At 47.3% G+C, this 70,743-nt stretch overlaps 3 protein-coding genes and 1 long non-coding RNA gene across 4 annotated transcripts in view; all 4 read right to left on the bottom strand.

The window, feature by feature from the left end:
• Positions 1–27,302: 27,302 nt before the first annotated feature.
• Positions 27,303–29,333, bottom strand: LOC120379805. Its single transcript, XR_005587599.1, has 2 exons — positions 28,811–29,333; positions 27,303–27,408 (listed from the first exon to the last, which is right to left on the bottom strand). It is a non-coding gene; the product is annotated as an uncharacterized LOC120379805 (long non-coding RNA).
• A 9,185-nt stretch (positions 29,334–38,518) lies between these two features.
• LOC120379975 (maestro heat-like repeat-containing protein family member 2B) lies at positions 38,519–46,044 on the bottom strand. The gene is made up of 8 exons (XM_039497487.1): positions 46,024–46,044; positions 44,172–44,318; positions 42,820–43,002; positions 41,601–41,756; positions 40,971–41,057; positions 40,670–40,772; positions 39,511–39,576; positions 38,519–38,683 (listed from the first exon to the last, which is right to left on the bottom strand). Exons 2-8 carry the CDS (start codon positions 44,313–44,315, stop codon positions 38,586–38,588), a joined length of 837 nt encoding a protein of 278 aa, XP_039353421.1. The 5' UTR covers positions 44,316–44,318; positions 46,024–46,044; the 3' UTR covers positions 38,519–38,585.
• Positions 46,045–46,361: 317 nt separating this feature from the next.
• Positions 46,362–58,796, bottom strand: LOC120379800 (maestro heat-like repeat-containing protein family member 2B). The gene is made up of 6 exons (XM_039497327.1): positions 58,745–58,796; positions 56,866–56,978; positions 55,904–56,056; positions 53,647–53,801; positions 50,703–50,896; positions 46,362–46,479 (listed from the first exon to the last, which is right to left on the bottom strand). Exons 2-5 carry the CDS (start codon positions 56,968–56,970, stop codon positions 50,785–50,787), a joined length of 525 nt encoding a protein of 174 aa, XP_039353261.1. The 5' UTR covers positions 56,971–56,978; positions 58,745–58,796; the 3' UTR covers positions 46,362–46,479; positions 50,703–50,784.
• A 9,175-nt stretch (positions 58,797–67,971) lies between these two features.
• The window catches only part of LOC120379974 (maestro heat-like repeat-containing protein family member 1), a 7,280-nt gene continuing 4,508 nt past the window's right edge, over positions 67,972–70,743 (bottom strand). Inside the window, exons 7-9 of the mRNA XM_039497486.1 lie at positions 68,733–68,840; positions 68,261–68,380; positions 67,972–68,025 (exon numbers count right to left, since the gene is read on the bottom strand). Coding sequence (XP_039353420.1) covers positions 67,972–68,025; positions 68,261–68,380; positions 68,733–68,840 — 282 coding nt within the window. The remainder of the gene's footprint in view (positions 68,026–68,260; positions 68,381–68,732; positions 68,841–70,743) is intronic.

Below are 70,743 nucleotides of genomic sequence, written 5' to 3'. Positions count from 1 at the left end.
GCGCCCGGCCCTGCCCTGACTCCACCCCTACCCTACCCCCTCCCACCCATGCCCTGCCCCCATTCGAACCCCTTCGCCAAAGTCCCCCCCATAACACTGGCCCCAATCCAACCCCTTCCCAAATCCCTGCCAACCTCCACCGCCTCCCTTGAGCGCGCTGCGTTCCCGCTCCTCCCCTTCTGCTGGCTCTGCTGAGGTTAGTGGGGTGCTCCAGAGAGCTCAGGCTCGGCCGGAGCTCTAGGCTGTCCCCCAGGTCTCCTGGCAGCCTGTCTGTGGGTGCGCACCTTGGGGGCAGGCCTGCTCCTCACCCTGGTGCTGCGGCTGACGTTCCTCTCTATCCTCCACCCCACCCCCCAACAGGACGTCAGTCTTTACTTCATGCTGTGGGGCTGCCTACACGTCTACCAGTGCATGCCCGACAAGGCGGAGGACGTGTGCCTCGTCCTGACGCAGCCCGGCGGGATGGGGGCCAGCTGGCTGTGCTGACCAGGGAGCCCCTCATCTTCACCATCAAGGCCAACCGTGACTGCACCTTCCTCAAGATCTCCAAGTCGGACTGGTGTCCCCCTTCCCCTCCTCATCCTGTGGGCAGGCTCTGCCCACCTCCCACCCCACTTCCATCTAGAGTGGTGGCCCTGCCCTGGCCAGATTGGGGCCGTGTACCATTCCCCACCCCCATAAACCAGACAGTTGGGCAGATGTCTCTGCTGGTGCGTTTTAATTATCCAAATGGCCTGGCCTGCCCCCTGCCCTAACAGCCAAGCAGCCTGGGGGTCCCAGCCCTCTCCTGTCCCGCCCCCAAGAACCGACACCTCAGCCAGGAGTAGGGGGGAAGGTGCCTTGTTGAGAAAAGCAGGTGGAGCTGGGGCAGCGAGCTGTGGGGGGCAGAGTCTCTGGGAGGAGGGGGCTGCTTCTAGGCCTCCTTGGGGACCAGCTGTTTGAGGGTTTGGACGTCACCCAGGAAGCGCTTGGGGTCAGGATGTGACTGGAACCTGGGGAGAGAGGTGGTTGGGAGTGGTGGGCACAGTGGGGCAGGCATCAGGCTGGCATCACCATCACCCCCATCTTTGCAGCTGGACCCTGCTCTAGTGCAGGGGAGGAGACAGCCCTCCTACCCACCGCGGCCTGGCACCGCACCCTCGTGCCACTGTACCCTGCATGGCCAGGCAAGAATCCACCTGCTGACAGTGTTCCTCACCCTTGGGTCTTAGAGGGTGTGTGCAGGGGATGAGCCATATCCCCATGGGTGTTCCTGGGGTGTCTGACTGGGCCCCACACATGGTCCCTGGGCAAGGAGAGCCTGAGGCCAGGAGATCAGGTGGCTAGATACAGGCCATGTGGGGCTGCGAGCAGATGGGATAAGCACATCTGTTCCCAGGCCCCCTGGGTGCGGGAGGACAGAGGGTGGCATGGGTGTCCTGTAGGTGCTGGGCAAGCAGTTCCTAGGCCTCCTCCCAGAGGGTCCCGACTGTCCCTGACCTGGGCATTCCAGCCGCCTCCCTCAGGACTCGCCCCACTCACCGATCACCACCTCCCACTTGCCCTCGCTGGCCTGGGTCACTTCGTAGGCGCAGCGCATCTCAGACATGGACACCCCACCCAGCACATAGATGATGAGGCGCTGGCCCATCGGGTACTCAGCCACTGGCCTGTTCTTGTGCCAATGCCTGGAGTGGGGGCTGGGAGGGGAGAGAAGGGCAGTGTGGATACCAGGGGCTTGCTGAGGGGCAGGGCCTGGAGGAGGCTGGGGGGCAGGCCCTGCCCAAGGCCGTGGGACAGGAGTCCCAAAGCAGGCAAGAGGGAGTAGGGGAGGGTGGCACCAGCCCTGGGTTTTTTATAATTGGAGATATACCAATCTCCTAGAACTGAAAGGGACCTTGAAAGGTCATCAAGTCCAGCCCCCTGCCTTCACTAGCAGGACCAATTTTTGCCCCAGATCCCTAAGTGGCCCCCTCAAGGATTGAACTCACAACCCTGGGTTTAGCAGGCCAATGCTCAAACCACTGAGCTATCCCTCCCCCCTGGCTGGGGGTGCTGTCTAAAGCTGGGCCAGTCCCTTTCCTCCATCCTGGGCCCTGGTGTGCTGAGGGGCTGCTGGGGGGCGGGAGACATGCTAAGAGGGGTCCAGGGCTCCAGGCTCTTGGGCACCCCCTCCCCTGTAGAGGGCCGGGTCCTGCCCACACACTCCCAGGCACAGAGGCTCCTACACCCTGGGAGGTGGGGGGTGGGGGGGAGGATGGCAGGGCTCTGCCCCCCACAGCGCAGCCAGGCTCAGCCTTACCTGACAGCAGCCTGGGAGCTGGTGGAAGGGACCGGGTCTGAGACGAAGGGCCACAGCTCCCTGTCCAGTCTGTCCTCAATGATGTCCTGGTCGGGAGGGCGGGGGGAGGACAGGTCAGCAGGGGCCAAGAAACAGGAACTTGGACCTGGTGGCCAAGCCAGGCCCCATTGCGGGGGAGGGGCTGGGACGGCTCCTGACTGAATGATTGACAGTCCCTGGGGGGAGCAGCCTAGGGCCCCCTTTCTGGGGTGGCGCATGGGGAGCCAGCAAAGAGCACACGGACTCCTCCAGTGATGCCCCCCCTCCATCTCCCCACATCCCCCTCAGCCGCTCAGGGCCCTGCTGTGAACTCCCCCCCTCCACTGTTGTGGGGAGGGCAGAGACCTCCTGCAGCTGGATCCAGGGCCCCTCACTGGGGGTGGGGGTGGGGCTGCCCTCAGTGCCCTTTCCCTGCTGCGGGCAGATCCAGGCCCTGCCTCTTGCCCCATGAGTTGTGTCCCAGCCACGCAGGGGGCCCAGGCTATGATACAGCCAAATGCCACATAATAGGGCTTTACATTAATTCACTGCGTTGACTTGTACAGGGAAGCTTAAGGCCTGACGAGCTGTGGCTGGCGCGGGGCAGTGCCCCTGATTGGATTAGGAACGGGATTGAGGCTACCACAACTGCCTTCCCCAAAATCCCACAGGAGGAACCATCAGGGAGCCTCCCATCTGTGATCTGCCAGGGACAGAAGCTCAGGCCAGGGGGTTAATCCTTGGCCTGGAGGATCCCCAAGCCAGTAGGCTGAAGGCAACTAAGTGTGTCCTCACCCTTGAGGAGTGCCCCACAGGGCAGGGCGATGAGGGGCTCAGGCCCCAGCAAGCGTGGGGGGAAGGAGCGACCATGTCACCTCTCACAAGCTAAGGAGGTTTGGGCCCAGGCAGTGCTTGGATAGGAGACCTCTAAGGAAAAGCCACAGGGTGCTGGGGGGTGCTAGTGAGTCAGCAGAGGGTGCTCTGTGACCCCAGTGCGGCACTAGGGGGCGCTGTACTGCAGGGAGCGGGGAGGCTCTGCAGGGGGCGCTCTCCCCTGGCAGTCAGTGCTGGCCCCAGTGTGGCACTAGGGGGTGTTGTACTGCAGGGAGTGGGGAGGCTCTGCAGGGGGCGCTCTCCCCGGTCAGTCAGTGACCAGTACTGTGCTGCAGGAGTTTGTCCTTCAGATGAACGTCAAACAGCTGTAACGTGAGCAGAAGCAGGCCCATTACAGCCCTGGGCACTGCAGGGGTGTGTCTAGGGAAGTTCCGTTAGATTTCTGGCCACCCAACTAGAACAGCAGCATCCAAGAGTGACTGTTGCAGGAGTGCACAGAGCTGTTGGAGGGGCAAGAGCCCAGCTGGCCAGACAGTGTGGCCAGCCCCAAGTGTTAAACACAAACCAGCCTAAGAGTCAGGCCCCAAAACCCCATGAAATCTTAGGAGTTGTTTCTTTTTGCCTGCTGGTTACTGAGCATTTAGGCTTACACAGTCCATGTTTTCAACCTTTCCTCTCAGCCAGCAGGGCTAGACACTTGTTTTAAATCTCTCAGCTTCCCAGCTGCTGGGGCTTTACAAAAAAAAGCCACCAAGGATCATGAGACTTGCAATATAGTTACCAGTGCCATAGCTCTTGACACTAGCACTGCTACCCCTCTGATAGTAGAGCTGGGACATTCACACCAGTGGGGGACCCGGCCTGATCTGTGGCCCTCTTTTCCCAAAGGGGTGCAGAGTGGCTGCTAAAAGATGTTAGAGGAGAGTTAGCTCTTACCTTTGACTTGCGCTTAAGGTGCAATTTGCCTTGGAGCCAAGAACAAAAGGAGAAGTCGCAGCAGACTCATATGCATCTGAGGAGGAAAAGCTTAGTGTGAGTGCACAATGAAAGGCTTCTGGACAGGTTTGAACACACCACGACTCTACACCCACAGATAACATGAACTAGAGGCCATTGGCCCTGCTCTCTCCCCAGCCCACTTACTTGGAACAGATCCTGTTCCAGAGTTCTCCTGAGCTGTGCTTTAGAAGGAAGATGCAACTCCATGCTCTGGGTGTCCTAAGCCTCTAACTGCTAGAAGCTGGGAGTGGACCACTTGGAAGTTGACCTGTTCTGTTCACTCCCTCTGAAGCAGCTGCTGCTGGCCACTGTCAGAAGACCAGATACTGGACTAGATGAACCAATGGTCTGACCCAGTATGGCCATTCTTATGGGTGCCCACTATGCTAGACCTGATCCTGCTGCCCTTCCAAGTTATAAGGGGCATGAGCATGCAGAGGAATCACAATGCCAGGGGTGCTAGCTGGTCTGTTGGAAGGGGTTCTCTCTTGGGATTTGGAAGCGTTGCCAACACCTGTACGGTCCATGCTCAGGCCCTCAGTAACAGCCCAGAGAGGTTTTATTACCTGCACAACAGTTAAGCTTCCTATTGACAGGCGGGGGCCTGGCACAGAGGGTTGGAGCAGGATATAGACTTGTTTGCAAGAGACTTTTCCTGACCACAATGCTGACAACTCATGAGATGTTTGCAGTGTTGGTGTAGCAGCGCTGTCGCAGGATGAGAGAGACAGGGTAAGGGAGGCCATATCTTTTATTGGATCAAAGCCAGTTGGTGAGACAGACAAGCTTTGGAACCACAAAGAGCTCATTTCAGAGCTGGGAAAGGTACTCAGAGCATCACAGCTAAACACAAGGTGGAACAGATTGTTTAGAATATGTGCTAACTACTGATAGCAAGGGACCATTGAAGGTGAAGTGACTTGTTAAAACCCCTCCAGTCATAGGGGAAAAGCAGCTAATGTACTCAATGCTTTTTTTGCCCATCTTCATGAACAAGGTCAGCTCCCAGACTACTGCACTGGGCAGCACAGTAGGGGAAGGAGGTGACCAGTCCTTTGTGGAGAAAAACGTGGTTCAAGACTGTTTAGAAAAGCTGGACGAGCACAAGTTCATGGGGCCAGATGTGCTGCATCCGAGGGTACTAAAGGAGTTGACAGATGTGAATGCAGAGCCATTGGCCATTATCTTTGAAAACTCATGGCAATTGGGGGAGGTCCCGGATGACTGGAAAAAGACTAATGTAGTGCCCATCTTTTTAAAAAAGGGCAGGAGGAGGATCTGGGGAATTACAGACCAGTCAGCATCACCTCAGTCCCTGGAAAAATTCTGAAGCATGGAACAGTCAGCATGGATTCACCAAGGGCAAGTCATGCCTGACTAACCTAATTGCCTTCTATGAAGAGGGAACTGGCTCTGTGAATGAGGGGAAAGTAGTAATCTGTTATTCCTTGATTTTAGCAAAGCTTCTGATACAGTCTCCCACAGTATTCTTGCCATAAGGTGGCTAGAAAGCAGGCTAGATTGTCAGGCTCAATGGCTCCATGTCCAGTTAGCAGCTGGTATCAAGCGGAGTGCCCCAAGGGTCAGTCCTGGTGCTGGTTTTGTTCAATATCTTCATTCATGATCTGGAGGATGGTGTGGACTGCACCCTCAGCAAGTTTGCAGACGACACTAAACTGGGAGGAGTGGTAGATACACTGGAGGGTAGGGATAGGATACAGAGGGACCTAAACAAATTAGAGGATTGGGTCAGAAGAAATCTGTTGAGGTTCAACAAGGACAAGTGCACAGAGAGGCCTGCACTTAGGATGGAAGAATCCCATGCACTGTTACAGACTGGGACTGAATGGCTAGGAAGCAGTTCTGCAGAAAAGGACCTAGAGCTTAGTGGACAAGAAGCCGGACAGGAGCCAGTGTGCCCTTATTGCCAAGAAGGCTAATGGCATTTTGGGCTGTATAAGTAGAGGCATTGCCAGCAAATCGAGGGATGTGATCATTCACCTCTATTCGGCATTGGTGAGGCCTCATCTGGAGTACTGTGTCCAGTTTTGGGACCCACACTACAAGAAGGATGTGGAAAAATTGGAAAGAGTCCAGCAGAGGGCAACAAAAATTATTAGGGGGCTGGAGCACATGACATATGGGGAGAGGCTGAGGGAACTGGGATTGTTTAGTCTGCAGAGGAGAAGAATGAGGGGGGATTTGATAGCTGCTTTCAACTACCTGAAAGGGGGTTCCAAAAAGGATGCATCTAGACTGTTCTCAGTGGTAGAAGATGACAGAACAAGGAGTAATGGTCTCAAGTTGCAGTGGGGGAGGTTTAGGTTGGATATTGGGGAAAAAACTTTCACTAGGAGGGTGGTGAAGCACTGGAATGGGTTACCTAGGGAGGTGGTGGAATCTCCTTCCTTAGAGGTTTTTAAGGTAGGGGTTCTCAAAGCCCTGGCTGGGATGATTTAGTTGGGGTTGGTTCTGCTTTGAGCAGGGGGTTGGACTAGATGACCGCCTGAGGTCCCTTCCAACCCTGATATTCTAGGATAAGAAGCAATGGGCTGAAATAGCAGTAAAGGAGATTTAGGTTAGCCATAGGGAGAGAACTTCCTGTCAGGGCAGTTAAGCACTGGAATAAATTGTCTAGTGAGGTTGTGGACTCCCCATCATTGGACATTCTTAAGACCAGGTTAGACAAACACCTGTCAGGGATGGTCTAGATCAGAGGTGGCCAATCTGTGGCTCCAGAGGCACATGCAGCTCTTCAGAAGTTAATATGCAGTTCCTTGTATAGGCACCAACTGTGGGGCTGGAACTACAGGCACCAACTTTCCAGTGTGCCAGGAGGTGCTCACTGCTGAACCGCTGGCTCTGACACACAGGGCTGGCTCCAGCATTTTTTGCCACCCCTAGTGGTGAAGAAACATGCACCAACACCTGATTGAGCTGCCACCGAATTCGAGGAGAGGGAGTGAAAGGCCCCTGCTGAATTGCCTAAGTCCCCAGACATGCCGCCCCTTTCTATTGGCCACGGCAGGTACCTGCTTCCTTCTCTGGTGCCTGGAGCCAGCCCTACTGCCTCTACTTCACTCCTTCCCAGCCCCTTGCTCCTCCCCCCGAGAGCCTCCTGCATGCCACAAAACAGCTCATGGGGAGGTGTGTGGAAGGAGGGGGAGGCCCTGATCAGCGGGGTTGCTGATTTATTACTGGTTTCAGAGTAGCAGCCGTGTTAGTCTGTATCCACAAAAAGAACAGGAGTACTTGTGGCACCTTAGAGATTATTACTATGGCTCTTTGGCAATGTACATTGGTAAATTCTGGCTCCTTTTTTGGCTCAGTTTGGCCACTCCTAGCCTAGATAATACTTACTCCTGCCTTGAACGCAAGGGACTGGACTAGAGGACCTTGAGGTCTCTTCCACTCCTACAATTCTATGCGTTGTAGTTAGAATCATACTCAGTGGAGACCTCGCCAGGAAAGATTTTTTCTGAACTCCCTTTTCTGATCTTCAGACTCCCCAGCCTCTCCAAGATCATCAGAAGCAAGCTCCCCACAGACCAGGACACCAACTCAAAGCAGCACCACACCCTGCCCAAACAGTTGCAAACCCCACACACAGCTCTGCTTTAAAGATCCATGGGTCCTAGATGTGCGCCGGATCAGATAGGCATTAAACACCTGTGAAGCCAGCCAGCCAGCCATGAGGCTGTCAAATGAACTCACAGGAAAATAAGCTAAGAACACTCTGGGCTAGTCTACACTGGCACTTCACAGCACTGCAACTTTCTTGCACGGAGTGTGAAAAAACACTTCTCCCCTCCTTCTGGGCGCTGCACGGGTCAACACTGTAACATGCGAATACAACCTATGCACCAGCACTGGAAGCCACACCCCTCAGGGAGGTGGGGTTTTTTAGAGCATTAGGAGAGCTCTCTCCCAGCGCGGTTCTGTGATTACACAAGCCGTGGACAAGTCCTCGGTATCCAGCCTCTCAGTTCTTGTCCTCAGATGAAGCCTGCACAACCCCTGCAAAAGATGAGCCTGAAAGCTGAAATTCCTAACTCTGCTAGACACTAAAAATCATGGACTGGAGAGAGAGACTGGAGCTATAATCCACTAACAATGCCCCATCCCCCACAGCTGCCTTCCCCCTTATGACTGGAGGGGTGTTAACAGGCCACTTCACCATGAATGGTCTCTTGAAATGTGTTAACTACTTATGCAGGAGCCAGCAGGAAGGCTCAGTCCTGTCCAGGAGGAGCCAGCGGTTGCTTTCACTGATTTTAGTAGCAGGGGATCTGGCCTTGTCCATGCTATGGGGTTTCAGGGAATTGATTCCCACTGCTTTGGATAAGCCAGTAGGCACAGGAGAAACCTCAGCTCCTGGAACAAAGTGCCACCATATTAAACCTGCAGCCCCAGAGCCTTGATGTCAAATTCCAACAATATTGAAGCTGTGGGAGCTCAGTGGGGCAAAGGAGCTCAGCAGGGGATAAGCCTGCCAGTGTCCCCCAAGTGCAGACACAGCCTTGTCAGCTACAGCATACTTTGGCCATAGTAGGATTTGACATGTTAACCACACACCCTCAGATCCCTGCCCACTGGACACCTTGTTTAGAATTTAAAGCTGGTAAGTGTTGCATTATACAGCTTAGTTTAATAAACGAGTCAAGACAAAGCAGTTGTACTTTAGCATGTGTTAAACTGGTCGAGTGAAACACTAGCCACCACAAACACCAAACCTTTAATCCTATTTAAAGCAAAAGCCCACAGTGGTCTAAACGGAGTTATCTACAGGAAGAGTTGACCAGAGTAGCTATTCTGGGATAGTGCCCCAATGAGGTTGGGGCTATTTCAAAACAAGCATGATTTTATTCCAGGATTTCTTCACTTATGAAGCACATGAATTATTCTGGAATTGAAGTCACAGATTCTGAAGTACTCAGGGAAGGATCACTGAACGCCAGTCAGCTTCCATGTGTAGACAAGGTATAGTAGTGACTGGTAACGCGAAAGGTAGCATGGTGTGTGGTTTCACGCTCTAAGGCCTAGTCTACACTAAAACTTACGCCGACCTTGCAATGTCCCTTCGGAGTGTGAAACATTCATCCCTCGAGAGATGTAGTTAAGCCAGGATTGAAAATTACCTGCACCAAACAGCGCACAGGCCAGTGTTCACCTCCCCTTCTGAAGGGGAGATTTGCAGGACAAAGGGCAGGGATGAGGCATTTGAAGTACAGCTGGTCAGAAAATGAACATTTTTTTTCCTTTAGAAAATTTCATTTTGGGGGGCAAAGCTTTATATATATTTCAATGTTTTGGCTGAAAATCGAAACATTTCAACTTGGAAATGCTGCTGCAGTGCCTCATGGGAGCTGTAGTTTGGATGCCTCAGGCCCTATTCTTTAGAGATCAGGCTACTTAGTCAGTCTACATCTCCCATGATGCACAACGGTCACTCCTCTTGAAGAGAGAAAGTGATGCATCATGGGAGTGCCTGGTGCATTATGGGAAATGTAGGGTGGCCAGCCCTAATGTAAAGGTTTGGAAAAACGGGGAGGAGTGACAATCTATAGCTACAGACTCTGCTGGCCACAAACACCAGCCCCATGAAACCTCCACACCTCCCCCCTCACCTGTTTTCCCACATAGAAGTTTTTGTCTAACCACATCACTGAGCCCAACGTGCACTGGCTGGGCCTCAGCGACTCAGCGAAGGAAGGGGAGTGGCGCTGGCTGGATGGCAGCCCCTGTCTGTCAGGCAAGTCCCTCTCTGTTCGGCCTCTATGGAGAAAGAACTGTCCGTTACAATCAGCTGTTTCTGCTTTAAAGAGCCAGATGGAGCACTGATACTATTGCAATTAATGCCAGAGGGGTTTCTGGTCCCCTTTATTGGCTAAAGCATGTAAAGAAGGTTGAGTCTGCTACTGTCTCCATGCTAATGTCATCCAGGGTCAGCACAGAGCAGGGACTGGACCTGGGATGTTCCTGGGGAGCAAAAAGCTGCTTTACAATGGGGCATTCTGAGTGTCATGCTAAGGAAAGGTGCTGGGGAGAACAGCAACGTGGCCATGGGGACAGGGCCATGGAGAAGGAGGCAGCACTCCTGGGTTCTAGTCCCAGCCCCATGAGTGTTCTCTGCTGGCAGACTGTGAGGCACGTCTCTCCCTGCTCTATGCCTCAGTTTCCTCCCCTGTAAAACGCACTGGAAACTGATGTCCTCCAAGCTGAGAAAAGCTCTGGCTTGAGCAGTGGCTGGGCCAGCTTCCCCCTATTCAGTGGTTAGCACCAACCTGCCATGGCCCTGACCTCCAGGCACCACCTCAAGCATTGAGTAGGTAGATCAGTCCATGCCCACCTTGACTCTCTCTGCTAAAACTATCAGACCAGTCACAGCCCATTGACCTTGGTGACATGGAGGCCTGTCCCCTAGGAGCTGGCTCATTTCACTCGACCTGCATGGAGGAGGTTTTCAAACCAGAGACACTGTACGCATATGGACTCTGTTCTGTTGCTATGACTCCAGCCACACTGGGGATTGGATGGGAGATGATTATCACCAGGGCAGCCTGTTTAAGCCAGGAACAAGTGGAGCATTTGCAGGGGTGCTGGGATACAGGCATCCACCGGTGGGAGTTGCGGTAGGAGCAGAGCCATCTAAATCATGTTTCTGCAGTGCAGGCACAGTCAAGCATCGGTCTCTTTGTGCCCCGACTGCCCTCTCTGCTGTGATGAGCAGCCACCCATCCTCTGCGTTCTTCCATCCATCCAACTTCCTCTTACCCAGCGACTGCACCACCAGGCCTGCCAACCCCTGCTGTTTGGATAGTGACATTTAAAGGCAGCTAGAGCTGTATGAAGCAGCTGGCATCCACCAAGGTCCTTCCATCCAAAGTTTTTGGTACCCCACCTCCCTTGTAGAACTTCCATACCCACCTCTAATTCCATGGGGCTTCAGTTTGCATTTCAGGTTCTGGGGACCCGGGGAACCCAACAATGTTGGGCAGCAAGGGGAGGACTGTGGCAGCCTCCGCTTCGACGGGAAGTGGAACGATGCCACCTGCTCCGTGACTGAGCACTGGATCTGCAAACAGCAGTGCTAGCTGAGTCCCGGAATCCACAACAGGAACGGGAGGGGTGGGGGGTGTCACACAGCCTGCCCCACGTGGGACAGCTTAGGAGCTATCTCTATAGCAGTGATTCTCAGACTACCGCTAGCGAGGTGCAAGAAGCTTTTCAATGTGTCTCCTGCAGCTCTGCAGCACACGCTATTGAAACATGGTGATTTAATTATTAGCAGATCTAAGTTATTAACCAATGTGGATGCTTTTACTATGTTATTAACCCATTAAGTTATCAACTTGCACTAAACTACTAACTTATTTGTTGTGAGAATAATAGATATAGATAAAAAACGAAATATTTCCCATCATAATGTTTAAATATGAATAGTACTATAGGAAATGAAACAATCAATTCACCTACTGTGGCTCTTTAGCATAATGGTGATGGCTAATTCAGCTCCTGAGCCGCTGAGGTCCATGTATCACTGCTCTACGTGCTGGGCGGCTATTGCAGCGAGCTGAGCTATGGGACAGGATCATGGAAAGCAGAGGTGGAGAAGCTGACTGGCACTGGACCGTCTAATCCATGCAGGAGTTTTCTGGTACCATCCTGGCACATCTTTACATCACTTGTGCCCAGAACCTTTTCGGTATGTGTGTTTTTACAGCATCAGCCCACTTCATGCCAGATTCTGGGAGCAGGGCCTGCCTCTGGCTCAGAGCTGAACTTTGTTTTATATCAGCAAAGTCTTGACCATTACCTTAGCTCAGGCCTTAGGTCTCAGACCGGGCCTCTGATACAAGGACTTTTCTTTCAGGACCTCATCTTACTACATTCCCCCACTTTTTGTCTTTTTATGGGGAGGATGTTTTCCCATCATCCCAGAAAATCATAATGCGTGGAGTAAAGAGAACCCAGTGGGCTAAACATTATTATGTGGTTACCTTATTTTACCATCCATACACTCATGCCCCATCTGTCCCTTAGTCGGCACATTCCCTCGTACGACTGATAGACAAATTTTATTATCCAATTATTATTAGTCCCTTATGGTGGGCCTGGGAATGTTAGTTTCGGGACCTCGACTGAGTTGTGGGGTCTGTGCTTGTGTGTTGTTAACTTCACTGAATGGTATGAGATGGCCTTTGCTGGTATTTGTTAGTCCACACTTGGGGCTTTGTTAAGAAAAAAAATCTAAATTTTATAAATAAAATAAATATATGGATATATATAAATGAATATATGTTGTGATTACTATGTGGCTGATAAATGATCATATGTGATATATGACGGGGGCTTATATGCTGTATATGTTAGAAGTATATGCTTTAACACCTTACTCCTTAAAATGATTATTCATTGCCACAGCGGTACTGATTCACATTCGCATCCCCTTCTTCACTCAGTACTGTAGCTTAGTTTTCTTGGTTTGACATAACATGTAAGAGCACATTCTCATGAGAATAACAATTGTTAGGGCGTGGACTCCCATTAGGATTACGCTAAGGGTTCGGACCACTGGATGTAAAGTCACATCCTCCAGAATTGCCCACCAGAGTCTTTCCACCTCTCTTTGTACATTTTCTATTTCATTCATTTGCTGCTGGATCAATTAAGTTATTTGTATTAGAGGTTCCTTGGTTCTCGCCACCAAATCATGTCTATCCAACTGCAAGTGTTCCACTGGGGGGAACAGCTCAATCAGTAAGTCTTGTAAGTGTTCATGTGGAATGATCATTTCAATGACAGTACTGCCTTTGCTTGTTGGCCAGGAGGCCTGGGCTCCTATTTGGTATTCTGCTGGTAACAAGTATGTAGAATCCAGCATCACTTGTAGGGCAAATGTTGCCAGCTATGGAAAAAATTATGAAAACCTATAGCACAGATCCCATCCTGAATTTGTACTACCTCATTAACCAGTTTTTTTTGTCCTAGTTAAGCCCAACCTTTTCTTGTGTTATTAATATCAATTGTGGCGTAGCACTCACACAGTCACAGAGGAGTAATGCTGGACATATGGCTTGTTTACAAGCGTCCCCACACTATTTGCCTAATATACCTTAACTGGCTCCTGCAGCCGTCTAGGAACTGCCATCATGAGATATACGCTTTTGCCGTCCGCATTGTCCAATCTTGGAACCCTATTAAAATTTAGAAAATTGTAGAAAGACAGGTGTAATATGGTTTATGCCTCGTTGCTGTATTTGTTTCAAGATGTTTGTGAGGTTTAATATCCATGGCCAATTCTAAAGTTGCAACTGCAACAAACTTTGCTGTACAATTTTGATTACTCTATTGCCATAGGCCATGCAAGTAACTGCCAATGAAACATCATTATTTTTTCGTGCTGTTGATGAGGGACAGAATGGTAGTATTCAGGTGGCCAGGGCCGGCTCTAGGTTTTTTGCTGACCCAAGCAAAAAAAATTTAGCTGCCCCTCGTCCCAGCCCTGGGCTCCCCCTGCACCCTCCTGCTGCCCCAGCCCTGGGCTTTCCCCCCCACCAGTGCCCCCCCCACACCTCCTGCCACCCCAGCCCTGGGGTCTCCCCCCTACCCGTACCCTCCTTCCGCCACAGCCCTGGGTCACTGGAAACTTGCTTCCAGGGTGGGTCATTTTGGATGTGCACAGAACACAAACCGGATTGGGTCCCATATGGTTACAGAACTGCAGTAAAGTGGAACAATTTTCAGCTTGTGTGATTGGAGGATATCTGGATGCATATTATAAGACTGTCCTCCATAAATGAGGAAAAGTTGAGGTGCCTTTATTATTCTTTTGTTCCACTCTTTGTTTCTATGGGGAATTTGCCAATGCAATATCACTGTCTTCCTTTTAAACAAACAAACAAAAGGCAATGGCTATTGAAAATAGCAATTCCAGTCCTAATAACCGCTGGGAAGCATTTCTTGCTCAATTTTATCCTCGTTTTTCTACAGCAAGTTACAGTGGATCAGTATACTTGATTTGGGAGAAAAGAAGTAGCAACTGCCAAAACTAAGCTTGAGCACTCCTGAATTTTGAGGTGTTCAAATCTGGAAGGCAGGTGCTGGGGTGGGGGTAGAGGGGGGGCTGTGGGCTCTGTGGAGGAGCACGGCAGCATGTATGCAGCAGCGTGTCTGGTGCTGCGCAGAGCCAGACAAGCTGGTCTGCGTGGCACGGTAAGGGAGCTGGGGGGGGTTGGAGAAGGGGTCAGGGGTTCGGGGGGGGCCGTCAAGGGACAGGCAGTGGTTGGATAGGCATGGGAGTCCCAGGGGTTTGTCAGGGGACAGATAGGGGGTGAGGTCCTAGGGGGGAAGTTGGAGAGGGGTCTCAGGAGGGGGCAGTTGGGGACAAGGAGAAGGGAGGTTTAGGTGGGGGCTGGGGTCCCAAGGGGCAGTTAGGGGCAGGGGTCCTGGGATGGGGCAATCAGGCGACAAGGACCTGTGGTGCTTAGATAGGGGGTGGGATCCTGGGGGGCAGTTAGGGGCAGGGGTCCTGGCAGGGGGTGATCAGGGGACAGGGAGCAGGGGGGTTGGATGGGTTGGGGTTTCTGTGGGGGGCAGTCGGAGGGAGTGGATGGTGGCGGGGGGGGGAGCTTCCCTCCCCGTGGAGTGTCCTGTTTTTTGAATGTTAAAGTCTGGTCTCCCTACTATTCACAGCACGCTGCTGCATGAGGTCCCCCTCCTTCCTTCCCAGTTGGTAGTGGCCAAGGGAATGCTGGGAAATGTAGTTCTTTCCCTGCTCCAGGGCTGGCTCTATAGGCAGGGAGCTAACCAAGGAACTACAGCTCCCAGAGCCCCCTGTTGGTTCTCAGCTTCCCTGCTGCCCCGGCAAATGGGCTGCCCCAAGCAGGTGCTTGCTTTGCTGGTGCCTAGAGCCACCCCTGCTTGTTCTTGACAAATCCATCTTGGTTCTTACTTATCACCTATTATCCTCTAGCTTTTAATAAATTGGTAGATTAATCATTTTTTCCAGTATCTTTTTGGGTATTAAAGTTATCCTGTCCCATCTTTACTTCCCTGAGAACCTTTTTTTTTGAAGTTTGTCCTTGTTATGAACCTCACCCACCCTCCATGAGTTCTGGAAGATTATCGCTAATGGTTCAGAGATTGCTTCAGCTAGTTTCTTAAGTACTCTAGGGTGAATTTCATCCGGCCCTGCAGAGTTGCATAGATCTCACTTAGTAAATATTCTGTATCTATTATTTCCCTATTCTGGCCAGTGTTCCTTCCCTCTCATTAAAATTAACCAGTGTGAAGTATCTGTTCACAACTAACCTTTTAAATCCTGCATTCAGTAAAACTGAAGAGGTGCCCATACTGAGTGGCTGGTTGCTAACATAATGGTCAAAGATGTCAGTGTCCTGGGGTTGTTAATGTGTCTTGCTTTAAGCAGTCATCTAAGGTGGTGCAGCTGTAATGCCGAAGTCACATTCTGAGCAGTAGCTCTTCTTAACAGAAACAAACCAAAGAACAGATCTTCATCCAGCTCACAGTGTGGCTCCCTATGCATGAGTTGGTGCTATCCAAGTCTCAGCTGTGACCTTAGCTCTTGTCTGCAGCTGTCATCTTGGAGACACAGACAGAACATCAGTCCCGTTCCAGGTGGTGCCGTAGTAACAGGGTTAACACAGGAAGAAGATGGAAGAGGCGGCTAATGACTATCCGTGCTTGATGGTGTCAGAGAGCGGGATGTGGGTGGTCAGGTCTAGTGGTCAGAGCAGGACCTGCAGCCAAGAACCAGAGCTGTGGGTCAGAGCCAGGAGCCAAATGCCAGCGCCAAGGGTCAGAGCCAGGGGCAGGAGCCAGAAGTCGGAACCCAGGGTCAGAATCGGGGTCGGAGCCGAAGCTGGAGATGAGGAATCAGAGCTGAGGGTCAAAACCAGGTTACCTGGAGAGAGACAAGGCAGGAGCTGGGCTGGACCAAGGCTGGAGCTACCATAGCTGTGGGCAAAAGCTTTGAGCAGCTACTGAACTGCCACTGCTGGGCTTAAGAGCCTCTCTACCGACCCTTCCCACCAATCAGGCAGCTTGGTACAAGCTACCTGAGCTCGTTAGGTTGCCTGGAGACTGGCTCTGCTGCAGGCCCTGATTCCCGACAGATGGTCCTTGTTGATGGTCCCATATGGCAGGTGCTTCAAGAGAGGGACTCCTCAGGACTTGGGGCTCTCCAGTCCTCCCATCCTGGTGTCCATGAGCTCAAGGTGAAGAGAGACAAAGAAATACATGCAAGCTCCTCTTCCTAGGATCACTCTCATGTGTGGGTCTTACCAGGTCCCGTTTTCTTGTGGCCCCTCCTAGAAGAACAGCTCTGGTCCAATCAGTGTCACATATGTGCTTCTTCCAAATAGATCAACCTTCCACTGAGGAAAAACACTACACACACAAGTGGGTTTTGCCCATATAAAGTCAATTTCTGCTCAGTGACTTCCTCTTTCTCAGGTGTTTCCTGGTGGATACCCCTGTCCTGTCTGGATTGTGGTGAGCAGTGTGGTGTGGTTCACCTGCCTTATTTCCTCCTCTGTCTGCTTTAGAACAACACATTCCCTGTGGCTAAAGAATTTTTTTCCTCTCCAGTTTGCCATTGCCCAGTGGAGTCTATCATAGAATCATAGAATCCCCCTGGGTAAGAACATAGGGACGGATGGGAGAGAGATCCTGGAGGCCAAATTTAGGCTCCATGGTAACATTTTTTGAAACACTTCCAGTTCCACACATATGGCCAGTTAGACAGGCAGAAATGCAGGGTCTCAATGCATGGATGAGCCGATGGCTTAGGGACAAGGGGGTAAGATTTATTTGGAATTGCAGAACCTTTTGGGAAAGGGGGAGTCTATTCAGGCAGGATGGGCTCCACCTAAACCAAAATGGAACCACATTGCTGGCACTTAAAATTAAAGAAGTCATAAAGCAGTTTTTAAACTAAGGGCTGAGGGAAAGCCAACATGGACCTAGGGGTTATGGTGGATGAAAAGCTGAATATGAGTCAACAGTGTGCCCTTGTTGCCAAGAAGGCTAATGGCATTTTGGGTTGTATAAGTAGGGGCATTTCCAGCAGATCGAAGGACATGATCATTCCCCTTTATTCAGCACTGGTGAGGCCTCATTTGGAGTACTGTGTCCAGTTTGGGGCCCCACACTACAAGAAGGATATGAATAAATTGGAGAGAGTTCAGCGGAGGGCAACAAAAATGATTAGGGGGCTGGAGCACATGACTTATGAGGAGAGGCTGAGGGAACTGAGATTGTTTAGCCTACAGAAGAGAAGAATGAGGGGGGATTTGATAGCTGCTTTCAACTACCTGAAAGGGGGTTCCAAAGAGGATGGATCTAGACTGTTCTCAGTGGTAGAAGATGACAGAACAAGGAGTAATGGTCTCAAGTTGCAGAGGGGGAGGTTTGGGTTGGACATTAGGAAAAACTTTTTCACTAGTAGGGTGGTGAAGAAATGGAATGGGTTACCTAGGGAGGTGGTGGAATCTCGTTCCTTAGAGGTTTTTAAGGTCAGGCTTGACAAAGCCCTGGCTGGGATGATTTAGTTGGGTTTAGTCCTGCTTTGAGCAGGGGGTTGGACTAGATACCTCCTGAGGTCCCTTCCAACTCTGAGATTCTGTGATTCTATTCTATGTGTGGAGGAGCATATGGTTTGGACAGAGACATCCCGTAGGGGCAGATCTATTAATGGAGATTCTCTATGTCCTAGTAAGGAGGTGGCTAAGGAGAGGATGGAAGATGATAAAATACAGGTAGGCTCTGATGAGAAACAGTCAAATAAAAAAGAGTCCCATTCAATTACATCATGTAATGGCAGAGAGCTAAAAAGTGACAAGTTTTTAAAGTGCTCATATACCAATGCTAGAAGTCTAAACAATAAGATAGGTGAACTAGAGTATGTTGTATTACATGAGGGTATGGATATAATAGGCATCACATTAACTTGGTGGAATGAGGATAATCAACGCGACACAGTAATACCAAGTTACAAAATATATCGGAAGGACAGAACAGGAAATGCTGGTGAGGGTGTGGCAATAGAAAGCGTTAAGTCAAATGAAGTAAAAATCTTAAATGAACCAAACTGTCTGATGGAATCTCTATGGATAGTAATTCCATGCACAAATAATAATATAGCAGTAGGGATATACAACCGACCACCTGACCAGGATGGTGATAGTGACTGTGAAATGCTCAGGGAGATTAGAGCGTCTATAACAATCAAAAAGTCAGTAATAATGGGGGATTTCAACTAGCCCCATATTGACTGGGCACATGTCACCTCAGGACGGGATGCAGAGATAAAGTTTCTTGACACCTTAAATGACTGTTTCTTGGAGCAGCTAGTCCTGGAACCCACAAGAGGAGAGGCAATTCTTGATTTAGTCCTAAGTGGAGCACAGGATCTGGTCCAAGAGGTGAATATAGCTGAACCCCTGGTAATAGCGACCATAGTATAATTAAATTTAACATCTCCGGGTGGGGGGAACGCCACAGCAGCCCACCACAGGAGCATTTAATTTCAGCTAGGGAACTACACAAAAATGAGGAAGTTAGTTAAAGAGAAATTAAAAGGTACAGTGCTGAAACTGGAATCACTACAAGCTGCATGGAAACTTTTTAAAGACACTTGAATAGAGGCTCAATTTAAATGCACACCTCAAATTAAAAAATATACTAAGAGAACCAAAAAAGTACCACCATGGCTAACAAGAAAGTGAAAGAAGCAGTGAGAGGCAAAAAGGGCTCCTATAAAAGGTGGAAGTTTTGGCAAGTGGGGTGCAGGGGAGGGAAAGGGCAAAGGCAGGTTAAAGGAGCATTTGTTGGACTTTCACACCGCAAGGGGAGAAACTGAGGCAAAGGACACTGCCCAGTATATTCTGGGGTAGGAGTTTTCTCATGGTTAAGGCTACAATTATGTCATGGAGGTCACGGACATGAAGCCTTTCCCCTCCAATTAGCTCTGTCCCCCAATAATCCCCACCCCACAACTGACCAGGGGGCAAGGAGATCCCTAGCCTGATGGGGGAGGAAGGCCATGGAGCGCCCCTCCCCCCCCCACGTGCACTGGGCCATACCTGGAGAGGCGCCGATGCCCAGGCCGGCGGGGCTTGGCCATGATGCTGATCTTCTTGATGCCATGGAAGGGGGCAGCATGGGGCACAGTGGTGTGGGCAGGGAAGGCCGTCTCCACCACCATGCATCTCTGGCTCCCCTATCTTCAAAGCTCAGAGGCTGGTGTAGGACTCCTTGGTCTCCAGGCTCTATGCCGCTAGGGCCCATGGGCCACATTCATGGCTGTGCTGGCTGCAATCTCCAGCTTCTGCTGCACCTGGATCACCATGACCAGGAGTGGGGTGGGTCAGAGATGGGAGGTGACTGTTCTACTCTACTCAGAGCAGGAGAACCGTGTCCAGGTTTGGGTGCTGCACTTCAAGAAGTGGTGGTGGGAGAGGCTGGCCGCCCTGAGTGTGCACCTGTGGATTGGTTGGGATTGTAGTCGGGGCAGGGAGCCTCTCCTGTTACTTGCCCAAGCGCAGCCATGCTTCAATTTTTTGCAGAGCAAGCCTGAGTATGTCTCCTTGAGCTAGAAGTTTCCCCTAGGCATACACTACATTGGTGTAACGTGCAATTTCCTCTGCTCCCTCCAGTGCTCACGTTGCACCAACTGAGCCTCAATCCAGATTCTCTGAAACACCCTGAGATTTACTGAGCCAGATTCCTGGGGCTGGCTGAGATGGGCTCATCTGAGATGGGCTCAGTATGAGACTAGAGCGTGGAGGGGTCCCAGATGGCTTTTCACCACTTTCACAGCTACTGAATCCTAGGGAATAACTATGGATCAGTCTGGTTAAATCTATTTCTGAGGTGTTCACCCATATATGCTGAGCTAATATATTACATGATCAATAGGTATGATTCAAATCACCTATATTAATATGGATAGTATGTGCTTAACACGTTAGGATATAGATATTCAAGCCTGTCTGCAAAGGCCTATACTTTAAGAATTTAGGTGTATTCGTCTCACTTAGCTACTTACAGAGGTAAAAAAGAAAGACAATGATTTTGATTCTATCTGTGTAAGGGCCTTCTCTCACTGGGACAGTCTGAGGCCCTGTTTAGTCATATGGAAATAAGGCAATCGGGGGCTGTTAGGAAGGTGATCCGATCCATCACCTCCAGAGACAGGGAAGAGCCTAGAAGATATGAAAGAAAATTTAGTTTGATAGTTTTCTGCCTGGAAAGAACTTGCTTCTTAATAGACACAGCTGGGAAACCCTTCCGTCTGTATAGATGTAGTTGTGAAATCCTCGCTTCTGTATTGATTTGTATGTTTATTTTCATGGTCTCTGTCTGGTTCTGTGATTGTTTCTGTCTGGTGTATAATTAATTTGGCTGGGTGTAAACTAATTAAAGTGGTGGGATATAATTGGTTAGCTAATCATGTTACAGTATGTTAGGATTGGTTAGCTAAATTTTAGTAGAATGATTGGTTAAGGTATAGCTGTGAATATCACTATATAAATTAGGGGCAAACAGGAAGTAAGTTGGGATTTGAAAATAAGGAAAAGGAACTTGAATTTAAGCTTGCTGGAAGTTCACCCCATAAACGTTGAATTGTTTGCACCTTTGGACTTTGGGTATTGTTGCTCTCTGTTCATGCGAGAAGGACCAGGAAGTGGTAGAGTGAAGGAATAAACCCTCTAACAACACATATAACATTCCATTCTATATACACCTCTAGCAGTTACATGGCCTGGAATGGTGGCCTGTATCTTCCTATAGTTGTATTCACCTATGCTAAGTATCCCATAACACCTTGCATTAGCCAGGACAACTGTCGGGATCAGCACATGGGAGTGTTCTACTGTAGTAACAGGCGGGGAGTTACTCTCATTGGAACGTCCCAAAGATAAGGACAATATATACGGGACAAGCCTAGGAGGTGCATCACGCTCTTGGTACCTGGAATTCCTGAGTCCAGAACAAAGAGCTAAGGGGTGCCATGTGGTACCAGGAAAAACAAGGTCAGAATAGCCTCACAGGATGCATACAGTACCTCTTTCCTTGTAAACAGGTTGGGTATAAAAAGGACAGCTTTAGGGATCTGACTCTGGACACCAGCTTCTTTGTAAGGTGAATTCAGCACTACTGCAGGAGATATTCCCGGAGATTAGAGTTGTTTTGAACCTTTGTTCCTGTAATATGCTGTTACTAAGTATTAGCAATAAACCAGACCATTATTGGTTATTTGGTGTCTTGGGCATATTGCATAACGAACCAAAGTGTGGTCAAGCAATTGACCATAAGGTTTACCAACAGAAAGGAAATCCAGAATCTTCAGAACTGGAAAGGTTTCAGAGTGGTAGCCATGTTAGTTTGTATCAGCAAAAAATAACTAGGAGTCCTTGTGGCAGCTTAGAGACTAACAAATTGATTTGGGCATAAGCTTTCATGGGCTAGAACCCACTTCACCAAATGCATGGAGTGGAAAATACAGTAGCAGGTATAAATACACAACGTATGAAAAGATGGGAGTTGCCTTACCAAGTGGGAGGCCAGTCAATTCAATTAACAATAGGATACCAAGGGAGGAAAAATCACTTTTGTAGTGGTAATGAGAGTGGCCCATTTCAAACAGTTGACAAGAAGGTGTGAGTAACAGTAGGGGCAAATTAGTATGAGGGAAATTAGGTTTTGTAATGACCCAACCACTCCCAGTCTTTATTCAGGCCTAATTTGATGGTGTCCAGTTTGCAAATTAATTCTAGTTTTGCAGTTTCACGTTGGAGTCTGTTTTTGAATTTTTTGTTGTTGAAGAATTGCGACTTTTAGGACTGTTATTGAGTGACCAGGGAGATTGAAGTGTTCTCCTATTGGTTTTTGAATGTTATAATTCCTGATGTCAGATTTGTGTCCATTTAGTCTTTTGCATAGAGACTGTCCAGTTGGGCCAATGTACATGGCCTGAATAAAGACTGGGAAGCAGATATTAACGAGTGTCTGGGGCTCAGTGGAGTAAACTGCAGACCCAAAACCACCTGCACCAGTGTGACTGGGAATTACTCCTGCAGCTGCATTGATGGATGTGAGTCCAGGACTGGGAAAAGCCAGGTCTCAGTGAGTGAGAACAGCTGCCAGGGTGAGCTCTCCCCTTGCTGCCACTACTCCCTGCTCAATCCCCCACACTCCTGGGCTCATTCCAGGCCTGGTGCTGCACCAGAGGCTGCTGCCGGCTGCAGCAAAGGCACCCGATCTGCTCACCGGGCTGTGATCAGCCGTGACCTCAATTGCTGCCCCAGCGCGTGGGGGCCAGGATCTCCCCTGGCTCGGTGTTTGGATTGGGAATAAACCCCTAGGTTTGCAGAGAAGCACCAGGGAGATGGGTGGGGCCCTCGCTGTCCCCAGCACACGGCATCCGGGCTGCTAGGGCCCCCCCGGAGCCTGGGAAGGAGCCTAATATATGGTCCATAGACACAGCACAGTGCGCTCTGCCCCCATGGGCTCTGGGGAGCAGAGAATAGGCACAGCACAGTGTGCCCCAGCCATGCCCCTGATCCTCCGCCTGGGTCCTGGGGAGCAGAGAATAGCCCCAGTGCCTGACGCTCTAGCCAGGCCCCCAATCTGCCCTGATTGGCCCCAGGGTGCTGAGAATAGCCCCAGGGCAGGGTACTACGGCCACGCCCCGAACCACCCCCTACAACAGGCTGGCGGCAGGGTGGGTGAAGGGCCCTTACACCGGCTCCAGGCTGGCTGGGGAGGCCCCTGCACAGGATGGGGGATTGTCAGAGACCATTACGCTGCCAGAGTGGCCCAGCAGGGTCTCCGTGTAGCTGTGAATCTGACCTTTGACTGTTTAATACTCAGGACACCGGTCACCTGGGTCCTGGGACTCCTGTTGCGCAGGTCAGTACAGGTGGGTGCACTGGCTGCATGGCGGGGGTCTGAGGGCTTCTGCCATAGACCCCCGCTGAGTGCCACCAGACAGCAAACAAACTAGTTTAAAGGGACAGCACCTAATTCCCCTGCACTCCCCTGGGCAGAGCCCACCCACCCTTCTCCTAGTGCTCCATGGGAGGGGAGGGGCTGGGTGTATCCCGAACGGGGAGGGGACCCATCGGGCTGGGGTCTGTAACGCTGAGCATGGCGCCCCCTTCTGGTGACTAGCTCCAGTTCAGCACCCCCTTTCTTCTCTTCCACCATTGCAGCGCCCGGAGTCACGGCTGCCCCATGTCTTGGCCGTCCGGCCAGGTCACACTGTGATCCCCATTCTGGGGGAGCCTTTCAAAGCCAGACCCCTCTCTCCTATGCCTGCTAGTGAAACCCTTCCTCCGGGGCTCCTAGCCCCACCTCGGGGCTTCCTAGCCCGCCTCGCCTCAGGCCCCCACCACTGGGCCCAGCCCTCGGGCTGTAGAGAAGCCCCACCTGTCCCCTCCGAGGCGAGCTTCCTTCTAGCCAGCGCCCTGCACGCAGCCTAGGTCACTTCCTCTTTGTAGCTTAACTGGCTCATATGGCCCCCTGCCTTAACCCCGCTCTCTCAGGGCTGGTGCAGAGAGGGGATCGCAGGGGCCTGGTCTGATAAGATTTGGTCCCCAGTCTGGGATGGGGAGGGAGAGGTTGTGCTGAAGGGATTGGGGCACTGCACATAGCAGGGAAGAAAGGAGAATAGAATGGAGTGGGGGGTTAGATGGAGCAGACAGATTGACCGGCAGACCACGCCACCTGCAATGGGTGGGGGGTGTCTCCATTGTTATTCACCCCCAGTGAGCCCCCTGCCCTGCTGTGTGTGACCCCCTCCCAACCCGTTATCCCTCCCCAGACATCGATGAGTGCCGCCAGAACCCAGATATCTGCAGCCCCAAGATCCTGTGTATCAACACCAATGGGAGCTACTGGTGTAAGTGCCGGGCTGGCTACATCCCCTCCAATGGGAACACGACCCTGTTCCAAGGTGAGTCCTGCTGCAGGGGACATGGAGGGGACATCTGGGGGGGGGGGTGAGCAGAGTCTGAGGCTGCACAGGCAGAGGTCTTGCCCGAGGGGGCAGGGAGCTGAGAACTGGTCTGGGATGTTGCGCCAGCCCCCCGCCCCCCATGGATGGGGTCCCTCTGGATCTCAACCCTAGCTGGAGAGAGCTCATCCTCAAGACCCTCACCTCCCTCCAGCCCAGCCTGTCTGTCCACTGGGGTGTCTCCGGTTGTTTCAGAGCCACAGCCACCAGCGTGCCCATGTCTGGCTTGGGGAGTGGAGGGATTCTCCCCTCCCTCCATTCAGGAAGGTGATGCTTGAAGCAGAATGACTGTACCCAATTGGGCGAGGAATGTGGGTGAAGCCAAGCAGCAGAAATTAATATGCCTGTACACCAAGGCAAGGAGGCTGGGTAACAAAATGGAGGAACTAGAGCTACTGCTGCAGGAAGTGAAACCAGACACTGCAGGGATAACAGAAACCTGGTGGAATAGGCATGGCTGGAGTCCAGGGATTGAAGGGTATGTGCTGTCCAGGAAAGACAGGAACAAAGGCAAAGAAGAAAACCCTTGAGCCATCGGTTTACCCATAAACAAATCTAATGTTCTTCCTTGAACCATTTTATTTGCTCTACAAACCCCCCTACCTATGCCCAAGTAAGGGTTCTGACCCAAACTCTGCATCAGTTCCACTAGGATTCCATCTCCTGACTGATCGTGCTCGGGGCTCTGCCTGTCTCCAGCACTCAGGACCCTGAGCTACCACCATCACCTGGGAACCCTGACCAGTTCAAGCCTCATGGAGTGGGTGAGATCCATCTCGCTCTCTGTTTTCTTTCCTACCTCAGGTATTAACCTTTAAAATGTAACTGTTATATATGTTTAGCCCTCCTTGTGTGGTTATCACTATGATTCAATAAATAGCTTTTATGGTTCAGCTGGTTGCTTCTCTCTCTCTCTCTCTGAATTTTACTCTTTTGTGTTTTAGCTTCCCCCATTTACTCTGCAGCAACGCTTCTTGTACCTAAGCTAAAGATCCCTGTAGTGCCCCAAAATACTGTGGGGTTTGCTCATCAAGTGGGTTACTACCAGTACAATTGTAATGTGAATGTGTGATAGGGATGTGTTCAACTTGGGGAACATGGGAGGGGAGCAGCTGAAAGTGCTGCTCAACCCAGCCTCTTGAGACCAGGAGCACATAAGGGTACCAGCTTGAAAGTGCTCCTTAACCCAGCCCATCGAGTACAGGAACACATGAGGGGATCAGCTGGAGAGTGCTGATTGACCTGGTCCTCTCAGACTTGCTCTGCTAGTGTGTGTGTGCACATGTTCATCTAGTTCTAGGGCTGGAGGAACCCAGCCCTAGGGAACCTAGGTCCTGCAGGAGAGCTCCCTTGGGAGGGGACTTGCAGAAGGAAGGAGTAGAGCTCCAATGTGAGACTTTCACAGCACGTTAACAGAATTACAGAACCCCCTCCCCCAGAAGAGTAACCCTGATAAATGAGCTACCCCCACAGTAACGGGCACTTCTGGGCACAGCCTGCAAAAAGCCCTTTTCCTTCCTCAGGAAAGTTGGTTCCCAGGCATGTTGGTTAATGCTGCTGGGAGATTGCTTTAGGTGAAAAACTGCTGTAATAATTGATTTTAGACTCTAAGAAGTATGTTATGATTTTCATTTTATATGTAACCAGTTCTGTTTCCATGATCTTGACTCACTACCTCTTAAATCTTAATCTTTGATAATGAATTTAGGATTATTCCACTATACATATGTCTCAGTGCTGCGAGGTTATAAAGATCTGATCCTGAGCTGTACCAATCAAACTGTTTAGATTCTGTTCCCTGGTAATTTCTGTGAGTGTCCTGTGACAGTAACCTGATGCTACTGGGGGACACTTTCAGAGGGGCTTGGGGGCTGCAGTGCCACTACTGTTACCGTGCAAGGCGGAGCAAGGGCTGGCAGAGCCCTGTGGAGATTGGTAGGCTGGCTAACAGACCGGTGGTGTTATGCTTGACTAGATATCAGCTCCCTGAGAATATCTTCCTCTCGCCGGATGGGTAACAAAGTGACTCAGAGCCTGGGCACCCCAAGAAAGCTGCACACATACCCCTATAACCTGCTTTCCCTCCTCCAGGTGCCTCTTTATCTTAGCCAACCCTCAAATATGTTCAAACCATGTTCAAATATGTTAAGGACTGTTATAAAGAGGACCCCAATCAACTGTTCTCCATGTGCACCAGACCTAGGAGAAGTAGGAATCAGCTTAATCTGCAGCAAGGGAGATTTAGGTTAGATATTAGGAAAAACTTTCTCACTATAAAGATAGTTAAGTTCTGGAATAGGCTTCAAAGGGAGGTTGAGAAATCTCATCCTTGGAGGCTTTAAAGAATCCATTGGACAAAGAGCTGTCAGGGACGGTCTAAGTATAGTGCTGGATGGGATGATAGTTCTAGGACCCTTCCAGCCCTACATTTCTAGGCCTCTCTGAATTGTGGAGTTGAACTGGTGAGCCCTCAGTGAACTGCCCCATCAGCCTTCACCCAGCTCTAGTCCAATGTGAATTATTAACAAAATGAGCTGGTCCACGATATGGAGACACCACAAGACCAGTGAGCACAGCAGGACATACCCTGTCAGAGATACCCAATGACAGTCGTTCCCTTGTAGTGCAGTGGGGGAAGTTAGGGAATCCAATGGTTCCTCTCCGCTAAAGTCTTGCAGTACACAAACAGGGACTTGGCTTAGAAAAGCAGAGATGCCTTCCTCACACACTATTACAGGCACTGAGCCTAAGGCTGTAAGTAAACAGACGCTGTTCACAGATAGCCTTCTGACCCAGAAACAGGCTAGACAGGAGGGAGGATAACTCGCCAGAACACAGTCCATCCCACTTACAACCCAGAATTCATCAGCAACACTGAATGCCCAGAAAAACAAAGATGAGAATATGATTAAGAACCAGACCCCAGGTCACTAACTACAGGGATTAGATCTAGCTTTGTGGGGACTGCGGAAGAGTGGTAAGAGACCCTAGAGAGGTGCTGAGCTGAGGTCTTCGTCCAGCTCCATGGAGAAAGGGTAAGGAGGAAGCCCCCGCATCGTGGTTACAGTGGACATTGAGGAAGCCCCAATTTCTCTGAAAGACAAAATCAGGCCTCTGAGCAATTGAAACAGATACTTCAAACAGTTTAGTAGGAAATATGTACACAATATATACAAAATCTGCAGCTGGGTTATTTACAAACGACCTTGTTTGTGAGATACATGGCCAGCACCTGAAAAAGAAATGTGAAGAGTCATCAGTATTTGTCCAGTGCCCCTTAATACACATAAACAGAGTGCAGAATACTAGGGAATAACAATACGAGAACATGGACTGGGAATAAGCTGCTGGATACGGTATAGAAAACAATCACCAAAACAGGAAACACTACAAGATTAGGGGAACCCATATTACTTAATAGAGTCACTTTTGAATTAGCAGAAGTGTCAATTCAACAGGGGTCTCTATTGGTTTCCTTCCAATATTCAACTGTTACAGGAACATTGTCTCCCCACTGAGAACTATAAGCAATAACACCCCAGACTCCCTCTGCCTTTCGCCCTCCTCTGCAAACTGCTGCCTGGTGAATCCTCACAAGCCCTGCACCCAAGGGGACAGTAAACTGGAGAATGAGGTGGTGATGGAGACTAGAAACCTGACCATTGAGTGACCTTTTGATAGGAGGTGAAGGATCATAGTAGCTAACTTTGGAGGATGAGTTATATCTGCTGAGCCCCTTCTCTGAAGGGCAGAGCATCCTTATCTCCCAATAACATCAGTGGGAGTTTGAGAACACTCAGCAACTCATAGGCTTGGGCAAGACAAATACAAAGGCCTTGGGTGACTAAAGTTAAGCACTAAAATCTGCAGGTAGAAGCCTAAATACTCATTATAGCCACCTGCAGAGGTGCTGATTAGGCACTTAAATCTCTATCAGCTTTATGGTGTTTCAAATAGATATTTGAAAAACAAGGGGACTGATGTTTAAAGGCATATTTGGCCTTTGTTGCCATCAGACAACTTTATGCCAGGTGAGTGGGTTTTCCAAACCCGGATACCTGAACTCAGACTCCTAACAACCACGGGTAGGTGCATCAATAGGGGTGGGGTTAGTTGTAAAGTCACCCTTTTGCTGCCCTATGTTGCAGTGGAGCAGGGCAAAGTAGCCATAAAGCTGCCCTAAGAGGCAGCTAGGAATTCCCCAGCATGTGCAAATCCCTAACACCCAGAGAACCAGCATATAGAGTGTACAGTCAGTGTAGCTGGCTGTATGTCACCAACTCCTAGCTTCCCACCCAAGTATATGGGGGGTGAGCTGGGAACAGAAGCTGGCACACACAGTGTGCGTTGTGCTACAGCTATCTCCAGTGCAGCAATGGCTGTTACAAGACAGCATAATTTAGAACAACCCAGAGCCTAGAGCTCAGCTGTATTTGTGGATCTGGGCCAGTACTTGGCTGTTACTATAGTAATGACCCCTGAGCAAGCAGTATAATGTACATGCTTCTCACCGAGCTTGTCCAGAGGCTGCATGTCCATCAGAATGACTAGATGTCCTGATGTGTAATAAAAATGCTTGAGTAATAAAAATCAACCCAGGCTACTTTACAGGGCCTGATCCTTCTCTCACTTACAGCATCTGAGCAGTAGGACAACGGCGAATACTGCCCAGTAGTATAGTTGCCTCTGTCGTGTTCCAATTTTGGGTAGCGGGAGCGAGGAGTATAAGGGCCCTACTGTCAATCAAAACTTAACCCCATCCCTTGACCCAATAAGCCCTGCCCACCGGTCATCAGAAGCCCCACCCCATGGGGGTATTACTTCTGGGGGCAAGGCAGACACATGACCGGAAGCAAGGTGTGTCATGTGACCCCTCTAAGAACTCCTTCCACTATACCAATCAGGATAGGTTTTGCCCCGATAGGAACGCCCTGAGAGAAGATTTAACCAGCCAGGGGGAGTTCCGGGGTTTGTGTGACCCCTCTAAGAACTCCTCTCACTGCCTTCTACCAATCGGGAGGGGCTTCAGCCACTAGAGACCACCCTGAGAGGAGATTAGACCAATTGAGGGGAATTCTGGGGCTGGGTGACCATCCAGAAGTGGTTCGTGTGACCCCTCTAGGAACTCCTCCCACCACCCTCTACCAGTCGCGATGGGTTTCGGCTGCAGAGGACTGCCCCGAAAGGAGATTTGACCAAAACAGAGCAGGTTCTGGGATGGGGTGACCACCCAGAAGAGGGTTGTGTGACCCCTCTAAGAACTCCTCCCAATGCCCTCTGCTAATCAGAGTGCAGCACCATCACCCCACAAGTCCCAAAGCTGGACAGAGGAGGCAATCTCTTACCAAGAAGACATGTTTCAGAAATTGTGGAAAGGCTGAGAGGAAACGTGGACTCCTTTACCACCCCGCTGAGAACTTCAGACTTTGTTTTAGCCCTGCGGACCTTTGGACTTGTGTGGAGAAAGTGCTACAGCAGCAACAGTTCTGAAGAGGATGAGGGAACAGCCGAGGGGATTCCTTTGGCCCAGCCATTGATGGATACGCCAGAACCTGAACCCAAAGCCCAACCATTCATGAGACACACCAATGAGCATGGTGGCCTCTCGTTGTCCACCACCCTGGAGGAGGAAGACGATCATTGCTTGGGGGAGTTACCTGCGGACAAGCTGAACGGAAAAGACGTCGCTCAGGTAAATGAATGATTAAGAAGTGACAGTTGATGATGAGGTGTAATGAGGTTAGGAACCTGGTGTAAATCTAAAAAACAAGCAGTGAGAACTTACACTTGTTTCTTGTCTGAGACAGCTCGATGATGTCTTTGTAGAGGCCTTGGAGGCCCTGGACAACGTTGCATCAAGCAGCAAAGATGAACCGGGCCTGCCTTATTTTTGCTGAACACCGCAAAAATTGTTGAAAAGGACTTCAAGGATGAAGGTTATAAGGAGTTTAGGAGAAGGTTTGGCATGGAACTTGCTGAGCCAGTGCCACATTGTGAGCGTAAAAATTTATGTGGACTATTGTATGCATTGCTATTTATGCTGTTCTTAATAACTGTCTTAGGGTACGTCCATACTACCCGCCAGATTTGGCGAGTAGCAATTGACTTCTCGGAGTTCGATATATCACGTCTCATCTAGACGCGATATATGGAACTCCGAACACGCCCCATCAACTCGAACTCAACCACCATGAACGGCGGTGGCAGAGTCGACAGGGGAGCCGCGGACTTTGATCCCGCGCCGTCAGGACGGGTAAGTAGTTCGAACTAAGGTAGTTCGACTTCAGCTACGCGAATAGTTGCGTACCTTAGTTCAACCCCTAACCCCCTAGTGTAGACCAGGCCTTAGGGAAAAGCTTTTTGATGATTGTGAGGGCTATGTCATAGATGCCCCAGCCCAATGGCACCATGACTGTGTGATTTGGACTTTAACTTTATATGTAAATTTGTACATATAAATATGTAAATTAAAAAACATCTATTGAAAAGGGCTTTGTGACTATATGCATTTCTGTTAGAAGGTCTCTGGCCCTTAAGTGAGCTAAAAGTTTTAATGGAGCCTCTTGGTTTGTTTTCAAGAAGCTGTATGTCTTTTAAATTAAAAAAAAATGGTTTGTGAGAATCTAACTTTTGTGTTTTTTGTGTAAAAAAGACCCATTTACAGGAAAAAGCTGAAATGTATGTTGTGGGAGGAGAAAAATCCTAAAAATGTGTTTACAGTGTAACCATTCTGCCATCAGAGTTGGCAGCAACAAGAGCTGCGTTCACTTGCTAGGAACTCCATTCCAATAACACAATGCAAAACTGGCTCAAGCCCTCAGCCAATGGGGCACTGAGGCTCCCCTACTACAACCTAAAATCACCACTTACTGTGTTTAGTAGGGAGGACTCAGTGCTGGTTCACCATTAGCCCAAAGTGAATTCAGCTTTGTAGTCTGTAATCAGACTTCATGGAATCAAAATTAGCACTAACATTTCACAGTGGAGACAGGAAGAAGAGATAGAATTAGTGTCTAGGGCTCACCAGGTACAAATACCTGTCCCCAGCCTCTCTCAATTTGCTGAGTTTTGGAACCCATGTCCCTTGCCTAGCGAGTGCTACTTAGTTGATGGTGAGTCCCTCCGTCATAAAAGGCCAAGTACAGTTCCACTGTCCTTGATTCACATAATCAGGATAACAACACTTTATTCTTCCTGCCTCAATAACAGAGAAACTGGGGATCTCACAGCAGCCAAAGTGACCATTTGGGCTACTGTGGGCTCATGCTAGGCGGGGTGGGTGTGCCTGTGCAAACAAGATCAACCCCGATGTTCTTTTGCACAACTCACCACTAAATGTCAGGGTAGATCTCATCCTGACTCTGCTTACAACAGTAAAACAAACAGAGATGGTTCAGACATGTGTTTGAGTACAATAGAATTGACTCATCCTGTTGAACTGAATGGTTTTAACCACACCCCACTGAATAGTGAAGGTAACTGTGATTACTTATCCTTGTTGCCATAGGGATAAATTTGATTGGTGTGCACCGACAGTAAGGGAAGTGGGTGGGTGAGTTCTGATTAATATGAAATGAAATAAAACCTCAGGAATTCGCAGATGCTATTGGACAGTTTAATTATAACCCCTGGAGTTGATAGAGTGCTATTGGACAGTATAAAGGATCCAGGAGTTGGCAGAACTCTATTGGACAGTTTAAATATGACCCGGGAGTTGTTTGAATGCTATGGGTCACTCTTTCTAGCAATTCAAAGCCATTAAAAGTTTACATTAATATATTTACAACAAACAACCCCGCCCCCACCCCTCCCACAAGGGTCTAATCCAAAACTGAAATGTTTCAAGGGGTCACAAACCTGCACCATGCTTTAGAACAAGCATTTGCTCTAAAGACAAACAAACATTTAAAAGCTCTGGGGGGCTTATTATGGCTGTGATGCAACCATTTTATTTCAACCCCCACCCCAAACTTTATGCATGAAAGAAACATGTTTAAAAAAACAAGCCCCAAAGAGATGTATTGATATCTGCCAAAAGTCCCCACTTGGGAATGGGACAGTTACATTAAGGATTGGGGATCTACTGTTTAATACTGTAAGAAGGCCCTACAGAAAAATGGATTTTAACTAAAATAAAAAATGGAGCCAAAAGCAGCTCAGTTGTGCAGCCAGCTTAATTCCCCCACCCCAGCTCACAGAAGGGAATGTTAGGAAGGGGCCTAAAGTCCTTAAGTCTCTAGTATTTCAGAGCTGTAACGATCAAATCAACCTGCTAGCTACTATTTTGAAGTCCCTTTGAAACAAAGGGTTAGGATGGTATGAAAACCTCAAGTATTTTGGAGACTTTTTTTCCAACAGAAACTCTTGAATGGCTGCTAGGCTGCAAGAGGAGGTATGCTCATGTTTTAAACTCTGAAAATATATATTATATAATATCACTCGTTGGCCATGCTGTCTTAGTAAATAATGGTGTCATAGGTCTCACCCCCACTTGGAGCTGTTGGGTTCCAATATGGGGACCTGCATGGACTTTCCTAAACTAAAATCCTAGTTTAGATCTGGTAAAAGCTGCCACCACCCAATAAGGTACGTGTATTGGGACACAGTCCTTCCCCAAACTTCCCCTGGGGAACACAGATTCAATCTCCCTGAATCTCTACACACAGGGAAGCAGCCCACTTCCCCCCTCCCTCTCTCCTAGCCACTCTGGAGAGATTCACACCGATTCAATTCTGTGAATCAACCTCAGGAGGAACTCACTCTTCCCCCCCCCTCCCTTGAATCTCCACAAGAGAAGGAATTAACCAAGTCCAAAGAAAAGAATTTATTAAAGACTAAAAAGAAAGTAACTGTCTCTGTAACCAAGATGGAACAATACACAGGGTCTAAACTTATCAATCTCTGGAGAGAATTCCCCCTCATTTCTTTCTCAGCAAAAGCAATAACAGTACAGAATTAAAGAAATTCTATAGCAAAACACAGAATTGCAAATACAGAAATAAAAGTATAAGAATACTAGTTCCTTGCTAATACTCACTAGCTTGAATAGAAGAATTTATTGCAGAAACCTGGGAGGACTTGATTAAGATGTCTGACTCCCTCAACTCCCAAGAGAGACTCTCCAAAAAAACAAAGAACAGGAAAAAAAAACTTCCCTCCACAGGGATTTGAAAGTATCTTGTCCCTGATTGGTCCTCTGGTCAGGTGTCCACAGGTACTGCTTGTTAACCCTTTACAGGTCGAAAACAAAACCTTAACCCTTAACTAACTGTTTATGACAAATGGTGCCTATGTTTATTGCAGTGTGATCTGTTTAGCATGGAACTAGTAACTTTAAATTGCATTTCATCACCAGGCCAAGGTAAAAAACATTTTAACTGTAGTTTTGCTTAATAACTTCAGGTACTACACAGGTTGTATAGGGATTTGGGGCTAATACTAACTAACAGTTTTTGCTTGTTCTTTAATCCAAAGGCCCAAACACACATTGAGGGGGACAGAACAAGCATGTGCCTGCAACACTTTATCCTGTAGTAGAAGGTAACTTTCTGCAATTGGCTTTTAAATGTGTGTAGGTTTATTGAAAACTATTTTGTTGCAAACTGTATTTTAAACTCTCTCTCTGTAAAACATAGGTGGGGTTATTTTTTTTAACTATATGGCTGCAAACTGATGGTAATGGTGTGTTTCAAACTAACAGTTTAAACTAACAGTTTAAAAGACATTTTTTAGTGTGCAAAATGTGTTTTAAACTGGATTTTAAAAGTTGATTTTAAAAGCAGTTTGGTTTTTATTTTGCAAAATGAGGTGTATTTAAAAAAGTTTGTGGGTTTGTTGTTTGTTGTTTTACAATGGTAGAAACAAACTCAAAACTCCTGTTTGTTATACAGCCTGAAGTGGATTATTTTGTTTTAAAGCTATGACTTTTTAAGTAGAAAAATACCCTAATGAATATTTTATTTTTAAGTTTACAAGACAGTTTCATGTGATTTATAATAATAATAATAATAATAATAGCAGCATCTGCTCCACAAACCAACCCAATACCAGCAGTGTGACAGACCCTGACAAACTCTTTCAGTACCTGTTTTCCCCCAACTATAAGGTTTCATCCTGCAAGATTATCGACGGTGAAACAGCATGAGTGTCTTGGAAAGACCCAAAAGACCAGTACTCTTTCTCTGGAAATACCAGTGTTTTCATAGCCTGTTTCACCACTACTTATGCCCACATAGAACTAAACAACCTGCTAGACAGGTTGCAAGAGCGGTGCCTGTACCATGACACTGACTTGGTGAAATTTGTGAAAAGGGAGGGTGACTGGAATCCTCCTCTGCGGGATTATTTAGGCAAGATCCCGCCAGATCAACACATCACCAAGTTTGTGTCAGCAGGCCCGAAAACATACAGGTATAAGCTGCCGGAAAGAAAGGCCTGCATGAAAGTCAAAGGTATTACCCTGAACGTAGCAAATTGTGAAAAGATCAACTTGGACAGTTTGAAAGATCTAGTTCTGGACTATTGCACGGGACTGTGAGAAAACACGTCCAAAAAGATAGAGGTGCAGCAGCCCTCTATCATAAGGAACAAAAATCAGTGGCAAATAAAGACAAAAACCCTTAAGAGAAGTCATTTCCACCAAGAAGGTCCTAGGAGAAGGGTTTAAAACCGTGCCCTATGGCTTTAAAAATGGATCCGAGGTGGAAACACCCCTTTTCTGCAATTCTTGCGGGGCCTAGCAACTGTGGGAAAAGTTACTTTATAAAAAATGTGTTGGAGAATGCCAAACGAACATTGTCTGTTATGCCTGAGAGTATTGGATAACATGGCTATAAAAATCATTTCAAGATACACATGTCTGGGCTTGTTGAAACATGTTTTAAGCAAGCCTAGATATGCCCAAAAATTTAAATTTAGTTTTTACAAAATTCATCACCATCCGGTCGTTTTGCACTAAGTCAAAAGATTAAACCCTTGCTACGATGATGTAAGAAAAACACGCAGTGATAGCTGCAGGCGACAGACTGGGGTCTTGTAATTGTCTATTGTGGAACACATTGTGTGTGGCATTTTTGTTTAAAAATTTCATAATGCTTTTAGGAAACAACACGCTATTCGGGGGGGGGGGTGCCCATATGAGTCAAAAAACTCTCCATGGTTACACTTCGCCAGATACAAGGTGAGCCAGTGTTCACCAGGTTGGTTATGTGGATGCATATTGACCACCAAACCTAAGGGTCTCTGAGACAGCTTGCTGCCAGGGAGCCAATCATAAGGGAATTCTTTTTTGTGTAAGGGGTCGTTGATGAGACACGTGAAAGCTGCACGGTGTCCATGTTCACATATAGTCAAGCAGAACATTTCTCCTCTGATTTATCTCTATGACGTTGTCAAAAACCCCATACACGATCATATTGATGGTGACGGTTAGAGCCATCCCAAAATGTATTTCTGCTCTCAGGTTCCCGGTTTTAAACAGGGAACAGTGATTGGCGCATTCCTGGTCGGGAGGAAACAAGGCAAACAAGGTGTAACCCCATGCAAACTCCTCACGGTTGATTAACAGACAACGATCTTTCACGTGTTTACCAGCTGTCTGTACCAGATTCATGTATTCTCTCACGCAGTGTTCTGCCTCGAAGTCTGGTTGCAGAGGCTTGGTTACGGAATATTCCACCCACGCCAGCCCCGTACATCCAGGAAGGGCATATCCCACTTGGCTTTGTAATAGTTCCTGTAGATGGTGGGGTCGCTGTAGTTTTTTAGGCTCACCATAATGTTTTGCTTTTTAGAAACCTCGCTCTTTCCAGGGAAACAGGTGCACCTTGATGATCACCTCACCAACACAAAATAAGACGTGTTTGTTCTGATCTGTCTTTATTTCAATGGTAATGGTATCGATGTGGTGTTTTCTGACAGGAACGTAATGAGGTTTATCGTAGGTGATGGTGACAAACTTGTTGTTCCTTCCTTGGACAGGGACACAGCGTAACAGGGGAACAGAAAAGTCCCCCACAAATTCGTGTTCTACAATATCTGTGAACAGACACAAGAAATTAAAAGCCCTGTGATGTCTGCTGAGAAGGGGAATTTTTGGATGCTGTGCTTCAGGCCCAAACCTAGAATGTTAGCTAGCTCCCCGCTGATAGAAATCATACAAGTAAAATCGGCGGATTTAAGACTAACTTTTCTACCCCTAGGGTCGTAGTTCATGACCACCTCAGGCGGTGTGGGATGACGAGCCACAGTACTGTTCATATGATCCAATAATTCGTGTATGGATGAGTAATAACCTTGTCGTAGGATAAAACTCCATGCCATATCTCCAAAGGTGATTTCAAAAGGGGTGTCTTCGTTGATAGTGTTCTGGCTGTGCGGGTATTGTATTTCCACAAACCTACCTCCCAGGCACTCCGGAGATCCTAGGGCTTAATTAGCAGTATTGTAAAGTTCAAGCTGGTGTTCTGAGGAAAAACTGCAGTGCTGGCATTGCTGGGCAAAGTAATGTAAAACCTGCTGTCGCTCATTTTTCTCTCTCTCTGTCTTTGCAGGAGCAATCTTTTTGTTTGTTTGTTTGTTTTGTTCATGTCTAAATGTCACAGAGTTGAGAAGCTTCCACCCAGCTGTTAAACTTATCGCTCCCCCGAACCATTTCACCAGTAGCTGCTTTTTTCTCCCTTTTCCTTTATCCGCTAGAACTTTTTCAATCCTGTAAATCCTGTCTTGTTTGGGGTTTACTTTTGTAATTCTTCAGGGTAAAAGATCCAGTAACTGTCTCACCCTCGTAATCTTTTAATCAGTATACAGGTCTCTGGCTCCTGGTTAAGGCTTCATCCACTATAAATAGCTCATCAGTAAACGTCTGTTCATAACCTTTTTCAAAGGCTCCTGTTTCTTTTAAAACGTATTTGAACCAGTTTGTGTAAAGTGAAAGCATCCGATCTGAAAGCCAAGCTGTTACCTGTCTTCTATTTCAAGTTTTATTATGCTTTTGGCCACTCGAAAAAGAGGATTCCCCCACCAAAGCTCCCAACTTCCCTGGGGATGTAATATATTTTCATTAACAGAGCTGTCTGTGGAGACAGGACTGTTCTTGGTACCGTCTTTTACTAACACAAATATGGAGGGGGATACAGTCATAGGGACACATTTAAATAAGTTTAATTAATTGCCTGGTTTAACACAACCTTCGACAGCCACCTGTAAAAATGGACGCCATGACCCCTAAAACGAAGGATTCTGAGCTGGTTCATTCTTCTATTTTGTTCTTTTCTGGATTTTCCTCGAGAGCTGCATCTCAGACAGGAGCAAAAACAGCTGATGCATGACAGGGCTACCGATGTGTAAGTTCTCAAAGGCCTCTTGAAAGGCATCGTCAAGCTGTTGAGAGATTTTCAGACAAAAAACAGTGTAAGCAACCCCCTGCTTGTTCTTAGATTTATGAAATACCAAGTCGATTCCTAACCCCATTATACCCCCATGATTGACCATCGCTTCTTAATCATTCATTTACCTGAGCAACGTCTTTCCCGTTCACCTTGTCCACCAGTGACTCCCCCAAGCCATGATCATCTTCCAACTTTGGGGGGGGGTCATCACACTCATCAGGGTTCTTCACAAGGGTTTGGGGTTGGGTCCCGAGGTATCTATTAATGGTCGAGTCAAAGGGCCCTCCTCGGAACTGTAACTGCTATAGCGCTTTATCCATACAAGCCCAAAGGTCCTCGGGGCTAAAACAAAGTCTGAAGTTCTCTGGGGGGTGGTAAAGGAGTCCATGTCTCCTCTCAGCCTTTCCACAATTCATAAAACACATCTTCTTGGTAAGAGATGGCCTCCTCTGCCCAGCGCTGGGACTTATGAGGTGATGTGCTGCACTCTGATTGGCAGAGGGCATTGGAAGGAGTTCTTAGAGGGGTCACACGACCCTCTTCTGGGAGGTTCACCCCTCCGAGAACCTACCCTGTTTTGGTCAACTCTCCTCTTGGGGCAGTCCTCTGCAGCTGAAACCCATCGCAATTGGTAAAGGGTGGTGAGAAGAGTTCCTAGAAGGGTCACATGAAGCACTTCCGGATGGGTCACCCCACCCCAGAATTCCCCCCAGTTGGACAAATCTCCTCTTGGAGTGATCCCCAGTGGCTGAAACCCACCCTGATCGGTAGATGGCGGCAGGAGGAGTTCTTAGAGGGGTCACACAAAAGACAGGTCACCTGCCCCGGAACTCCCCCTGATTGGTCAAGTCTTCTCTCGGGGCATTCCTATTGGGGCGAAACCCATCCTGATTGGTAGAGGAAAGTGGGAGGAGTTCTTAGAGGGGTCACATGACACATCTTGCTGGCGGGGTTAACATTTGATTGATGGTAGGGCCCTTATACCACTGGAGCGCCTTGTTCTGTTTGTCTTCGTTCTGCTTCATTCCTCAAGCACTCCACCAGAATAGATGTCACTTAGGATTTCAGTTGCCACCAGCTGGACAGTGGGACTTGGGTCTTTCTCTAGGACCTGGAGAGCTGAAATTACAGAGGGCATCACGTTAGTGAACAGACTGTCAAATCACAGCTAAGCGTGATCACAGAACCTTGAAGTACCTGAGCAGAATGATCCCATGGAAAATGTGAAACTGGGCTCAGTCCTTCTTTTGGGGTGGAAAATACATGAGAGATGAATAGGCCGCACTTTTCATATAGTCACCTGTGCCTGAACTAGCTCGAGACTTATTACTTCTGAATACCACACTACAGCAGCTCTCCAATACAAACAAAGCTTTAGGGTCCCCCATTGGGTCCCTTCCATGCTCCCAACTGTGGGGAGACCCTGACTCTACCAGAAAGTCATCCACTCTGCTGCAAATGGAAGAAGGTCCATTGTTTCAATAGCTTCCACTTTTCAGTTATTTTCCAGCTCTATTCAGGAGCCACTGCCTGAGCTCAACTAAACCTGGAATTTAACACAGGCCAGGTCCAAGCTGGTTTGCACATGATAGAGGGCACCTACTGGAAGGAAAATTGCTGGTGGGAAATTTGGGGTAGCAGAAAGTGGCTACTTTTCACTTGGGGAGTCCACAGAGAGCCAATAAAGCCCAAAGTGTGGATAGCACTGGCTGGGGAGGGGGCATTGCCAGGACAACCAGGAGATGCACTGACTCATATCACACCTTCTGCAGCTTCCTCCTTCAGGGGAAATTAAGGTTGACTTTCTACGGGGCAAGAGTGAATTTGTCCTTTGATGTGTGGCTGATGCACTTTGCACCAGTGGTATCGGTTACTGCTGCTTGTCAGCTAAATTCCTTTTTAACAACTCACTAATGAGCAGGACTTCAGCTGTATTTATCACTTACACATCAGCAGATGTTTCAGGTCCAGCCATTTCATACGCTGAGTGTCTGTGTGTTCCAGGATGATGCCTAAATACACAATGTCAAATCAACAACAACACCACCACCACCACCACCTTCCCTTGTTGAGTGCAAAGTGATATTAGCAGCCCCTAGACAGGTCTTTGGGGTCTCCTACTGTGGGCCTAAGGGTGAGCTGTGGGCAAGAGGATGCTAGAGCAGTTTAGAGTCCACACTGAAGAGAATGAGAGAGACATTTTTTAAAAGAATGTTTACATAAAACCCATTTGCTTGAAACAGTCTGTGCTCCTCTTGCCACTGCAGTCAGTTATTGGAGACATACTAAGATAGTGTCTTGGTCTAGTGGTCTGAGCAAAGGACTGAGACCAGGAATACGTGAGTTCTAAGCAGGATCTCACAAGGTGACTGATAGGTGAGCCACAATGCCTGCCTGTCTCACATGGGTGTGCTAGGGAGAAGAGGGCACTGGGTCAAAGAGGAGGACCCTAATGCTTCCTTGACAAGGTGCTGTGGCCAGGAAGGTGAAACAGCAGGCGCCATGGGGAGGTGGGCTGCTTGCCTCCCAGTGATGAAGTCACAGTGAGGAGCACTGAACAGCACTGGGTAGGTCTGCACTTTGAGCTAGGGGTATCACTCCCAGTTCAATGGGACGGGCCCACACTAGCTCCGACAGTGCTGGCATTAGCATGTAGCTAAGGCAGCACAAGCAGTGGGAGGAACAGCCACTGTGAGAATGGACTTTGGGGTTTGGATGGGATCATACTTGGGGTGGTTAAACCTCCTGCTGCTCCTGCCATCGCAGCTACTCTCTATTTTTAGCACACAGGGCTAGTGCGGGTGTGTCTCATCAAGCTGGAAAATATACCCCAGCTCAAAGTGTCACCATGCCCTACGTGACGGTGTCCCAGCCGCTGCTGCGAATGATTGCACCGTGCTTCCCTGCAACAATCCCGAAGCCCTTTATAGCAACTAATGAATTCCTCCGACCACCATCCTGGAGAGGTAGGGACATTAACATCTCCATCTATGGCTGGGAAGCTGAGGCACAGAGAGATTAATGGCAGCTCAGTGCTGCACAGTGGGAATTTTTTCTGACTCCCTCAATGGGAATATCAAAAGGACACTGGGCATCATCTCTCACCAGCTAAGTTGGCGGCAACTGCCCGGATCTCTTCCCAGCTGCAACTGAAGTATGTGATGGTGGTGCTGTACAAGTTCTCCAGCAGCTCTGCATTCTCTTTGGCCTAGAGGAAATCAGGGACACATGAGCTCTCTCTGGCTAGAAGTGCCCTTTGACTGCCAGCACATGCTTTTATGAACCACAGGTAAATAAGGGAAAGAACAGGTGGCTGGGTAGAAGTGGGAAAATGGGAATCTGCGCAGATTTACATTTCCCATCACCCTCCAGTCAATAATCTCATACGGTTCAACAGCTCACTCACAAGGTGTCTGCAAATGTCCACCTGGAGCTCTTCAGGCTTCAGCTCATCTGTGCCACCAAGGTGCTTATTGATCACATTTTGGAGTCTCTTCAGTCCCAAAAATGGGAAACAGAGGTGAAATGTAGCTCTGCATTCCTGAAAAGAGCGTCACACCATTGAATTGTTCCCTACCGAGTGCTATGTTCAATCAAAGGGAAATCATCTGTGTGACTGCTCATCTATTCCAGGACAAAAAGGGATTCATCTGGATGTAATTGGCAGAAACATGCAGGAATAGAGGGGAGAGGAGAGGTTCCACTGAAACCTGGAGGTAGCATCAATGTCTTTGGGAACAGATATACCGATGAAAGCTGCTTCACCAGGCACAGCTGTGGTCTCTCCTCTGTTCTGGGAGGCAGGGGCCTGGGGTGCAGAGACAGACAGGAACAGAGACCTGTAGGGTCAGACCCATGACCTATCCTGGATTCTGGTGAAGCAGCCATGGACCAACCTGGCTGGAACTGACTCAGCAGGAGGGCAATGAACTGAGGGGAGAATTTGGGCCTCCACAACAAGCAGGAATAGCAGTGCTCCCCTGGCATTGGGAGGAAGATTCCTTTGGCTTAGTAAATAAGTTACTGTTGGTCTTACCATTGATACCTTGGGGATTGGGTCTTGCAGATGCAGCAGAAGTGTGACCCAGCTCTTTCGAACCTGCTTGGCAAAATAGGCCTTCCATTTTTTCTTTGTTAACTGAGCCAGGATGCCAAATAGGACAAAGGCCATTGAGCGAAGAGCATCATCCTCCTACAGCCAAGAAAGCCCCACAAGTTGGTAAGTAAGGGACAATCCCATCACGCACCTCATACAGCCGTCTCTTCTACGCTAAAGTAGAGTGATTCCAACTACAGCTAGTCGGAAAAACTTTAATTAACCAATTCTTTGTTCGAATTTGCTGATTCATGAAAATATTTTAGAGACAGTTCAATTTTGATGAAATTCTCCGAAGCCAGGCAGGGGTCCTTAGAAACCTGCCTGGTGTCTTGCCAGTGCACCCATCCAGCTCCTTGGCAGCCAATCTAGCAGGCTGACTGGGATCATAGGCTTCCACACCCCAGCTTCGGGGGAGGGATAGCTCAGTGGCTTGAGCATATGGCCTGCTAACCTCAGGGTTGTGAGTTCAATCCCTGAGGGGGCCATTTGGGGAACTGGGGTAAAAATCTGGGGGTTGGTCCTGCTTTGAGCAGGGGGTTGAACTAGATGACCTTCTAAGGTCCCTTCCAACCCTATGATTCTATGACCCTGGGAGTCCAGGCTTTCAAATTTGCAACTCCCTGGCACCTCTAGCTCCCAGAGTTTCCTGGGTTCCCAGGATAGTCTGAGTGAAGACTGCCCCAGGCCAAGGCTTCCAACAGAGCTAGGTTGAGAATAGTAATTCTGTTTCACAAGGAGTTCTGAAGTTTGGGGGAGGGGTTCCCAAATAGGAACAAACCCAAAATCTCAAAATTCTCTGCACTACAGAATTATCATTCCAACCCTCTCACATAAAAATGGTATAGAGCAGGCACAACACTCTCTATTGCACTCTGTAACCCCCTATTCATGGTTATCTAGCTACCTAATCTAGTATTCAGACTTCCTTTGAGGTTCCCAGTGGCAATCAAGAAGAACAGAAGGGTGAGACTGTTGGAGCAGGGATGTCATCCCCATCCTCCTAATGTTCTCCTCCTCCGTAAAACACCTCCCTTCCCTGGGGCCTAAAATCTCTGCACTCTGACATGAGCAATGCCCAGGGAGTCCACATCACACATCGTAAATCGAGTCTAATCAAGATCGGTTGAACTGGATTTGGAGAGTTCTGTTCACATACATCGTCAAAGTAGGTCTGGATCTGTTGGGTGAGGTCTTTGAAGGAAGAACCAATGTCCTTCTCTTTCAGCTCCTTCAGGACTTTGGCCAGTGCTTTCATGCTCTCGCCAATCACTTCAGAACTGGAAGTGTCATTTAAGGCCTTGATCAGTATGTCCAGAAGAAACTTCTTGTGCTTTTTCACCTGTACAAATATATTACATTAAAGAACACTTATCGCTGATCACACTCATAATAAAAGTTTTCTTTAGCAGTTATGAAGCTGTGGGAATTTCATCAACCTTCTCTTCCCCCAGAGACCTATAGCTATATTTCAGACCAGGTGCTAGCTACAATGAGCCAAACTCGGTGCCATAATACACCTGTGTAATCCTATTATTAGATTTCTAGTTACTTAGATTCTGAGGCCAAAAGGGACCATTGTGATTATCCGGTCTGACCTCCTGCATAACATAGAACTTCTCCGAAATAGTCTCTGAACTAGAGTATCTCTTTAGAAAAACATCCAATCCTGATTTTAAAATTGCTAGTGACCAAAAATCCACCACAACCTTTGGTAAATTGTTCCAATGGTTAATTAAAATTACCATTAAAAATGTCTTATTCCCAGTCTGAATTAATCTAGCTTCCTTTTTCCCCATTGAATCTTGTTATACCATTGTTTGCTAATGTGAAGAACCCATTATCAAAATGTATTCCCCATGTGAGTAGTTATAGACTGCCCTCAAGTCACTCCTTAACCTTCTCTTCGTAAAGCTAAATAGATTGAGCTCCTTGAGTCTATCACTAAAGGTATATTTTCCAATCCTTTGATAATTCTTGTGACTCTTCTCTGAATCCTCTCTAATTTATCAGCATCCTTCTTGAATTGTGGACACCTGATCTGGACACAGTATACCAGCAGCTCACACATGAGTGCCATATTCAGAGGGAAAATAACTTCTTTACTTTTCTTCAAGATTCCTCTGTTTATGCCTTCAATGATCATTTCAGCCCATTTGGCCACAACTTCGCATTGGGAGCTTACGTTCAACCGATTATCTGCCATGACTCAAGTGTTTTTTCAGCGTCATTGCTTCCTGGTATAAAGTTTCCCATCCTGTAAGTATGGCCTGCATTTTTTGTTCCTAGATGTATACATTTACATATGGTCATATTAAAGTGCACATTGTTTGCTTATGCCCAGTTTACCAAAGGATCCAGCTTGCTCTGTATTGACTGCAAAGAGGTTACTAGGGTATGGGAGAGAGCAGAATTTGGCCTAGTGCATTGTGTGCAGCCTCTGTAAACTCTGAACAATTATTTCCTTGGTTTCTCTACTTATGTTGCATCCTATTCAGTAATCTCTCATACCTTCACAGGCGCCCCATCGACTATATTTCCCAGGCCTCTTACAACCATCTGACGGACAATGCTGTTTCTATCCTGTGACCTTTCTTCCAAGATGCGTAAGACAATCTTAAGCAACTTCTTCTCCCTGAGCATGGGATCACTCATTAGCTGAAATAAAATCAACATGTCCATTAGACCCAATATGATCATTAAGATTGGGAATAGAATTTGAGCAGACATGGAATACACGAAAAACAAGGAGTCCTCCTACAGCCACAATCTTGTAGATACAGACTAATATGGCTACCCTCTGATACTTGGCACATAACAGGTAATTTTATCATTCCACACAAATGAGAAATGTCTTAAAAACATGGAGCCTTCCTTTTGGGCACTATAATAGGGATCCGCTCACCTTTTGAGAGCCTTTTAGTGGCTAGGTCTGGTACCACAGTCCTTTCTCACCCCTGGTACACCCTGCTAGCCGACCTCAGTGAGTCTTCTGTGGCTCAGGCCTCTGGCTAAGTCCCAAAGGCTAAATAAACCCCTTCTGGGCTAGTCAAGAACAGTCCCATTGCCCTCACTAGGGTCTCCAACCCCAACTCTGGGTCCTTGAAATTCTGCCCTTTGTTCAACTCTCCGTAAGCATTGTCCCCTTCCTGGGGCTTATGCCACTGTAAGTGGTAGGGGAACCAGGGCCTGCCCATAACTCTGGCTTCCAAACCATGGACCCTGTAAACAGTAGCTAGGTACCGCTTGATTTCAGTTCATTGTTGCTTCTTCCTACCGCCACTTTTAGCTTCACCCTCACCTCAAGGTTCAAGTTCTTAAGGACTCTCTTCCTGCAAACCCAACTTAAGCAAATGCTGCCAGAATCAAACTCTGGCAATCCCCTGAATTTCTGCAGCCAGAGAGCAGCACCCTTTCTTGCCCCTCCAGTTCCTGGCAGGAACTGACCTGCTAAGGCTCTGCAGCATCTTTTAGCTGAGCTTGATGGGCTCTGATTGGCTGCTTTCATGAAGCCTCTATAGACAGCCCCAGATTTGTGGCTCTTTCCTGGGGCAGGGGCAGTAGGACCATGAGGCCTCTTGTAAGGAGCCTCAAAGCCCAGGAACAGCCCATCCCAGGCACAGATCGATTGTTTTTCTTAGAACCAGATGAGCCCCTAAGATAGTTACTTAGCGTAAGTGGGAAATATGATGCAGATGTTAGAGGAGGGCTGTAGAAAGGGAGGATGGTCCAGCAGTTATCACACTAGCCTAGGACTTGGGAGACCCAGCTTCAATTTCCTGCTCCCTCAAAGACTTCCTGGGTGACCTTGGGCAAATCTCTTAGCCCTTCTGCGCATCAGCTCCCTGCCTGTAAAATAGGAATAAAAGTGCTTCCCTACCTCCCAGGAGTGTTGTGGGGACACATACATACATTAATGAGTTTTGAGGTACTCAGATACTACAGTCATGAGAACCTACGATAGTTGTGAATGTATTTGTATGTTGCTTGTTTTATAGTATTAGGACACTAGGTTCATTCCGAAGATCTGCTGAGCGAAACCAAAATCAGGAGCTGTTGGTTAGTATCAGCACTAGGACTTGGCAGAAGAGGTCCAGTACTTCAAACTCTGTCTGTATCTCTCTCATCCAGCGCCTGTGGTTGTGTAGCTAGTATAGGCAATGGCAGCAATACAAATATCAGAGAGAGAATGACTCCGAAAGGTAGAATGAAGCTCCTTGTCAGGTTTCCATATAAAGGGGGACCCAGTCTACTATCTAAAATGACAGTTACTCCTATGAACTGAACTGTACAACTCCCTAAAAGAAAGGCAAACAGACAATTGTCTAATGGTGAAACTGCTCTTCGGAGCCCTGTGTCTTACCTGGGCAAGGAAAGCTGTGCTGGTGACTGGAAGTTTTCCATTGGGGAATTCACCCAGGGGAGGAGGCTCTGTATGATCTCAGGTGTTACTAGTCCAGATCTTAGCAGAACACTGGAAGGCAAAAGAAACCGCTTATGGGGTCGATTGCACACTTCAAAAATTCAGCTGCTCTGAGCAGACAGCTCTGATATCTATGGGTGAGAGATGTGTGTTTCCACCCAGGGCGCCCCACACAAAGCTATAAACGGGAGGTTCCCTCTCAGCCACTCTATTTGCTACTGATTCCCAAGGATAAAATGATGCCTCCAAGATCTCTTACCTCACCAGCAGACACACTCCTCATGGTGAGTCTGGGGGTTTTCAAGCAGAATCCATGCTTTCTGCTTCCCAAGCACTCTCACCAGTTTCTCATTCCCAACTTTGAAAAGCACAGATTCTAATGCTTGGACAGAAAACCTGGGGAAAGAGAGGCAAAGAACTGCAGCAATTGGTAGGAAGGTGCAGCCTGAACAGAGTCAGGAAGCCCAGGTTACTTGTCAGGTCTGCTGTTCATTGACAGTTCATCCATTGGCAATATCCTGATACCAGTGTCCCTGGAAGGACTTGATGCCAGGAGGTAAGTTTCTATCTCATACATCTCATATAACTAGTTTTGCTAGGGACAAAATTTTGCAGTCATTTTTCACTTTCTGCAAGGAGTATGGGCACTAGCAGAGTACAAGGATATAGAAAAGATACATGATCAGGACCCAAAAACTGGGGGCATAGAGTGTGGTGATCACTAGTGGATATTTTGGGGTCGTATCTCCAGATATGATGTGACAGAGTGCTGAGGGTTTGCACTTGAGTCAGCACTCTGGTCACTATTAGTACTAATTCAGTTCCTTACAGAAAACCTAATTGGACAGAGGTGTAGCTGATTACGAGGTCAGATTGGGGCTAGTGAGTCAAGGAACCAATCATTCCATTAACAGGGAAACTGTATAAAAGGACATGGGCAGGAGCCCTTTGAGGGGAACAGACAGAGAAAGAAACTTGGGTGACCAGATATCCCGATATTTGGGGCTTCATCTTATACAGGTGCCTATTACTCCCAACTCCCTGTCCTGGTTTTTCACACTTTCTGTTTCTCTTTGGGTGACCAGACAGCAAGACAAAAAGCTGGGAGAGCCTGACAAACTGAGCTCTCTGAGTGGAAACAGCTTACCCCCCATTTTGGAGAAGAGTTTAGAAAGTTGAGATACAAGATAAAAAGGTGCTATGTATTGGTAGGGGGATTAAATAGACTACACGTTGGTGTTTACAAGCAAGAAAGTCTCAACGTGGTCTGCGTTTGTAGAAGGTGTGGGGTTGCAACACCCTCTCTGTCACAGCAGGGGGCTCATCATGGATTTCCCTGTTATCTATTCAAATGGAGAGCCTGCTGGAGAAGCTGGGGTAGAGGTTTGGCAGTCAGGGTGATGGAGGGAACACACTGAAATGAGTGGTGAAGCAGCAAAGAGAAGTATAGAACAGGGGTTCTCAACCTTTCTGTTTCTGAGCCGCCTCTCACCTCAACAAGCTATAAATAGTCCATGGCCCAGTCCCAGCCCTCTGCACTGCCAGGCATCAGTTTGGGGCTCCTGGCTATGGATTTTAACTCCACAGGTGCAGCGGCTCAGGGCTTTAGTGCAGGTGCTGGGCTCAGAGCTTCAGCTTTCTGCCCTAAGCCCCAGCTAGTCTACTGCCAGCCCTGCTTGGCAGACCCCCTAAAACCGGCCCGGTTGAGAACTGCTGGTGTAGAAGACCCCACCAACTTTCCAACAATCCCACCAGGCAGAAAAACAGCCTTTGCTTGCCTGGTAGGTTTAACAGCAAAAGAGCCTTCAGGAATTTATACGGGAGCAAGCCCAGGTCTGGCAACAACTCCCCCAAAGTCTGGCGAGTCCTGTGACAGGAAATGGAAACCAGGCACAGGAGATCAGACTCTGTAAAATGGGACCTGTGAACAACCCTGATCTGGTTTTGGTTACTCTTAAAGGAGCAGCGGTGAGACCTCATAGGGACAGAACAATGTGGGCCTTTCGACTGACACCCCATTTAACTGGGGAAGCACATATATGGCTCTTAGTGATTAGCGGGCAAGAGATTAGAACATGATTAAGGCAGCCATGCTGGATGAGGTGGGGCCTGTCCACAAAAGTACTGCCAGAAATGGAAAGTTGAAAGATGGATTGAGGGATTATGCCTCTGTGCATTTGGATAGAAATTGAAAGATTGCGCCACTCACTGGTAAGGCCAGGTACTCAAACTTGGGGGGGGGGGGAGATCATGGACTGCATGATTCTGGAAGTTTCTTCAGAGTTTCCCTGAGCATACCTGAGTATAGGTTATCCCAGAGGTAGGATCAAAACTGAATATGTACATGGGGACAATACATTTTGCCCAATGGCAGAGGTGACTCTGGAAATCAAGGGGAAGTTTAGGCAGAAACATGTAGAGGTAGTGGATGGATTGCCCCACTGCCTTCTCCTGGGCATGGACTGGGATCCCTTTCTGACAGGGACACCAAGGCATGTGTGGAGGCCCAGGAGGGTGGAAGTAAAACCTGCAGGGCCAGGTAAAGAGGAAATATATGTAAAGGGGCTGGAGGAACCTAGACACAAAAGTACAAGCCACAGAGAAGGTGAGGATGGAGAAGTCCCCTGAGAGACAAGAGGGAGGAGAAAGAAATCAAAAGTCAAGAGTAAAGGTGACTTAAGATCATCCATTAGGGTCAAACAGTCAGAGCCCTTACCACCAGGATCTCAGGAGCAGGCATCCCTAGAACACTTTGGAGAGACTCAGAGCAGTCTGTGTTCATGGAAGAGGCTGGGGCACAGCATACCACCCCGTCACATAGAGGTATCTAAAATGGGCCTGCATAGGCCAACAGCATGAGCAGAATATACACTTGTGTCTGCAGCACCAGAATTCACATAGCTAGGTACCCATCCATCAGAACAAATTCAAGTTTTGTGGACAAAACTTAGGCACCCATGCTTGAAAACCTGACTCACTGTGGCCACCGCATAAGATCAGCCTTACTGAGTCAGTCCAATGGTTCATCTAGTCCAGTATACTGTCTTCCAACAGTGGTCAATGCCAGCTTCTTCAGAAGAAATGAACAGAACAGGGCAATCATGAAGTGATCCAATCTCTGTTGTCCAGTCTCAGCTTCTGGTGGTCAGAGGCCCAAGGACACCCAGAGCTTGGGGTTGCATCCTGACCATCTTGCCTAATAGCCGCTGATGGACCTGTCCTCCATGAACTTATCTAATTCTTTTTTTAAACCCAGTTATACTTTTGGCCTTCACACCATCCCTTGGCAATAAGTTCCACAGGTTGACCATGTGTTGTGTGAAGTTGTACTTTCTTATGTTTATTTTATACTCGCTGCCCATCCGTGAACAGAGTTTAGATCCTGGTTTCCTAGGAAAAGTCAGAGACATTATAAAACCAGGAAGTCTGTAATTTGAGCACCTTGTTGGCATGGAGTAAAGAAACACAACAATAATAGAAACTGTTGTGAGATTGGTGGAAATGTACATTAATGGGCTACCAGATCTGAAGTCCACTGATGACTCAGGAATCTCTTAGTGTTAACTGGTGAGGGGCACAGAGTGGGTGCTGAGGGGTGTGGTATGTACATTCTAGTTCACTAAAAGATTGCCATATGAGTCTCAAATAAAAGCTCATGTCACCAATATCATTGTGAAACACATCTACAGATGCAGTGTAAAGAGCCATGTCTATGCATTGAAAATTACATTCTTATGATCTGTGTCTAGGGACTAGTCACCAGGAAAGGTGAAAATGGTTTTCTTCCAGGCAAGAAATGTTTCTCCATCTGTTTGTTTACATGTAAATTAAGCATGTAGGGTTCACATTCGGTTCAGAAGGACTGTGAGAACTTCAAAGAAAGAAAAGTAACAGGAAGTAGGCAGGGGGTGGGGACCCAATTTTGGGGTACACCTCAAAGGTTTGCTCTAGTATATTTGGGGACAAAGAAGACACCCTGGCATCTTTCACTTAGGAAGTAGATGGACAGCGAGACAGACAGCGGGTCGCTATCAGGCTTGGTTGAGAACTTTTATTGAGAAACATCTTTATACAGGTTTATCTGTTGGTTAAATTTAGTCTCTAGTAGCATGTTATGATTTCATTATACATGTAACAATTTTTTGCTTGCATTCTTACTCACTATCTCTGGAATCTCTGTTCTTTGATCATCTCTGCTCTTGTTTGCACTATAAATATATCTAAGTGCTGTGTGTTTGCATTATAGAGTATAAGTAATAAAGTATAGAGTCTAAAGTAGAAGTAATAATCTGGTGTGTACTGTTCCATTGGGAACAGCAGGACTGGTAATTCTGTGAGTGTTCAGTGGATAAAGGTCTGACACTATACGGAATGGTCAGAAGACTCGGGGTTGGTGTGTGCCTATCATTAACCTGTACAAAGAGACGGGGTCTGAGGAGGCCTGGATGGCAGTGCTTGTTTTGCCAGAGCCTGGTCATTTTAGGGAACTGACCCACAGCAGACACAGACAAGACTTCCTCACTCTAAGGGCAGGCGATGGTAAGGTGCCTCATAACCCTGGGGAGTGTCACACAACTCTATTGGAATTCTCTTTGTTTCTCTGCATTCCTTCTAATTACCAGCAAGGGTTGCCCTCAGTATGTTGTCGGTCTTTTCGGAATAGTCTCCGGCTTCTTATCACTGGCAAAGGCATCTTTTGTCCTAAGGTTCGGCTGACCTGCTGCAGAAGAACAGGAAACAGCTCTGGGAGCAGCTCCTGCACAGCTTCGCTTGACTGCAGTGATGACACCACCTCAAAGATGGCACATGTTGCCTGAAAGGAGAGCATGGTAAAGAATGAGATCTCCTCCCAACACCAAAAAAAAAAAAAAAAAAAAAAAGCAAACAGGATGTTAGGAATCATTAAAAAGGGGATAGAGAATAAGACTGAGAATATATTATTGCCCTTATATAAATCCATGGTACGCCCACATCTCGAATACTGTGTACAGATGTGGTCTCCTCACCTCAAAAAAGATATTCTAGCACTAGAAAAGGTTCAGAAAAGAGCAACTAAAATGATTAGGGGTTTAGAGAAGGTCCCATATGAGGAAAGATTAAAGAGGCTAGGACTCTTCAGTTTGGAAAAGAGAAGACTAAGGGGGGACATGAGAGAGGTATATAAAATCATGAGTGATGTTGAGAAAGTGGATAAGGAAAAGTTATTTACTTATTCCCATAATACAAGAACTAGGGGTCACCAAATGAAATTAATAGGCAGCAGGTTTAAAACAAATAAAAGGAAGTTCTTCTTCACGCAGCACACAGTCAACTTGTGGAACTCCTTACCTGAGGAGGTTGTGAAGGCTAGGACTATAACAATGTTTAAAAGGGGACTGATAAATTCATGGTGGCTAAGTCCATAAATGGCTATTAGCCAGGATGGGTAAGAATGGTGTCCCTAGCCTCTGTCTGTCAGAGGATGGAGATGGATGGCAGGAGAGAGATCACTTGATCATTGCCTGTTAGGTTCACTCCTCAGGGGCACCTGGCATTGGCCACTGTTGGTAGACACATACTGGGCTAGATGGACCTTTGGTCTGACCCGGTACGGCCTTTCTTATGTTCTTATGTTCATCACACCCTCTCTCCCCTTCTGATATCTGCTGTACTGAATTCTCACTTCTGCCAGTAACTTGAATGACTGCGAGCAACTCCCTTAACTCGTGGCTCAGTTTCCCACATCTATAAAAATGTGTATGACCTACCAAGGCATGTTGTGAGTCCTCAGGAATATTTGCAAAGCACTGTGAGAAACCTGGTTCAAAGACTTTCTAATTGCCAGATATTATTAAATCAGCCACGTACTCTAAACCTGCCATATTTGTTCCACAGACAGCAGAGCTGGACTCAGGGAAACAGTACATCAGAGGAGAAGTGCCCACACAGCAATATTCTACCACACTTCTAGCTTTCCAGCAGCAGGATTGTCACAGGGCAGAGGAAAGCCTGAAAGGCGTGTCTGTCATCTAACTTACTGAGAGAGGTTCAGCAGCTGCCAAATGCCTGTCAGTTTCAGTCTCTGAGGTGACGCTTCCTTCTTGGCTTGTTGAAGTCTTTATTTTTTCTATTAGGACCTGTAGGACTTGAGTGGCAAGCAAGGGGTCTCCCCCCAGAGATCTCCACAGCTCAGTGGTGTCACTGCAATTTAATAGAAGTTACATGTGACCCCTGGACTCTTTTGTGGCTCAGATTGAATGCGTCCTATTTAAGTAAAGACCAAATGTTCTCCTTGCCTATGAGGAGAAAGTTAGGAGTACTGTCCTCCTTTAACGCTCCTCCTGTTTAAATATTGAGTTTCCAGTTACAGAACTAGGTTAAGTGACCTAGTCTTACTGCAGCCTAACCATTAATACTAGACTTCAGAACGACAGAACACAGAGCGCCAACTTCAGTTCCTATTTTCCCACTTCCCAGTAAATATGGACTCATGAGCATGTGGCTCCCAAAGATCCAGGGTTTGGAAGGCAAGTTGATGAAAGAAAAGCCACATTCCTACTAACTGGACATACAATTATGAGAATGAATATTCATGGCCATCCTAGGTCCCCTTCACAAATGGTGTCCCTACACTCTGTTTGCCAGAAGCTGGGACTGGGCAACAGGGGATGGGTCACTTGACAGTTACCTGCTCTGTTCATTCCCTCTGGGGCATGTGGCACTGGCCACTGTCGGAAGACAGGATACTGGGCTAGATGGACCTTTGGTCTGACCCACTATGGCCGTTCTTATGGTCTTAGATTCCAACACGGATAACTGATAACTCAGTTAGGGATCTTTAAATGAAATGATGGATCTGCTTCCAGTCCAGTTTTAAGTCCCAAGGATGGCAACTCTATTCTAGCAGCCACACCCTCACTGATACCAAGCGGCGGTCTGATGACAATATTGGCCCTATTCTTTGTAATCAGCCAGGGATTGGACTTGAAGCTGTCATGCTACCAGGAAACCAACAGCCACTGCTAATTTCCAAAGTGAGGTCAATTCAGGTGTCTAGAGAGCCAGGCCGGTTCCAGGCATCAGCCCAGCAAGCAGCTGCTTGGGGCGGCCAATGGTGAGGGGCGGCACGCCTGTCGCAGGTGGGCGGCTGGTCCCTCACTCCTTCTCGGAGCGAAGGACCAGCCGCCGAATTGCTGCCGAAGACTGAAGCGGCGGTGGTAGAGCTGCAGATCGTGATCACAGCTCTTTTTTTTTCCTCCTTTTTTGCTGCTTGGGGCAGCAAAAGCCCTGGAGCCAGCCCTGCTAGAGAAGTAGATGTTTCCAACAATACACTCCAGTTATACCAGTAAAGTTAGGTCTTTAGGATGTCAAAGCAGTTATGAATTAATGGAAACAGAATGACACTTAATTTCTCTCCACACCCCACCTTAATATGCTCTTGGACCTTCCTGGAGAAAGACCCAGGCTAGTAACCGTCAGGAATTATCCCAAAATGTCTGCTGCTTAAATAAAGCCCTACATCTCCCACTAAAGCTGTGGGATCCATGTTTTACCAAGATGAATGCAATCGGTAGTGGTATATACCTGTCCATCGGCAGATGTTTTCTGAGGAGGCTGGAGATCACTGCTTCTAGGTGATGGTGAGCTAGAATGGACACTGCCTCCAGCAGGGACTGCCTCAAGATGCCCTCCTGGATAGTAGGCATGTGGCTATATATTATATTCAGGATAGCTGGCACCTGCAAGGAACAAAACCAGAAAGAAATGTCCCTTTTTCTTTCTCTCCATTCATTCTACAGAATCAAAACCTTTATTTAGCCATTTGCTGCTTTTTTAGAAATTCCGCAAGAAACAAACGTTCAAATATGTCTGTGTAACTTTAACCCACAACAATTGCCCACACTTGGCTGTAAAAATTAACACTGACACACAAACATACAGCGAAACCCCGCTATAACACAATGATCGGGGTCCAAAAATTGATCGCGCTTAAATGCGGGTCGCAGTATAGGGGTCTACCATTTCAAGCTGGTCAGCTCTGCCGGTCGATTTCTCTTGGGCAGAAAACTTCTTTCATTTGCGAACTGCCCACAGCAGTAACTGAAAGGGTGGAGCTCCAGCAGCAGGGGCTCTCAGCCATGCAGTGAGAGAGGGAAACACTTGGGGAGAGCGTGCAACGGGCTGAGGAAGAGCGAGGAGCAGCCGGGAAGAGAGTGGCTCTTCTCTCCAAAAGGGTGAGCAGGGGCAGGTGGGAAGAGGCAGTGGGGAAGGCACATTCCATTTTTTGCTTTTTTTTTCCTTCGGGGGCGCTCCAGCCTCTCTCTCCCTCTCTCTCTCTTTTTTTTTCTCTTTTGCACTTCCGTGGCACACTGGTCACTTTATTTATTTATTTATTTTGCGCTTCTGCGGCGCTCGAGCCGCTTTTTTCTTTTTTTTGGCCTGGGGCAGCCCCAGGCACCTTACAATCGCATTATAGCCAAATTCGTGTTATTGTGGGGCACATTATAGCGGGGTCAGGGGTGGCTCTAGCCATTTCGCCGCCCCAAGCACGGCGGCACGCAGCGGGGGGATGCTCTGCAGTCGCCAGTCCCGCAGCTCTGGTGGACCTCCCGCAGACGTGCCTGCAGAAGGTCCGCTGGTCCCGCGCCCGTGGACCTCCCGCAGGCATGCCTGCAGATGCTCCACCAAAGCTGCGGGACCAGAGGACCTCTGCAGGCACGCCTGCGGGAGGTCCACTAGCTGCCTGCCGCCTCCCGGCGACTGGCAGAGCACCCCGCGGCATGCCGCCCCAAGCACGCGCTTGGTGTGCTGGGGCCTGAGCCGCCCCTGAGCGGGGTTTCCATGTACATACCAGATAATTTAATGTGGTGGTGCCCAGCTATGCATTAAATAAACCAGCTGACATGCACAAAAGAAGGCTTTGTTTGCCCAGATTTTGCAGGTGTGATTTAAGCAGCCAAATGCCACCATTTGCCTCGAAGGATGCACAATTCATAAACAACCACAAGCACAAAATATGCAAGTGCTTTAAACACAGTGTGCAAATGCCTGGGACTATGAACAGGTGACAACCTCTCATATTCATTCCTACCCCTTCACATCGTCAAAACACTGTAAAACGTGGCAGTTCTGCTGCGAGGGTTCCTGTCCTGAGGCCTTTCACCCGCCTTGATAGAAGATTTGTGGAGTGCTCCTTTCATCTAGCCCTAACGCACTGGGCTCCAGAATAAGGCATATAAATAGTGGATCCCAAAGACATGATAGTTTTCTCCCTCTCTCCTTCTATTCTTAAAGGGTATGTCTACACACCAAAAAAATCCCACAGCAGTGAGTTTCAGAGCTCAGGTCAACCTGGGCCTGAGGGGCTTGCACTATGTGGCTAAAAGTGTAGCTGTTCCTGCTCGGGCTGGAGCCCAGGCTCTGAAACCTGGCAAGAGGGTGGGTCTCAGAGACCAGGCTCCAGACTCACTGGGAATGACTACAGGGCTATTTTTATCCAGGTAGCCCTTAGCCATAGGCCTCCTAAGAACTGGATGCCTCCAAGTGTCAGTCATTCTGTCTTCTTGTCTTTTCCCCAGAGTCTATTTTTTCAAGCCTTTCTTCGCTGGATACTGTGGCAACAAGCCAGACAAATAAATAACCAACCATCTTCCTTTTCCCTTGGATTCTCTCTGTCTATTGCTATTGATTCTGCCATTGCCTAGATTAGGGTGGGAACAGAGTTGGAATCGACTCTATGTCCGAGGGGGAGAAACAGCAAGATTTTTGTTCATTACACATGAGGGCAAAGATCTAAAAGCCTAGAGTTTAGGCAGAAAACCTCTCCAGTTTCCCGTTTTACCTGGTCCAGCATGGCATCTCCACACTCCTTTAGGATGATCTTCATCCACAGTCCAGCTGCCGTGACATAGGTGGGGCTGGCAGACAGCATACCATCCACTGTGGCCTCAATAAAGTCTGTGGCCTGTTCCGGGGGAAAGTACTCACTAACAACCTGGGAACAAATCAAAAACAGGAGAGACTGCAATGATGTTTGGCTCCAGCACTTGTAAAAATAGAGGCCTAATCTCTCTATGGAAAAAGATCTATGCATCAGCAAATTGCATCCGACGAAGTGGGTATTCACCCACGAAAGCTCATGCTCCAATATGTCTGTTAGTCTATAAGGTGCCACAGGACTCTTTGCTGCTTTTACAGATCCAGACTAACACGGCTACCCCTCTGATTAATTAACAATTTGTTAATTAGTCTCATGTAATCCCTAGCCATTTGGGATTAAAATTCTCTCCATAGTCTATATACTACATTTTTGTATTCTACACTAATGAGATCAGGTTCGAGGAAAAGCCTCTGTTGCACAGTTAGCACAACATTGTACTGGATATGCAGGAGGTAAGTTTCCAGTCTGTATTCTCTTAGATACACTGCACCTTTATACAACATATAAAATTAAGTCAAGAGAGGCATGCACACAAATATAGGCTAAGGCAAACCCACAAGGTGACAGAATGAAGACTGGATGGGTTCTCAGCTTGATGTTCCACTAACAGAGTTTTTTCTCATGGATAGCTGGATGTGTGCGCATCTGCATGTGCATTTTCATGGGCGTGCAACATTCTGTGGAATCTGGATTTACATGGCATTCATAGCACACATTATGAAAAGCATCTTGCTGGTTACTAGCAACGAATGCCCCGCGCCCACAGCTCGCTCCAAGTATGGAAAGGCATCATGAATGCGTAAATGTAAAATGAACGGTGCCTGGTCACTAGAACATCCGCACAAGTTTTTTGAGTCAGTTACCCTGGCCATTTTGGAAGATGCCTGAAACAGAGCCTCGGGGTCCAGAGCTGCTGTTAGTTCTTCACGGAGACATCTCAGCTCTTCCTCCGCTGACCCCAGGTTCATGGGCTGGCCTGGAGTGGAGAAAAGGAGAAAAAGTACTGTAACGACTAATGAAACTGAACCTCTACTGCATGGATATTCATACAGGAGGATCCATGTGCTAGGCTGTTATCAGCATAGTGTAAAATCCTGGCTCCCTTCAAAGTCAATGGCAAAACTCCTGTTGACTATAATGGAGTCGGGATTACACCCTACATGTCTGAAAGTTAACAGTAGTGGTATGTTATTGTGACTGATACAGGATTGACCAAGCACCATATTCAGCTTGGAGCAGCTTTCTGGGTGTGTCTGGTTTCAGTAGCATCTCTGCTCTCAGTATCTACATCTAATCTCACATTCAAGTACAACTCATGCAGGTAGATGTGACGTTCCAATGTAGAGGTGAATCCCTCCACCAAACTCTCATTGTAAATGAGATGCGGCTGGACAAAACCTTTGGCAGGAAACCCAGGCTCATCCGTCACTTCTAAACAATGCTGGGATTTCTATGTTGTACACTCAAAGACTGGAGTTCCTTATTCTGTTTCCAAATCACCAACACTCTTTTTTAGGACTGATTAATAATAATTAGAAATAGGGTGACCAGATGTCCCGATTTTATAGGGACAGTCCCAATTTTGGGGTTTTTTTCTTATATAGACTCCTATTACCCCCCACCCCCTGTCCCGATGTTTCACATTTGCTCTCTGGTCGCCCTAATTGGAAATGGCCTTAAATGATAACCAAGATCTATCCCATTAGGTGAAAAGAATATCCTACTCCAGGGGTTGGCAACCTTTCAGAAGTGCTGCGCCAAGTCTTCATTTATTCACTCAAATTTAAGGTTTCGCGTGCCAGTAAGACATTTTTACGTTTTGAGAAGGTCTCTTTCTAGAAGTCTATAATATATAACTAAACTATTGTTGTATGTAAAGTAAATAAGGCTTTAAAAATGTTTCAGAAGTTTCATTTAAAATTAAATTAAAATGCAGAGAGTCTCCCGGACTGGTGGCCAGGACCTGGGCAGTGTGAGTGCCACTGAAAATCAGCTCACGTGCCGCCTTCAGCACCCGTGCCATAGGTTGCCTACCCCTGTCCCACTCTTTCACAAAGGGGAAAATGGCCTACACTTACTCCAATAGCTTTGAATGCTCATGACAGAGGGCTACCGGAAGAACTTTTTGTTTAAAGAATTATTCCAGGAAACCCCTCCAATACAGCGAGTGGCAGGGTAAAGAGAATGAAAATGTTTAGTACCAAGGGCTTGTCTACATGGAGATAGTCAAGAAAGCTAATCCAAATTCATTTTCAAACTGCATTAGTTAAACTTCATTAAGCACCTCTGCAGACACACTTATTTAGAATTAAAGGTAGCCTTATTTCAGATTAGTTTAATTCATGTAATTCACTAAAATTAAGAAGGGCCATTTTAATTCAGAATCAGAGCATTCACACATGTTTAATGCCACTTTAAATTTACACCTTTAGTTCATTTGGATTAACTCCCCTCAGTGTCCCTGTGTAGAGAAGCCCTAAGGAACTGAGCAGTTATCTACCTGGTGCAGACCATTTATTATTTGTACAGTTCCCAGAAGTGTGCCACGCCTTACACATCATAATCGTCTCTTCTAATGAGCTATTTACAAGATGCCCACCACTCTGTTATCTAAGTGCCAACAGACAGGACAGAAAGAACTAGACAGGCAGAAAATGGACATTACAACAGTGAAAGAAGGTGAAGAATTACTTATACCTGCTAATGGGGAAGAATTACTTATACCTGCTAAAGGTCTCTCACCTTGTATACAGAGAAGGCAGCTGATACAGTCAACCACCCACTGACGAGATGTGGCCAGTGAATCACAGCTGTGTGGTGCTATTGCTCCAATCAGAGATCCAAACTGATTAAAAGTTTCCTGAGTCTAATTAAAAAAGAATGAAGAATGAATGTTCTCCAGCTGTACTAGACTTCACTTGGCATCTTTATTGTTGATACCCATCAGCTCTGTGTTTTTGGGGGACCAGGGCACAGGATCTAGCCTGTGTGACTCATGAAGGACACCCCAACCTCCGTCTCTGTTTGAACCAAAACCGATCAGAGAAAAGGCTTGCAGAAAACAACGAAGGGTTTGGGGAGACACACCTAGACCCTCCTGACAAGGGTGACAAGATTAAGACATCTCCATTTGCATACAGAATGAAGAACAGAAACAACTCCCTAGCTTCATCTGCATGAAAGATGGAATAGAGATTAGCATAAAGAATGAAGAACAGAGAACTGCACTGAACTCTGGGACCAGAAAGCAGGGACGCATTGAATCATGGGAATCCCTGCTCCAGATGCTAATGATCCTACGCCTGCACACACTCAGCTCAGCAATTATCAGACCAATTCTAGTAATAAATCTTTGACTCATATCCCAGAATACTGAAGCAGCCTAGTTGCCTTGTGAGCTCCCCAGAAGAAAACAACACCCATAGCCAAGAGTTATCAGCTCCTATTGTCTAGCCTAAAGAAAACCCTTGAGCCATCAGTTTACCCATAAACAAATCTAGTGTTCTCCCTTGAACCATTGTATTTTCTCTACAAAACCCCCTACCTATGCCCAGGTAAGGGTTCTGATGTATAGACCCAAACTCTGCATCACTTCCACTGGGATTTCATCTCCTGACTGATCGTGCTGGGGGCTCTGCCTGTCTCCAGCATTCAGGACCTTGAGCTATCACCACCACCTGGGAACCCCGACCAGTTCAACCCTCATGGAGTGGGTGAGATCCATCTCTCTCTCTGTTTTCTTTCCTACCTCAGGTATTAACCTTTAAAATGTAACTTATGTTTGTTTAGCCCTCCTGGTGTGGTTATCACTATGATTCAATAAATAACTGTTATGGTTCAGCTGGTTGTTTCTCTCTCTCTCTCTCTCTCAATTTTACTCTTTTGTGTTTTAGCTTCCCCCATTTACTTTGCAGCAACACTTCCTGTACCTAAGCTAAAGATCCCTGTAGTGCCCCAAAATACTGTGGGGTTTGCTCATCAGGTGGGTTACTACCAGTACAATTGTAATGTGAAAGTGTGATAGGAATGTGTTAAACTTGAGGCACATAAGTGGTGGGGGGAGCAGCTGAAAGTGCTGCTTAACCCAGCCCACTGAATACAGGGACATATGAGGGGATCAGCTGGGGAGTGCTGATTGACTTGCTCTGCTAGTGTGTGTGCGCATGTTCGTCTAGTTCTAGTTATCAGCCCTGGGGAACCTAGGTCCTGCAGGAAAGCTCCATTGGGAGGGGACTTGTAGAAGGAAGTAGTAGAACACACAAGTGACATAAGCAGCACATTAATAGAATTACAGAACTGCCCCGCCCCATAAGAGTAACCCTAATTAATGAGCCTCCCCAAAGTAACGGGCACGTCTGGTAACATTGTGCCTCTGATTCCTATACTGAACTGGGTAACGCAGTACATACAAACGGATGGGGTCTAAATTAGCTGTTATCACTCAAGAAAGAGACCTCAGAATCATTGTGTACAGTTCTCTGAAAGCATCTGCTCCACATGCAGTCAAAAACGCTAACAACACATTAGGAACCATTAGGAAGGAGATCGATAATAAGGCAGTAAATATCATTATGCCACTATATAGATCTACAGTATCCCCACACCTTGAATACTGCGTGCAGTTTTGGTTGTCTCATCTCAAAAAAGATATGTTAGAATCAGAAGAAATACAATACAGAGAAGAGTAACAAAAAATATTAGGCGTATGGGACAACTTCTCGTACAAGGAGAGATTAAAAAGACAGGGACTTTTCAGCTAGGAAAAGAGACGACTAAGAGGGACTATGATAGAGATCTATAAAATCATGACTGGTGTAGAGAAAGTCAGTAAGGAAGTGTTATTTAGCCCTTCACATAACACAGGAACAAGGGGTCACCCAATGAAATTAATAGGCAGCAGGTTTAAAACAAAAAAAGGAAGCATTTCTTCACACAATGCAGTCAACCTGTGGAACTCATTGCCAGGGAGATGTTGTGAAGACCAAAAGTATAACTGGGTTCAAAAAAGAATGAGATGAGTTCACGGAGGATAGGTCCATCACTGGCTATTAGCAACCCCTGATCTGAATGTCTCTAAACCTCTGACTGCCAGACGCTGGGGCTGTCCAACAGGGGATGGTTCACTTGACAATTGCCTTGTTCTGTTCATTCCCTCTGATGCATCTGGCACCCACCACTGTCAGAAGACAGGATACTGGGCTAGATGAACCATTCTTCTGGGGGATCCAGGATAGCCACTCTTATGGTTTATGTTCTTAGCTGATACATAGAAATTCTGCTTTATCATCATGGGAGCATAAGAACCAAGAATGCGTTTGTGACACTGGCAGACCAGTCAACCTGTGTATGACCCATAATAACTTAACAAGAGGCACTTCTACTGTATCAAGACAGTTCACTTGCATGTGAATTTCAAAGAGATGTATTAGACTAGCAATCATCAACTCATTCGAAATGAACAATAGATGCTAAGTGTATTTGTCTGTGATTATCTATACCCGGTTAGAAGTTTCACAATGTAACTAAATTAGCTTGTAGATGCTAATTCCCTTTCATGGCTTAATTGCCTTAATTATGTGTGCAAGGTGTTCAGTTAACCTTAAAATCAAAGATGTAAGACACTTCAGGAAATCAATCATTTCTACATTATCTTCAGCTTAACTATCTGTGTTATAATGGAAGAACAGCTAATTACCTTATGTGAATGAATGTAACTAGTTTACTGTGTATGCACAGGAAACAGAAGATTATCTTCAAAGCAAAGTACAAGAGGCCATCTGCATTGGGGGAAGGGCCTTCTGTGACAATTTCTGTGAGGTAGGCTTGTCAGCCTGGTAGAATAGCTATAAAAGAGAAGGCTCCGGCTTGATCCTATCATCTCTAGTCTGCTTAAATGTTGAACAGGGACAGTGTAAGCTATAGGACAGCGATCTTCCAAATAATCATTTGGAAGAACCTGGAAAATGCCTGGAAAAACAGACTTTACATCTAAGCTGCCTTTGGATACTGATCTGTTGGGATGATTCCAGAGAGACTTTTACAAACCAGCAGTTTATTCCATCACTGTTGTGATCCTGAATTATGAACATTGAAAGTCCCTTGTCTGGATATGGATCTTTTAACCATTTGTAACTCTCTTTTAACAATAAATCTTAGATTTTAGTTATTAAGGATTGGCTGACAGTGTGATATTTGGGGAAGACCTGAGGATAAGTATCTGGTCCTTTATGATCAGTGAAACCCACATATGGTGAATCAGATTTCCAGTAACCCTCACTATATTAGACATAGAATATCGGGTTGGAAAGGACCTCAGGAGGTCATCTAGTCCAACCCCTGGCTCAAAGCAGGACCAATCCCCAGACAGATTTTTATCCCAGTTCCCTAAATTGCCCCTTCAAGTATTGAACTTACAATCTTGGGTTTAGCAGGCCAACGCTCAAACCACTGAGCTACCCCTCCCCCCTCTTCCAAGACGTGGACGTTTAGATGGGAGCCAAGGTATGGAATGCCAAAAGGGGACCGTGATTGGCATCTTGTTAACTAGGTGGAAGCTCTTTTGTTGTTGACTTGGTGAATCTAATGATAGAATAAGCCATCAGTTTGGGGGTTGTCTCCCTCTACTTCTTGCAGTCTGCCCGCAGTGTGGTCACCGCATTGTTGTGTAAACCTCTCTCTCACGGAAGCAGAGGGATGTTAGTCACCTTGAGATCCCAGCTGCTGTCCTGGAAGAGTTTTTCATGCATTTGCATTGAGTGTCAGATCTGATGTAAGCAGGGAAGTCAGCTCAAGGAAGAGTACGGCTATACTCACTGTGCTATGAACTGTCTCTTGATAGGCAGTCAGCAGCTGGGTGCTTGCCTGCAAGGCCCTCTCTCTCTCCCACTCCTTCCCTGAACTGAACCACGTCCTTAGGAGCTGTTGGTAGAGCAGGAGAATGGACAGAGTTAGTACCAGAAAATCCCTCCCAAAAGTTCCTCTTAAACAGGTTTAATTGTCACTAAAATCCCTCTCCAAAGCATCTGACCTCCATGTAGCAAAGGAATTACACGTATATCTAAGGGGCTCTTCCATTAGACAAGTCCCAGGGACCAGATTCACCTCTGGTGTACTGTAGCTCGATTGAAGCCAAAGGAGTTACATGAGAGATGAATCTGGGCCCGTGTATGTGACGTCTGCTGTAGACTGTCTGATGGGAGCTGTCTAGCACATCGCATGCTGTTTGATGTCTGCTGCTGTGGTCTGTTTCCTGGGCACCTTCTCCCACATTGAGTGGCAAATGACAGAAAGGAGCATTTCTTTTATTAATTTGAATAAGAGCAGAGAAGTCCCCAGCTGGGCTCCATTTATAACTGCATTTTTATACTGAAGGTGCATCAAACTCCCACCTCTCAGCTCTTCACGATATTCTGTTCATGTCTGAGGAACAGGAAGTCTCCTCTGAATGAGTTTCCATACACAGGGCTTAACTCAATATTCATGAATTCCTCTTAGAAGAACTGATCAGTTTCAACTGGTTCTCTTGGATTTGGCTACTGCAGTGGTGATTTTCTTGCTGCTCCAAGTAGTGTCAACGACATTGTAAGAACTTGGTCTCAAGCCAGCCCTGGCAGAAAATGGCATAGCTTCCGTGGATTTCAATGGGGCACATGCCCACTTATCCCAGGAAGAATTTGGTGCTTTCTCCCTAAAATTCACTCCATTGTGGAAAATTCCTCCACAACTGAAGCTTGACCCCCCTAAATCTCTGACTCTTCCCTGCTGTAACACAAGAAACAATCTCCACCACAGTTCAATGGTCTACTCACTTCAAACATTTCCTGGAACCAGTCTGTGGTTGGTTCTTCCTCCAGCAAAGTCTCCATTAGCTTGCCAAGGGCTTCCAAGGACCTCACGTAGAGTGACTGAAACCAGAAGAGAAGGAGTGAGGCTCAGCACAGATCATTTGTGTGTGTGGGCTGGGGAAAGCTAACCATAACATTGCCAGGGAGGCCATGTGTGACTGCCATCACCCAATGCCTGCTGGGCAGAAATACAGTGGATGGTGCCAGAGAAGAATTGTTGTCACGTACTTGTATAAGCAGAGCATTCTTTTCTGTCTTGCCTTCCTCTTTCATCATCTCCAAGGGAGGAAGGGGAAATAAACTTTTGAAGCACTGATCCAGGAGCTCACGGTTTTCCTCCATGGTCAGAGATGGTTTGAGTTTGCTGGCAGAAGAAAGATAGAGAGAAAAGTCATGCATTAGACTCAGTACCAACTCCAAGTAAAAGAAACAGATCCAATGACTAGAGATTGTCCCAATCTAGAACCCCAAATGCGAACAAGCCTTCACTTTGCACCTCTCTTAAGTATTGGCTCATCTAGAAGTAAAGCTAAAACTTCAAGTCCCCTTTTTAGAGAAACCCACAAGCTTCCTTCCCCCTGCCAGCTAGCCAGACACCTCCCTCCCCATCTGAACTCTGCTCCATTTTACTGCATGCCCCACAACCTGCAATCTTGTGTCTTTCAAGCACAAACCCCCAAATGGACACATTCAAATCCGTAAGAATTAAAGTCCTGCTGGTGAGTAGCATGTGAGCCACAGGGCCACCCAGAGGATTCAGGGGGCCTGGGGTCTTCGGCGACGGGGAATGCCACCGAACACCCAGCACTTTGGCGGTGGGTCCCGGAGTGGAAGGACCACCCCCTCCGTCACCGAATTGCCACCAAAGACCCGGAGCAGAAGAAGCTCCGGGGGCCTGGGCCCCGTGAGAGTTTTCCAGGGCCCCCGGAGTGAAGGACCCCACTCCAGGGGCCCTGAAAACTCTCAGGGCTGGGCCCAGGGCCTGGGGCAAATTGCCCCACTTGCTCCCCCGGGAGGCCCTGGTGAGCCAAACCCTGCAGGCATTAGACTGCTCCCAACCTGACACTCATGAATTAACAAAATTAGAAGGCATCACAGTGCCAGGAAATATGGCAGAAAATAGCCTACCTCAGATGTCCAATGGCAAGAATTGCCTTGTAGCGAACTGGAGATGCCAGGGAATCCAGTGGTTCCTTTTTAATGAAGTCCTGAAATGCATGAATAGGGACATAAAAAAATGGGAAATGGATTTGAAAGGCAGAGAGGCCTTCCTCTCACACCCTGAAACAGGGCCATATGCCAGACCTGGAATAAACAGACACCGTGCCCAGCAGGCTCTCTGCCTCAGAAATGGACCATAGGGCCATCTGCAGGCTATACAGAGGACAGAAAGAGAACTCACCAGACACAAGCCATTCCTTCCAGTTACAGCCCACAATATGTCAGCATCCCTGCCAAGCTCAGAGTGGACCCAGCATTCTGGGTGCCATGCAGGTAGCTCATGAGACTGCAGTAGTACAGTCACAGCCAATGGATAAAATATCATCTCCCTGGAAAACCAGTCTCAATACATTACAGCAAACTCTCATGTACTTCAGTCCTCAAAGCTCCTAATCACTCACCAGCATGTAGCCAAGGAGCTCCAGTTTGTAAGAGAATTCGAACTCCTGGGAGCCTCTGGTCTCCAAGATGGCACAGCTAATCTCCATGACATTGTGGATGAGTGTTAATTTTAGGTACACATCCTACATAATCCAGAAGGAGAAACAAGAGGATGTGGATGAGAAACTGAGAGAAGAACTAGAGTCCAGATGGTAAAGATCAGGAATTAAATCTAGCCTCAAGGAAGGAGAGAGGTGTCCCCAGACCCCAAGAAGGTAGAGGACTCTGGCTCTGCACCCACCTCAGAAGAAGAAAAAACCCAGGTTCATCAAATAAATCCAGGCCCACTTACACCAGAGCAGCCAGAACTCCTGCTTGATGTAGCAAGGAAACCAAGCTCTGTGCAATTTAAACAAGCAACTTGTGTATAGAAAATGCAAGAGCTGAGGGCAGATTATTTAGAATGTACCTTGTTCGCAACAGTGATGCCCAGCACCTGAAAAACAAAATGCAAAACAGCTATTAGCAATGTAGATAGTCCCACATAACACACAATCTCAAAATGTCCTGGCTGGTGAATATGGAGCAGAGAGAAATCACTATTGTTAAATCTTCCAAAAGGCAGGAAAGGTATCCAGAGGGGGTGTTTTCCAGAGGCCAATATCAGGGGCCATCCTCCGTAATATTTGCATTTGTGAACTACTGGAAGATCTCAGTTTGGTTCAACTGTTTTTGGCAATGCCTAAGTGAGAGTCTCAGTTAGACAAGGCAGAACTGAATGGCAAAGTGACGTGGAGAGGTTGCACTGAGATGAGAGTCAGGACCAGCAGTCAGGCACCTGGAGAACAGAAATAACAGAGCACACAGACAAACAAGACGACAGATAAGAGATAAGGGAAGTAGTGAGTCCAAGAAACAGTGTGACAGCAAATCAACTAAATACAGGCTAGCACTAGTCTCTCTTGGGTAGTAAAAGATAGAGCTAGATACACATCCATATGAGGGGAGTTAGAGTGCTATTCTGAATAGCCTGAGTGTCACTGCATCTGAATTACTGTGTAGCTGGGGTCTACAGAATTTCAGAAGAATATAGAAAAACTAGAGAAAATACAAAGAAGAGCAACAAAAATGATACAACATGTGACAGCTCACACTCCATCCATTACAGTTTTAAATTTGAGTTATGTGACACTTATCACGCAATAGCTCTTACCTGACAACTGGCTCTGTAATGGAGAAGGATGTTCCCTGTGATGTCTGCCTCTACTCGGGAGAGAAGTTGATCTTTTGGAGCATGGACAGCCACGTTGCTGTAGGTCAGCATCAGGGTGCTGCGAGTCTTGCCTCTTTTCCCCTGGTGGTAGTCCTAGACAATCAGAAAATTCTTCTGATTCCTTTTGCTTTGGAATTCTCATCTGCTGCTGACAGAGCAATTCATCACAGCAGCAATAGCAGCTTGCACTTGCAAAGCTCTTTTCAGCCAAAGATCTCAAACCACTTACAAAAAGTATTTAAGCAATATAATAACTGTGAGGTGTGAAGATATTAGTATCTCCATCATTCCCACTAGGTAACTTTGACACAGAGAGCCTAAAATGCTGAACCTACAGCAGTGAAGTACACGGGAGCTTAGTCATTGACACTGGTAGGTACAAGATCAGGCGCTAAATGTCTTGCCTAAGGCTGCACAGTGAGTAAATGGCAGAGCCAGCAGTGGAAGCCCAGAGGCCTAGTCTCCTGCTCTAGCCTTTAGATCAGTGGTTTTCAACCAGGGCTACTTGTGTACCCCTGAGGGTCTGCATAGGTCTTCCACGGGGTTTATCAACTCATCTAGCTATTTGCCTAGTTTTACTGCAGACTACAAAGAATGCAAGTACAATATTTATATTCCAGTTGATTTATTTTATAATTATATGGTAAAATGAGAAAATAAGCAATTTTCAGTAATAATGTGCTTTTAATAATTTTTAATAATTTTATGCCTGATTTTGTAAGCAAGTAGTTTTAAGTGAGGTGAAATCTGGGGACAAATCAGACTCCTGAAAGGGGTACACTAATCTGACAGGTTGAGAACCACTGCTCTAAATCACAGGTTCCATAATTGTCATCCGTAGCCCACTGGTGGTCTACCTAAAGCAGGTTGGTTGGCCACATGTTGCTTGCAACCCTCTTCATTTCCAGCTAATAATTGGGATTAAAAACGCTAAAAATACCTTAAATGCTTTTCCATGCAAGCCACTGAGTTAGTTCCTCACATTGTGCATGGGAGGGGCGCTCAAGCCATATGACATGAGAATCCCTGCTCCAGATTGTGCTCCTCTCTGCTTAACTGCAGGCGCCGTAGAGAACGCACACTCTGGGGGACAATGCGAGCTGAGCAGAGCAGACACTACCCCGGGGCTGCTGCCCCTGCTTTAGAGGGAGAGGAAGTTGGAGAGAAGCCCCTGGATCCTTTACCTTCAGGCGGCTGATGAACCCAGAAATCTTAACCTTGCTCATTGCAGCCCCAAACTCCTGAAGTGCTCAGGTGAGGTCCAAGTGGCTCTCAGCAGAGAATGCGAGGATGGAAATGACTCCCTGTCACCCAAGAAAAATACTGGTTAGGATCTAACCCACGAGTCCATTCCTTTCAGCTGAAGCGGTGTAAAGCGCCAGTCAGGCATCAGACCCATGGGCAGCGGGGGCTGAGTGGAACAGCAATGAAGAGGATATGAAGCGAAATGGCATCTGTCCCAGGCCAGCTCAGAGCTGAGCCCCACAGGGAGCATTCAGGGATTACTTGGTAAAGTGGGGAGAGGGACAGAGTCCTCACCTGTGTCTCAGGGACATCCATATAATCTGTTGTTGTCAAAAATTTATGAAGCTGGGATTTAACGTGGCCCAGGTCCTGACAAACTGCTAAGGACGTTCCTAGCGCCTTATACAGGAAACTCTGAAAGAAAGAAACCAGCACTGAGATACCAGTAACAGAACGTGCCAGTCAGTACAGACCCAGCTCAGCAACACTCAGGAAAGAACAAGATAGCCAAGTCCAAGCACCCATACTGCAGAAACATCCCATCATCTAGCCCAGCCAGAGAACCACCAATGCAGCACAGACAAGCAGCCTGTCCAAGCAAATATTGGAAGGGCAGGGGGGCAGAAGAGCAGGGAACAAGTAAAAACAAATTTTATATGCAGAATAAAATATAAAGTAATGAAGCCTTTAGAGAAGCCTTATGCAGCCCCCCAATCAGAATTTCAAGGGAAATTAACTAGAAACTAAGCCTTAACAGAGAACAAACCTTCTCATGGGAAGGGCTGGTATAGCTGGCCATCTGCTGGTTCAACTCAAGGCTTATGTGGCTGCTCCAGGCACTGTCGTCTATCATCGCCAGAGATGTTCTTAGGAACTGAGTGTAAAAGAAGAGTTATAGCAGATGGTTAATTGCAAGAATTTGGGGGTTGTTGTGGGGGTTGTTTGTTTATTTGTTTGGTGTTTTTTTTTTCTTCCTTGTTCTCTCTTGTAAACTTTCCAATATTCAGGTGTCATGGGAAGGTTATTTCCCTGTTGAGAACTATAAACATCGACAACCCAGACTTCCTCTGCTGTTGTTCTTTAACCTTTGTCTGATGATTCCTCTCAGTCCCCAAACCCAGATGGACAGTGAATTGAGAATGAGATGGAGCCAAGAAATCTGTACATTGAGGAGTGATTTTATAGTGGATGGAGGATGGGCCTAGTAAACTTTGAACAAAGGGCCCTGGACTATGAAGGACCAGGCACCTTCTCTGAAGTGCTATGGACCCTTTATGCCACCTCCTGAGGGTCTCCAGGGTAGTGAGGTACCTCACTACCACCTTCCCCATAGCATGGAGGAAGACTTCTCTGTGCTCTGCCAGCCACAGGAAATACAAGCACGCCCTTCTCACCCCATTCAGGTTCCACTATCCTTCTACAGATAAGCAATCGGTATGGTCCAACCGCCGAGCCCTCTCTGCAGCCCCACAATGTCCAGCCCCTGTTCCACTGGACACTCACAGAATTCATAGGTTTGCTACACACCACCTTACCAGTTCCACCTCAGCGTCACCGCTCCATTTCACACACTTAGATACATTTATAGTGAAAACAAGCAGAGTTCAATTGACAAAGATCAGAGAGTTGAGAAGCAGCAAGTAAAATAAATGTAAACAAATGGTTACGTAAAAATAAAATCATAACACACTTCTAGAGCTTAAACTTAGATAACCAAACATTCCCTGTCTCACAAAGGATAGCTCCCCCAAATCTCTCTCCCAGCATGAAACACCCAGACCAAAGGTCATCATCCATTCATACGACAAGCCAGCTGGCAGTTCGTCCAATAGGTGAAGGATACCTGGTGCTGGATACCTCTGGACCTCCAGATAGGGTTCCAAGCATCCATTCTCTTCACTTGTAAACAGGGTACCCTATTCTTTGTTTGTTTTTCTTGTATCAAATCGCCTCTGAGACTTCACAATCACTTGATTAGAATTTTCCTCATTGATTAGCATCCACTTGTGAATAATTACTCAATCTACATACAGCCATTCAGGCAGATAAGCATCTCCTGCCTGAAAGAAACTTGTTTATCATTTTCTGGTGACCAGCCCCAACTCAGACCTTAAAAGCATCAATTTCAGTATGGAACCATAACACCTTATATATTATCCATCCAGTCACTGTGCAATGATTATGATGAGCCGTGTGGCACGGGTATCCAGTAAAGGCTTTACATGACACCCTTTGATTATATAGAGATCAGATCCAGGGAATCCTGGGAATTCTGTGGCCTCAGCCAGTTGGCACCCAAAGGACCCAGGGTCACACCCTCAACTCCCATTGAAGTCAGCCAGAGGTTAGTAACTCTCAGCACTTTGCTGTTTCAGGCCCGAATTTTGAACAGCAGCCAGGAAACAATAGAAACCTCACAAGAAAACCTAATCTTATTTGATTTTTTAGCCCAAAGAATTTCAAAGGAGGCTGGATCTGGAATGGGGAACTCTAGAGTGTAATCCAACCCCAAATGGAACTGCAAACCTTCTGCGGCATATTTGTCACTAGATCCCTTCCTTTCATTTTCAGCACTAGCCATCAAAATGTTCCTTGTCTGGATTTACACAAGGTTGCAAAGAGCTCTTTCTGAGCAGAAAGGCTTCTCCCTGAGATACAGTCACCAAACCCTGTCTTGTCTCTTTTCCTTTTGGGGTTTCTCACAGCAAATTTTCTTTTGAGTGGCAAAGAGAAAAAAATCCTTTCGATGTCCCCAGTGGTGCATTAGCACCATGAGC

Source organism: Mauremys reevesii, linkage group 13, assembly GCF_016161935.1.
Source record: "Mauremys reevesii isolate NIE-2019 linkage group 13, ASM1616193v1, whole genome shotgun sequence".
Lineage (NCBI taxonomy): Eukaryota > Metazoa > Chordata > Testudines > Geoemydidae > Mauremys > Mauremys reevesii.
This window is presented reverse-complemented; position numbering and strand designations above follow the sequence as displayed.

Bases quoted from the DNA above. Each gene is read 5' to 3' on its own strand.
- LOC120379975 (XM_039497487.1), bottom strand. From the start codon at position 44,315: ATGAGTGATCCCATGCTCAGGGAGAAGAAGTTGCTTAAGATTGTCTTA. The intron at 41,757-42,819 runs GTATGTGAACAG...TCTTGGCTGTAG, and splicing joins TCCAGACCTACTTTGACGAT to GAGGATGATGCTCTTCGCTC. The intron at 41,058-41,600 runs GTAAGACCAACA...TTGGGACTGAAG, and splicing joins CAATCCCCAAGGTATCAATG to AGACTCCAAAATGTGATCAA.
- LOC120379800 (XM_039497327.1), bottom strand. From the start codon at position 56,970: ATGAACCTGGGGTCAGCGGAGGAAGAGCTGAGATGTCTCCGTGAAGAA. The intron at 56,057-56,865 runs GTAACTGACTCA...ATTTGTTCCCAG, and splicing joins CATCTTCCAAAATGGCCAGG to GTTGTTAGTGAGTACTTTCC. The intron at 53,802-55,903 runs GTAAAACGGGAA...TGTTCCTTGCAG, and splicing joins GAGATGCCATGCTGGACCAG to GTGCCAGCTATCCTGAATAT.